This window comes from Arachis ipaensis, chromosome B04 (genome assembly GCF_000816755.2).
Source record: "Arachis ipaensis cultivar K30076 chromosome B04, Araip1.1, whole genome shotgun sequence".
Classification (NCBI taxonomy): domain Eukaryota; kingdom Viridiplantae; phylum Streptophyta; class Magnoliopsida; order Fabales; family Fabaceae; genus Arachis; species Arachis ipaensis.
This window is the reverse complement of record NC_029788.2, coordinates 77,907,405-77,969,429: the sequence shown is the minus strand read 5'-3', so window position 1 is coordinate 77,969,429 and position 62,025 is coordinate 77,907,405. Positions and strand designations below refer to the sequence as shown.

The following is a 62,025-nucleotide window of genomic DNA, read 5'->3' as shown; positions in this document are numbered from 1 at the left end:
CCTCCCCCATTGTAATTCATGTGCCAACGTTAGCCTCCAAGTTAGGGGGCTAACGTTGGCGCAAACGTTGGTGCCCAGGGGAGATCTTCTCAAGTTCCAACGTTAGCCTCCAAGTTAGAGGGCTAACGTTGGGGCTAACGTTGGCCCTTCTCCCTTTGTAATTCATGTGCCAACGTTAGCCTCCAAGTTAAGGGGCTAACGTTGGCGCAAACGTTGGTGGCCCAGGGAGGAATTCAAGTTCCAACGTTAGCCTCCAAGTTAGGGGGCTAACGTTGGGGCTAACTTCATGCCTCCTAGTTCAATTTTACTTATTCCATTGTCCTCTCTTCACTTCTAGCCATCCTTCTTTGCTTCAACCTTTCTCCAAGCTTTCTTCACCTATCATTAATCAACCAAACTAATCAAAGCTATGCTCAAAATCTTGAGATCTTCATTCTTTCATAATATGCAACAAATATAGCACAAAACCTCATGAAATGGCATGAATTCATATATGGTTGGTTCAATCAAGGGAAACATGAAAATCTACTCAATTAGCTTGCTTGTAGCTCAAGAAAGTGCATAATTCTAATGAAAACAAAAGAAAAAAGACTAGCTAAAATAGGTTAGGATGACTTGTCATCAGTGTCTAAAGTGAATAATGTGTCAAGCATAAATAAAGAAAAGAGCCTTGTTACACATGACACTGAACTAAAGTTTATAAAGAAAAAAAATTCAGTAAACAAGGACAAAGGAATAATGAGAGGTCATAGCAGTGTGTTGCTTGATGCTTAGAGGAAACTTTCTAGGCCTACTTGTCAATAAGAAGTGAGTAGTTACATATCTGCATAAAACCCCATGAGCTACCAATAATACTCTGCTAACATGAGCATTCTCTTTTGTCTTCATTCTTTCTTCTTAATAATTCTGTTCTTGCTTGGGGACAAGCAAGTTTTAAGTTTGGTGTTGTGATGACACGTCATCTTAGCCTAGTTTCACTAGTCTTTTTCCTTTGTTTTCATTTAGTTTTATGCACTTTCTTAAGCCATAAGTAAGTCATTTGGGTTGAATTTCATGTTTCCTTTGATTCAATCAACCATGGATAAATTGATGCATTTTCATGAGTTTTTGTGCCATAATTGCTCATATGACAAGAAGAAGAACAACTCTCATGATTATGGCATAGCTTTGATACAATTGTTGATTGATGATAGGTGGAATAAAGCTTGGAAGAAGGTTGCAAGAATGGGCTTAAAAAGAGGGATCAACGTTTGAGCTAACGTTTGCCTCAAACGTTAACTCAAACGTGAGAAGCAGATGAAGAACACCCTGGAGAAGAGCCAACGTTTGTGCCAACGTTTGCCTCAAACATTGAGGCAAACGTTGGCTGAAGAAGAAGTAGGGGAAGGCAACGTTTGCGCCAACGTTTGCCTCAAACGTGAGGTCAAACGTTGGCACCAAAAAGAATGAAAAAGAGCACTTCTGGGCACGGCAACGTTTGAGCCAACGTTTGTCTCAAACGTGAGGTCAAACATTGGCTACATTTTGGCAAGGAAGAGCATGGCAAAGCACCCCTGATTGATGGTTTAGATGAGCCACGTTTGCGCCAACGTTTACCTCAAACGTTGGGCCAAACGTTGGCCAAAAAGGGAGCCTGGGAAGAACCACGTTTGAGCTCACGTTTGACCTCAAACGTTGGCTCAAACGTGGATGACAGCAAGAAGGGCATCTGCATAATGCCTCACACAAGGGACGTTTGAGTCAACGTTTGCCTCAAACATTGACTCAAACGTGAATGGTTCATGGCCCGGTTCACAAGTGGATCTCTTCCCAACACCAAGAGCAATCAACAGAGGCTATTATCAACCCAATTCCATCAAGACTAAAGGCCCAATTCAAGGCTTAATGATCATTTGAAGAAAGTGTATAAATAGCTTAGAATTTGAAGTTTTTGAGGAGCTTTTTTTTAGAGTTTTCTTTAAGAATTTTCATAGTATTCACAGTAGAGAGCTTTTGGGTTTTGAGATATTTAGAGATTCTGAGTCTTGGGGAAGGAGAATTGAATTCTCTTCCTCTTAGTTTTCTTGTTTTAAATTTCATCTACACTCGTCTTGAGTCTTGGGTGTTGAAGAATTGAGGAAATTCTGTCTCAATCTCACCTTGAGATCTCTCTGTTTTTCTTACTGCAGCTTTTGGAAAATTGAACTTGGATTTACATTTCTACATTGCTCTCTTCTTTAATTTGGCATTTGCTCTCTGAATTTGGATCTAAGAAGGCATTGAGATCTAGACTTAGTTATCTAGTCTCTTGGGTCCTGAGATCTATTGGTTTCCATTTTAATTTCCTTGTTTAATTACTACACCAAGTTTATTTTCCTTTTAGTTTTGAGATCCGGTTCAACTAATTACATCAACTACTCTTCATTCTGTTAGGTTTTGCTTTTCCCTGTTTAATTCCTGCAGATCCAATTCCCATTCCCCTTTTATTTTTCAAGTCATTTATATTTCTTGCACTTTAAGTTTCTGCAATTTACATTACTTGCACTTTAAGATTCAGCTCTTTTTCTTTTTATTCCCTTTAATTTCCTGCAAATCACCCACTCCCCTTTACATTCTATGCAATTTAATTCCTGTCAACACAATTTCACACAATCAACACTTGTTTGCTTGACTAATTCAACCACTAAACTAAAGTTGCTCAATCCTTCAATCCTTGTGGGATCGACCTCACTCCCGTGAGTTTTATTACTTGATGCGACCCGGTGCACTTGCCGGTGAGTTTTGTGTCGGATCGTTTTCCGCACATCACCTCAGTGCATTCAAAGATGAGCAAAGGGGGTACGCTGACTACACGGATTGCCACCTTCAGTTGGTGGATCAACCGGCTACTATATGTTCTTTCTTCTGCTTCCCTTTTTGCTTATGGTGGGTCATCCTGAAAGATAGAAAATAGGACAGTAAGACGAGTAAATGCAAAAGCAAGGAAGCATAGATTGTTAGAATGAGGTAGTGATCACTAAAATGAAGTGAGGTAATCAGTTTGTGACATTGATGAAAAATAGTGCGTGAATTCTAAGTTGCACGCGGGATATAATTCACACACTAGCATTGAAAACTATGTCACAATTACACAAAAGAAGTATGTACTTCACTCATCCTAGTGTGCTTGAGATACTTTAAAAGAAACTTGTATGTTAAGACAAACAAACAAGTAATAAAGAAGCAAGAGAGCACTCAAGCATGAATTAAGCAATTGTAAAATGGATAATGAATGAACATTGGTTGATGTTCAAGAGACTTCAATAAACTAAAGAAAATATGGGACTCACACATCAAGCAATGACATACTTTAAAATTTGTTATTTGCGTCACCTAATTGACATAAAGAAAAGAACATAGATGGTATGAAATTAGGAAAAGAGAGATATAAGGTAAAATCAATCACATAGCAAGCATGGTCCATATAGTTTGAGAATTTCAAAAAATATGTCCGTAGGTGAGCTTACAATTTGATTTTACAAACGAAATATTATGCCAAAATGACTAGTTTCAAGTATGTGTAGAGCACATAGTTAAACAATTAATGGTCAACATGTCATTAAGGCATAAGCATAACCTTGTAATTAAGCCAAAAACAACATGGATGCAAATGATCAAGCAACACAATACATTAAGATAAATGCACAACATCAACCATCAAGAAATTGCCTAGTTATTATTAAGGGATTTAAATCACATGGTGGTCACAACATGCAATTCAAAAGATTTAAAATACTTTGAAGGCAATTCACATGCACTTGGTATTCACAAATGTTAAGTGGTGCACGAAATCGTGATTGTTCATTCCTTGGTAACGGCGCCAAAAACATAATATGCACGTTCATAATCTTAGTTCTTTTTCACAACTTCGCACAACTAACCAGCAAGTGCACTGGATCGTCCAAGTAATAAACCTTACGTGAGTAAGGGTCGATCCCACGGAGATTGTCGGCTTGAAGCAAGCTATGGTCATCTTGCAAATCTCAGTCAGGCAGATTCAAATGGTTATGGTGAATTGATAGTTAAAATATAATTTAAAATATAAAATAGGATAGAGATACTTATGCAATTCATTGGTGAGAGTTTCAGATAAGCGTATGGAGATGCTTTTGTTCCTTCTGAACCTCTGCTTTCCTACTGCTTTCATCCAATCACTCATACTCCTTTCCCTGGCAAGCTGTATGTTGGGCATCACCGTTGTCAATGGCTACATCCGTCCTCTCAGTGAAAATGGTCCAAATGCGCTGTCACCGCATGGCTAATCATCTGTCGGTTCTCGATCAAGCTGGAATAGGATCCAATGATCCTTTTGCATCTGTCATTACGCCCAGCACTCGCGAGTTTGAAGCTCGTCACAGCCATCCCTTCCCAGATCCTACTCAGAATACCATAGACATGGTTTAGACTTTCCGGATCTCAAGAATGGCCGCCAATAATTCTAGCCTATACCACGAAGACTCTGATCGTAAATCAGGAAGCTAAGAGATATGCATTCAAGCTTGCTTTCATGTAGAACGGAAGTGTTTGTCAGGCACGCGTTCATAAGTGAGAATGGTGATGAACGTCACATAATCATCACATTCATCATGTTCTTGTGTGCGAATGAATATCTTAGAGAAGAAATAGGCTTGAGTTGAATAGAAAAACAATAGTACTTTGCATTAATTCATGAGGAACAGCAGAACTCCACACCTTAATCTATGGTGTGTAGAAACTCTACCATTGAAAATACATAAGAACAAGGTCTAGGTATGGTCGAATGGCCAGCCTCCCCAAATGGCATATGAATTCGAAAATAGGGAAAAAGACTGATCCCTGATCAAGGATGATCAAAAGATATAAAATAAATCACTAAAAGTAGTTTTTATACTAAACTAGTAGCTAGGGTTACATAAGATAAGTAAATGATGTAGAAATCCACTTCCGGGCCCACTTGGTGTGTGCTTGGGCTGAGCATTGAGCTTTCATGTGTAGAGACTATTTTTGGAGTTAAACGCCAGGTTGTAGCCTGTTTCTGGCGTTTAACTCTGATTTACAACCTGTTTCTGGCGTTTAACTCCAGAATAGGGCAGGAAGTTGGCGTTTGAACTCCAGTTTGCGTCGTCAAAACTCGGGAAAAGTATGGACTATTATATATTGCTAGAAAGCCCTGGATGTCTACTTTCCAACGCAAATGAGAGCGCGCCAATTGGGTTTCTGTAGCTCCGGAAAATATACTTCGAGTGCAGGGAGGTCAGAATCCAATAGCATCTGCAGTCCTCCTTCAGCCTCTGAATCAGATTTTTGCTCAAATTCCTCAATTTCAGCCAGAAATTACCTGAAAACACAGAAAAACACACAAACTCATAGTAAAGTCCAGAAATGTGATTTTTATTTAAAAACTAATAAAATTATATTAAAAACTAACCAAATCATACTAAAAACTATGTAAAAACAATGCCAAAAAGCATATAAATTATCCGCTCATCACAACACTGATTAAAAATTATGTAAAAAGTATGTTTTTCTCTTTACTCATTAAAAATTCAAAAAAAATAAAAAAAATATCTTTCCCTTATTCTCTCATAAATTTTCGAAAATTTGAGTTGACTTTTTCAAAAGTTTTTAAAATTTAATTGTTTCTTATGAGTCAAGTCAAATTTTCAATTTAAAAATTCTATCTTTTTCAAAAATCAAATATTTTTCAATTTTTTTTATATTTTCAAAAATTTTTAAAATTAATTTTCAAAATCTTTTTCTTATTTCTATTTCATATTTTCGAAATTAATGCTAACAATTAATGTGATTGATTCAAAAATTTTTAGTTTGTTACTTGCCTAGTAAGAAAGGTTCAATCTTTAAATTTTAAAATCATATCTTTTTGTTTCTTGTTAGTTAAGTAATCAACTTCAATTTTCAAAATCAAATCTTTTTAAATTCAAATCTTTTTCAAAATGATTTTCAATCATATCTTTTTGAATGTCAATCACATCTTTTTCAAAATCAATTTCGAAATCTTTTCTAACCTCTTATCTTTTCAAAATTGATTTTCAAATCTTTTTCCAATTAAATCTTATCTTGTTTGATTCTTATCTTTTTCAAAACCACCTAACTAATTTTCTCTCTCTAATTATTTGTTTTAAAATTCTAATTTAATTTAATTTCAATTTTCTTTTTAAAACTTTCGAATTTTAACTTCAAATTTTAAATTAAAAACAAAAATATTTTTATCTTATTTTATTTAATTTTTGAAATTCTCTCCCCTCATCTCTTTCTAATTATTTTATCTATCTACTAACACTTCTATTCTTCTTAAAAATTCGAACCATCTCCCTCTTTCTGTGTTCGAATTCTTTTTCTTCTCTTCTACTCACATAAAGGAACCTCTCTACTGTGGCAAAGAGGATCCCTATTATTTTCTGTTCCTTTCTTTTTCATATGAGCAGGAGAAAGGACAAGAACATTCTTGTTGAAGCTGATCCGGAACCTGAAAGAACTCTGAAGAGGAAGTTAAGAGAAGCTAAAACACAACACTCTGAAGAGGACTTTACTGAAATTTTTGAAAAAGAAGTGGAGATGGCCGAAAATAATAACAATGGTGGAGATGCAAGGAAGGTGCTTGGTGACTTTACTGCACCAAATTCCAACTTACATGGAAGAAGCATCTCAATCCCTGCCAATGGAGCAAACAATTTTGAGCTAAAGCCTCAATTAGTTTCTCTGATGCAACAGAATTGCAAGTTTCAGGGACTTTCATCAGAAGATCATTTTCAGTTCTTAACTGAATTCTTGCAGATCTGTGATACTGTTAAGACCAATGGGGTTGATCCCGAGGTCTACAGGATTATGCTTTTCCCGTTTGCTATAAGAGACAGAGCTAGAATATGGTTGGACTTTCAACCTAAAGATAGCCTGAACTCTTGAGATAAGCTGGTCACGACTTTCTTAGCCAAGTTCTTTCCTCCTCAAAAGCTTAGCAAACTTAGAGTGGATGTTCAAACCTTCAAACAGAAAGAAGGTGAATCCCTCTATGAAGCTTGGGAGAGATACAAGCAACTGACCAAAAAGTGTCATTCTAACATGCTTTCAGAATGGACCATCCTGGATATATTCTATGATGTTCTGTCTGAATTATCTAAGATGTCATTGGACCATTCTGCAGGTGGATCCATTCACCTAAAGAAAATGCCTGCAGAAGCTCAGGAACTCATTGACATGGTTGCAAATAACCAGTTCATGTACACTTCTGAAAGGAATCCTGTGAGTAATGGGATGCCTCAGAGGAAGGGAGTTCTTGAAATTGATAATCTGAATGCCATATTGGCTCAGAATAAAATATTGACTCAGCAAGTCAATATGATTTCTCAGAGTCTGAATGGATTGCTAGCTGCATCCAACAGTACTAAAGAAGCATCTTCTGAGGAAGAAGCTTATGATCCTGAGAACCCTACAATAGCAGAGGTGAATTACATGCGTGAAGCCTATGGAAACACTTATAATCCCTCATGGAGAAATAATCCAAATTTCTCATGAAAGGATCAACAAAAGCCTCAACAAGGCTTTAATAATGGTGGAAGAAACAGGTTTAGCAATAGCAAGCCTTTTCCATCATCCACTCAGCAACAGACAGAGAATTCTGAGCAGAATCTACATAACTTAGCAAATATAGTCTCTGATCTATCTAAGGCCACTCTAAGTTTCATGAATGAAACAAGGTCCTCCATCAGAAATTTAGAGGCACAAGTGGGCCAACTGAGTAAAAAGGTCACTGAAACTCCTAGTACTCTCTCAAGCAATACAGAAGAGAATCCAAAAAGAGAGTGCAAGGCTATAACCTTACTTGGTGTGGCCGAACCCAGAGAGGAGGAGAAGGACATGAATCCTAGTGAGGAAGACCTCCTGGGACGTTCACTGACCAATAAGAAGTTTCCCTTTGAGGAACCAAAGGAATCTGAGGCTCATCTAGAGACCATAGAGATTCCATTCAACCAGCTTCTGCCCTTCATGAGCTCTGATGAGTATTCTTCCTCTGAAGAGGATGAAGACATTACTGAAGAGCAAGTTGCTAAGTACCTTGGAGCAATCATGAAGCTGAATACTAATTTATTTGGTAATGAGACTTGGGAAGATGAACCTCCTTGCTCATCAATGAACTGAATGCATTGGATAGGCAGAAATTACCTCAAAAGAAACAGGATCCTGGTAAATTCCTAATTCCCTGTAACATAGGCACCATGACCTTTGAGAAGGCTCTGTCTGACCTGGGGTCAGGCATAAACTTAATGCCACTCTCTGTAATGGAAAACTAGGAATCTTTGAGGTACAGGCTGCCAAATTTTCATTAGAGATGGTAGACAAATCCATGAAACAGGCTTATGGACTAGTAGAGGACGTGCTAGTAAAGGTTGAAAACCTTTACATCCCTACTGATTTCATAATCCTAGACACTGGGAAGGATGAGGATGAATCCATCATCCTTGGAAGACCCTTCCTAGCCACAGCAAGAGCTGTGATTGATGTGGACAGAGGAGAGTTGGTCCTTCAACTGAATTATGACTACCTTGTATTTAAAACTCAAGGTTCTCCTTCTGTAACCATGGAGAGGAAGCACGAAAAGCTTCTCTCACTGCAGAGTCAACCAAATCCCCCACAGTCAAACTCTAAGTTTGGTGTTGGGAGGCCACAACCAAACTCTAATTTTGGTGTTGAACCTCCATATTCAAACTCTAAGTTTGGTGTTGGGAGGTTCTAATAATGCTCTGAATATCTATGAGGCTCCATGAGAGCTCACTGTCAAGCTATTAACATTAAAGAAGCGCTTGTTGGGAGGCAACCCAATGTTATTTAACTATATTTAAATATTTTCTATTTCTATTTTATGTTTTCTTTAGGTTGATGATCATGTGAAATCACAAAAACTACTGAAAAATCAAAAACAGAATGAAAAATAGCATTAAAAATAGCTAACCCTGGAGGAAGAACTTATTGGCGTTTAAATGCCCGTAAGAAGCATCAAACTGGCGTTTAACGCCAGAAAGAAGCATCAAGCTGGCGTTAAACGCCAGAAATAGGCACTAGACTGGCGTTTAACGCCAGGACAGAGCATGGAAGTGGCGTTAAACGCCAGAAACAAGCAGCAAGCTGGCGTTTAACCCCAGACATGCACTCTAAGGGCGTTTTGCATGCCTAATTGGAGCAGGGATACTAATCTTTGACCCCACTGGATCTGTGGATCCCACAGGATCCCCACCTACCCACCTCTTCTTCTCTTCTCTTCACACCTTTTCATAACTCTCTTCCCCAAATACCCTTCACCAATCACCTCCATACCTCTTCCCTAAATACCCTCAACCACTCACATCTATCTACTCTTCCCTATAAACCCCACCTACCTACAAAATTCAAATTCTTTTCCCTCCCAAACCCAACCCTAATGGCCGAAACCTACCCTCCACACCACCCCTATATAAACCCCTCAGCACTACTCCATTTTCCCACATCACAACCACCACTTCTCCCCCTTGGCCGAATAAACTCTCTCCCTCCATCTCCTTCATTTTCTTCTTCTTCTACTACTTTCTTTCTTCTTTTGCTCGAGGACGAGCAAACCTTTTAAGTTTGGTGTGGTAAAAGCATTGCTTTTTGTTTTTCCATAACCATCAATGGCACCTAAGGCCAGAGAAACCTCAAGAAAGATGAAAGGGAAGGCAATTGCTTCCACCTCTGAGTCATAGGAGATGGAGAGATTCATCTCAAAGGTCCATCAAGACCACTTCTATGAAGTTGTGGCCAAGAAAAAGGTGATCCTGAGGTCCCTTTTAAGCTCAAAAAGAGCGAATATCTGGAAATCCGACAAGAGATTAGAAGAAGAGGATGGGAAGTTCTCTCTAATCCTATTCAACAAGTCGGGATCTTAATGGTTCAAGAGTTCTATGCAAACTCATGGATCACTAGGAACCATGATCAAAGTAAGAACCCGAATCCAAAGAATTGGCTTACAATGGTTCGGGGGAAATACTTAGATTTCAGTCCGGAAAATGTAAGGTTGGCGTTCAACTTGCCAATGATGTAAGAAAACGCACGCCCCTACACTAGAAGGGTCAACTTTGATCAAAGGTTGGACCAAGTCCTCATGGACATATGTGTGGAAGGAGCTCAATGGAAAGTTGACTCAAGAGGCAAGCTGGTCCAATTGAGAAGACCGGACCTTAAGCCTGTAGCTAGAGGATGGTTGGAGTTCATTCAACGCTCAATTATTCCTACTAGCAACCGGTCTGAAGTTACTGTAGACCGGGCCATCATGATCCATAGTATCATGATTGGGGAGGAAGTGGAAGTTCATGAGATTATACCTCAAGAACTCTATAAGGTGGCTGACAAGTCCTCCACTTTGGCAAGGTTAGCCTTTCCTCACCTTATTTGCCACCTCTGCAATTCGGCTGGAATTGACATAGAGGGAGATGTCCTCATTAATGAGGACAAGCCCATCACTAAAAAAAGGATGGAGCAAATAAGAGATCATGGACCTCAACAAGAGCATGAGGAAATTCCTCACCATGAAATCCCTGAGATGCCTCAAGGGATGCACTTCCCTCCACAAAACTATTGGGAGCAAATCAACACCTCCCTAGGAGAATTAAGTTCCAACATGGGACAACTAAGGATGGAACACCAAGAGCACTCCATCATTATCCATGAGATTAGAGAAGATCAAAGAGCTATGAGGGAGGAGCAACAAAGACAAGGAAGAGACTTAGAGGAGCTCAAGAGCACCATTGGTTCTTCAAGAAGAGGAAGACGCCACCCTCACTAAGGTGGACTCGTTTCTTAATCTCCTTGTTCTTATTTTCCTGTTTTTCGGTTTTGAGCCTTATGTTTTATTTATGTTTGTGTCTTTATTACATGATCATTAGTATTTAAGTGTCTATGTCTTAAAGCTACGAATGTCCTATGAATCCATCACCTCTCTTAAACGAAAAATGCTTTAATTACAAAAGAACAAGAAGTACATGAATTTCGAATTCATCCTTGAAATTAGTTTATTTATTTTGATATGGTGACAATACTTTTTGTTTTCTGAATGAATGCTATAACAATACATATATCTTTTGAATTTGTTGTTTATGAATGTTAAAATTGTTGGCTCTTGAAGAATGATAAAAAAGGAGAAATGTCATTTGATAATCTAAAAAATCATAAAATTGATTCTTGAAGCAAGAAAAAGCAGTGAATACAAAAGCTTGCAAAAAAAAAAAAAAAAAGAAAAGAAAATTGGCGAAAAAAAGAAAGAAAAAGAAAAAGTAAGCAGAAAAAGCCAAGAGCTCTATAAACCAAAAGGCAAGAGCAGAAAGCCAGTAACCCTTTAAACCAAAAGGCAAGGGTAATAAAAAGGATCCAAGGCTTTGAGCATCACTGGATAGGAGGGCCCAAAGGAACAAAATCCTGGCCTAAGCGGCTAAACCAAGCTGTCCCTAACCATGTGCTTGTGGCATGAAGGTGTCAAGCCAAAAGCTTGAGACTGAGCGGTTAAAGTCAAGGTCCAAAGCAAAAAAAGAGTGTGCTTAAGAACCCTGGACACCTCTAACTGGGGACTCTAGCAAAGCTGAGTCACAATCTGAAAAGGTTCACCCAATTATGTGTCTGTGGCATTTATGTATCCGGTGGTAATACTGGAAAACAAAGTGCTTAGGGCCACGGCCAAGACTCATAAAGTAGCTGTGTTCAAGAATCAACATACTTAACTAGGAGAATCAATAAAACTATCTGAATTCTAAGTTCCTATAGATGCCAATCATTCTGAACTTCAAAGGATAAAGTGAGATGCCAAAACTGTTTAGAAGCAAAAAACTACTAGTCTCGCTGACGTTGGGATTTTTGCCAGTAAAGGAGTTCATAAAAATAGTCGCGTTGTAGATATAGTCTCTAAACTAACAAAAATCCCTTCGTGCAAATGTTTTGGTTGTCACAAGTAACAAACCCCTTTTAAAATTGATAACCAAGTATTTTAAACCTCGGGTCGTCTTCTCAAGGAACTGCAGGGAAGTATGTTCTTATTATTGGTTATGGAGGTTGTAAAATCGGGGTTGAGAGTGAAGAGTAGATATGACAAATAATTTAAATGGCAATTAAAATAAATAAATACTGTAAAGCAACTTTTTGCAACGTAAGAGAAATTGGAAGTCTAACTTAGTTATTCCTCTCAACAATAGTGAAAGTTGAATCTTAATTCCACTTAGTTAACCTTTACTAAAGTAAAGGAAAGTCAAGGGACTAATTAGTTTGACCTTCGAATCCTATTTATTTCCTAAGAAAAAGTTGGGATTATTGAAGTTCAGTTCAATTAGCAAGATAACGATTATCAATTATGCTGAGTTTAATAATGTTGAGTTACTGATTTCTTAACCAAGACCAAAAAGGGAAAAAGTAAAATTGTTGAAATAAAAATGTCCTTAGATGGGAAGCAATAATAACTTTAATTAAAGAGAACAATCAATAACTGAAATACCTCAAATAATCATTAATTCAAATCGTAACATGGAAAGGGTTCAGAAGCCAATTGGGCAACATCTGTAGATACGAATAAAAGCATTAAAGTAAAAGTAGCATAGAAACATAAATTAAAGTAAATATTAAACCTGGATCGAGAGTCACTTTTAAAAACTAAGAGAAGTCCTAAATCCTAATCCTAAGAGAGAGAGGAGAGAACCTCTCTTAAACTAAATCTAAATCATGAAAAGTAGTAAAAATGCAAGCTCTCTCTGAATGGATGCATTCCCCCACTTTATAGCCTCTAATTTGTGTGTTCTGGGCTGAAAACTGGGTCAAAAGCAGCCCAGAAATCGCTCCCTACGATTTCTGTTACGTTCAGATCGCGGGCAAGTGACGCGGAGGCGTCGTCCACGCGGCCGCGCGGATTGCTTTCCTGCCAGGTCACATGTCCGCGTGATCCACGCGTTCGCATCATCTGGCGTCAGGGCAGCTATGGCAAATTATATATCAAAGTTATAGCCATTTGAGTGCGAAGAAGTCAGGCTGGACAGCTTAGCAATTTCTCCAACTTCTTGTATTCCTTCCACTTTTGCATGCTTCCTTTCCATCCTCCAAGCCATTCCTGCCCTGTAATCTCTGAAAACACTTAACACACATATCAAGGCATCTAATGGTAATAAGAGAGGATTAATAATAAGCAAATATAAGATCAAAGAAGTATGTTTTCAATCATAGCACAAAACTAGGAAGGAAAATGTAAAACATGCAAATAGTATGAATAAGTGGGTAAAGAGTTGATAAAAACCACTCAATTGAGTCCAAGATAAACCATAAAATAGTGGTTTATAAACCTACCCACACTTAAACAATAGCATGTCCTCATGCTAAGCTCAAGAGAAGCTATAAAGATGAAGAGGAATGGTAGGATGTATGAAATGCAATCCTATCTATATGAATGCAACTACATGCAAAATGTTTCTACCTACTTGGTTAAAAATAAATAAGTTCTCCAAGACAAACATAAATCAGATTTCACTAATTCAAATTATATAATAAAGGACAAGTAAACTTGTAAAAAGATAGCTAATGAAAGCAGGGAACATAGAATCAAGCATTGAACCCTCACTGGTAGTGTATATCACTCTTACTCTAAGGTGTCTAGGGTCAATCACTCTACTCTTCTCTAGTCATGCTTTCTAAACCTTGTTCTTCATCTAACCAATCAACAATATTTAATATACCAATGCAAACATCATGAGGTCTTTTTCAAGGTTGTAATGGGGCTAAGGGAAGGGTAAAGGTATATATATGGCTAAGTGAGCTTTATAAATTGAATCTTTAATTAACCTAAGCTCTCACCTAATATACATATACTCTATATACTTTTAAATTCATGCCTAGCTACCCATACTTCTCACTTTTGTATAATTCCCATACTCATGTACCAAATTTTTCTTTAATTTTTATCACATGTGCATTGATCTTTTATTAAACTTAATATTGGGGTAATTTTGTCCCCTTATTTACTTATTTATTGAGTATTTTTGGATTTTTCTCTTTTTTCTCTTTTTTCTCTTTTTTTTTTGTAGAGAAACAAACATAACTTATCAATGCACATGGATTTTCTATTACTTTTCTATTTTGGTTTTTCAGGAGTAGGTTCCCAAATTCCTGATATTCAAATAAATTAGAAACATTATACTTTTCCTTTATTAACCCATGTTCCCACAGTTTTCCCACACTTAATTAACACACTATCTTAAGCTAACCAAAGATTCAATTGGGATAATTAATTTGTTTTCCAAAACAAGTCACTAAGCACCAAATAATACCAGAAAAGACACAACAGTTGAATATGAACAAGTGACACCAATGGAAAAATAATAATTTTAGAAAAGAAAAGAAAAATATGCACACAATTAAAATGCAATGGATGAAAGTATTTATATAAAATAAAATAAAAGAGAAGAAGAATGAGAAGGGAAAGAAGGGAAGAAGAAATAAGTAAGAAAGGAGGGAGGAAAAATTAGGTTTGGAGAAGAAAAGATAAGATATTTGGCAAATTAGGATAAGCTGTGCGGCGCAAGCGACGCGGTCACGTGGGGCACGCGGTCGCGCGACTTGCGCCTATACTGATTGACACGGTCGCGTCGGTCACGCGGTCGCGTGACCCGTTTTATGCTACTGGCGCGAGGACAGCCTCGCTCTCGCACAACTCTCTGTTCAAAAATCATTAATTGCCAAATATTGGGTGACACGATCGCGTGGGCACGCGATCGCGTGGGGCACGCGATCGCATGAGTGGGCACTTAGTAGGATGTGACGCGGCCGCGTGGGGCACGCGGTCGCGTGAGATGGACTGCGCGTCCAGTGCCAGTCCAGCACCACTCTAGCACAACTTTTGGCTGTGCACCATTATTACGTCGAAATCCTCGTCACGCGGCCGCGTGGGGCACGCGGTCGCGTGGGACGTTTTGTGCCACGGGCACGCTTCCAGCCACGCTCCAGCGTGACTTTCTGTTTGTTTTTATTTTCTCCCCTCTCCTTGCGACGCGAACGCGTCGCTGATGCGTTCGCGTCGCGTTGCGTTTTTTTTTAAACTGAATGCAGGATGCAATGCTTAATGTGAATGCTATGCATGATTCCAGGTTCAATAAAATAAAAATAAAATTCAAAAACAAACAAAATGAAATAAAATTAAAATTGCAAAAGGAACGATCATACTATGGTGGGTTGTCTCCCACCTAGCACTTTTAGTTAAAGTCTTTAAGTTGGACATTGGAAGGGCTTCCTGTTATGGTGGCTTGTGTTTAAATTCATCCAGAAATCTCCACCAGTGCTTGGAATGCCAATAGCCTCCGGGGTCCCAAACTAGGCATGTAAAGCTTCTGAGCAGCTTCAAACAGATTTTCAGGCTCCCGGGGTGACGAATGTCAGAATAGATTCCAGGATCCCAAGCCTTGTTTTTAAATCCACCTCCGTCTTGATCTCCATGTTTCCATCTGGGCGGTTTAAAAAGTAAATTCTCACCATGGTAACCAAACGTTTTCCGAGATCCATTCGATTGATTTTGATGCCAATCCGTGCACTTCGAGTTGAAGCGTGGGACCTTATTGAACCTTGTGCACCAGCTCTGAGCACGAGCCATTTCCCTCTTACTCTTAAAGCCGCAGAGAGCTCTAAGCTGGCCATCTGTTTTAAGCAAACCATATTCAAGTGAAAAAGTAAAGTTAAAAGTTAAGGATTGTACCCACTTGAGGCTTGTATTAGGTGGTAATGGCCTTGGGAAAGGTGTTTCTGGTAGTTTTGTAAGTACTACTCTCTTGTGCTCTTCTGTGAATTCCTCCACTTCCTTGTAAGGTTCTTCAAATGCATCTGAGTCCTGGTCAAAGTCTTCTATGTCTTCTTCATCACTTGAGTCATAGATTGGAGGTTGAGAGAAATCTACCTCTGCATCATCTTCGTGTTCAATTGGGGAAGATTCTTCGATCTCAGAGAATTCACTTGCGGATGCAAGTTCATTACTAAGAGAGCTAGACTTGTGACTATCACTATCAAGGGAATTTGCTTCTTGGATTATTCCGTCTGATTCTTCATATCCTCCTTAGCATCAACTGTAACGTCCTTGACGGAGTTCTCTTCAGCTCTGCATTCCCCTGGAGGTTCAGCATCTCCTAGATCTTCAACCAACTCTTCTTCTTGAACGATGATAGCTTCTTCTACTTGTTCTAGTACGAATTCATGTTCTGTCTTGTCCACTGGAGTTTCTAATATCTCCTTCATGCTACACCCTTCGTTAAACTATTCACATGGGGCTGTGGCTGATCCTTGTGTATTTGAGCGCCTAGAAACCCATTGAATTACTGCTTGCTCCAGTTGTCGAATGGTTGTTTGAAGTTTATTTACTATTTCCTTTAGGCGAACCTCTGCTTCTCGGGTTGCCGGATTTGGACATGATACATAGGAAAGTGGCGGTGATTGGGAGTGATTGGATTGGTACTGGGGTAAGGAAGGATCATATGGTGGCGAATGGTGAAGAGAAGCTTGTGAGTGTGGTGGTTCGAGGTTATGTTGAAAGGATGGTTTATATGCACGGGGTGGGGCTTGTTGGTAGTTACAAGGTTGTCCACCATATCTTTCAGCTGGGTATGCACGGTAGAATGGTCTTTGTCCAGGATATCTCGGAGGGTGTTGTTGCCTAAAGGGTTGATTAGATCCTCTTGGCTCCATCCATCCTTGATTGGTCTGACCTTAATGCACATTCCTGTTGTAACTTCTATTTCTTTCAACAAAGTTAGAACCAAACTCAAAGCGAGAGGGGTGAGAATTCATGGTAGCAAATGAAAAATAAAAAGGAAAAACAGAAATAAATAAACAAGTAAAAGAAAAATATTTACAATAACCAATAATAAGGCACACGTTAGCAGTTCCCTGGCAACGGCGCCATTTTGAAGAGCGGAAGATTGATGGTTTAGAGGTTATAGCAAACTCTCGTTGTAAGTATAGTTACAAAACCAAGCAATCAACCTTTCTTATAAACGTTTTGGTTGTCACAAGTAACAAACCCCTTTTAAAATTGATAACCGAGTATTTTGAACCTCGGGTCGTCTTCTCAAGGAACTGCAGGGAAGTATGTTCTTATTATTGGTTATGGAGGTTGTAAAATCGGGGTTGAGAGTGAAGAGTAGATATGACAAATAATTTAAATGGAAATTAAAATAAATAAATACTGTAAAGCAACTTTTTGCAAGGTAAGAGAAATTGGAAGTCTAACTTAGTTATTCCTCTCAACAATAGTGAAAGTTGAATCTTAATTCCACTTAGTTAACCTTTACTAAAGTAAAGGAAAGTCAAAGGACTAATTAGTTTGACCTTCGAATCCTATTTATTTCCTAAGAAAAAGTTAGGATTATTGAAGTTCAATTCAATTAGCAAGATAACGATTATCAATTATGCTGAGTTTAATAATGTTGAGTTACTGATTTCTTAACCAAGACCAAAAAGGGAAAAAGTAAAATTGTTGGAATAAAAATGTCCTTAGATGGGAAGCAATAATAACTTAAATTAAAGAGAACATTCAATAACTGAAATACCTCAAATAATCATTAATTCAAATCATAACATGGAAAGGGTTCAGAAGCCAATTGGGCAACATCTGTAGATACGAATAAAAGCATTAAAGTAAAAGTAGCATAGAAACATAAATTAAAGTAAATATTAAACCTGGATTGAGAGTCACTCTTAAAAACTAAGAGAAGTCCTAAATCCTAATCCTAAGAGAGAGAGGAGAGAATCGCTCTCAAACTAAATCTAAATCATGGAAAGTAGTAAAAATGCGAGCTCTCTCTGAATGGATGCATTCCCCCACTTTATAGCCTCTAATCTGTGTGTTCTGGGCTGAAAATTGGGTCAAAAGCAGCCCAGAAATCGCTCCCTGCGATTTCTGTTATGTTCAGATCGCAGGCAAGTGACGCGGAGGCGTAGTCCACGCGGCCGCGCGGATTGCTTTCCTGCCAGGTCACGCGTCCGCGTGTTCTACGCGTTCGCATCGCCTGGCGTCAAGGCAGCTATGGCACATTATATATCAAATCGAAGCCCCGGACGTTAGCTTTCGAATGCAACTGGAACCGCATCGTTTGGACCTCTGTAGCTAAAGTTATAGCCGTTTGAGTGCGAAGAGGTCAGGCTGGACAGCTTAGCAATTTCTCCAACTTCTTGTTTTCCTTCCACTTTTGCATGCTTCCTTTCCATCCTCCAAACCATTCCTGCCCTGTAATCTCTGAAAACACTTAACACACATATCAAGGCATCTAATGGTAATAAGAGAGGATTAATAATAAGCAAATATAAGATCAAAGAAGCATGTTTTCAATCATAGCACAAAACCAGGAAGGAAAATATAAAACATGCAAATAGTATGAATAAGTGTGTAAAGAGTTGATAAAAACCACTCAATTGAGTACAAGATAAACCATAAAGTAGTAGTTTATCACCCTCTCATCTAATTGGAGCTAAGTTTCATTGATATTTTGGAATTTATAGTATATTCTCTTCTTTTTATCCTATTTGATTTTCAGTTGCTTGGGGACAAGCAACAATTTAAGTTTGGTGTTGTGATGAGCAGATAATTTATACGCTTTTTGGCATTATTTTTACATAGTTTTTAGTATAATTTGATTAGTTTTTAGTATATTTTATTAGTTTTTAATTAAAAATTATATTTCTGGACTTTACTAGGAGTTTGTGTGTTTCTCTGTGATTTCAGGTATTTTCTTGCTGAAATTGAAGGACTTGAGCAAAAAACTGATTCAGAGGCTGAAGAAGGACTGCAGATGCTGTTGGATTCTGACCTCTCTGCACTCAAAGTGGATTTTCTGGAGCTACAAAAGTCCAAATGGTGCGCTCCCACTTGCGTTGGGAAGTAGACATCCAGGGCTTTCCAGCAATATATAATAGTCCATACTTTGCCCGAGTTTAGATGACGCAAACTGGCGTTCAACGCTAGCTTTCTGCCCTATTCTGGAGTTAAACGCCAGAAACAGGTTACAAACTGGCGTTTAACTCCACGTGAAAGCTTCAATGCTCAGTCCAAGCACACACCAAGTGGGCCCGGAAGTGGATTTCTGCATCATTTACTTATCTCTGTAAACCCTAGTAACTAGTTTAGTATAAATAGGACTTTTTACTATTGTATTTACATATCTTTGGATCATCTTTTGATCATTTTGAGATCTCTAAACCTCCATGGGAGGCTGGCCATTCGACCATGTCTACCCTATCTTCACTTATGTATTTTCAACGATAGAGTTTCTATATACCATAGATTAAGGTGTGGAGCTCTGCTGTTCCTCATGAATTAATGCAAAGTACTATTGTTTTTCTATTCAATTCAAGCCTATTTCTTCTCTAAGATATTCATTCGCACACAAGAACATGATGAATGTGATGATTATGTGATGCTTATCACCATTCTCACTTATGAACGCGTGCCTGACAAACACTTCCGTTCTATATGCAAACAAGCTTGAATGCATATCTCTTAGCCTCCTTATCTACGATCATTGTCTTCGTGGTATAGGCTAGAATTATTGGTGGCCATTCTTGAGATCCGGAAAGTCTAAACCTTGTCTGTGGTATTCTGAGTAGGATCTGGGAAGGGATGGCTGTGACGAGCTTCAAACTCGCGAGTGCTGGGCGTAGTGACAGACGCAAAAGGATTACTGAATCCAATTCCAGTATGATCAAGAACCGACAGATGATTAGCCATGCGGTGACAACGCATTTAGGACCATTTTCACTGAGAGGATGGAAAGTAGCCATTGACAACGGTGATGCCCAACATACAGCTTGCTATGGAAAGGAGTATGAAGGATTGGATGAAGACAGTAGAAAAGCAGAGGTTCAGAAGGAACAAAAGCATCTCCATATGCTTATCTAAAATTCTCACCAATGAATCACATAAGTATTTCTATCCCAATTTATATTTTAATTATATTTTAATTATTAAAACTCTATAACCATTTGAATCCGCCTGACTGAGATTTACAAGGTGACCATAGCTTGCTTCAAGCCGACAATCTCCGTGGGATCGACCCTTACTCACGTAAGGTTTATTACTTAGATGACCCAGTGCACTTGCTGGTTAGTTGTGCGAGATTGTGAAGAAGAACTAAGATTAAGAACGTGCGTATTAAGTTTTTAGCACCGTTACCAAGGAATGAAAGATCACGATTTCGTGCACCAAGCACCAAACAAAAAATTTTTGCTTGTCCCCAAGTAACTGAAAATCAAATAGGATAAAAAGAAGAGAATATACTATAAATCCCAAAATATCAATGAAACTTAGCTCCAATCAGATGAGCGGGACTAGTAGCTTTTTGCCTCTGAACAGTTTTGGCATCTCACTTTATTCTTTGAAGTTCAGAATGATTGGCATCTATAGGAACTCAGAATTCAGATAGTGTTATTGATTCTGCTAGTTCAGTATGTTGATTCTTGAACACAGCTACTTTATGAGTCTTGGCCGTGGCCCTAAGCACTTTGTTTTCCAGTATTACCACTGGATACATAAATGCCACAGACACATAATTGGGTGAACCTTTTCAGATTGTGACTTAGCTTTGCTAAAGTCCCCAATTAGTGGGTGAACCTTTTCAGATTGTGTTATTGTGACTTAAGCACACTCTGTTTTTGCTTTGGACCTTGACTTTAACCGCTCAGTCTCAAGCTTTTCACTTGACACCTTCACGCCACAAGCACATGGTTAGGGACAGCTTGGTTTAGCTGCTTAGGCCAGGATTTTATTCCTTTGGGCCCTCCTATCCACTGATGCTCAAAGCCTTGGATCCCTTTTACCCTTGACTTTTGGTTTTAAGGGCTATTGGCTTTTTCTGCTTGCTTTTTTTTCTTTTTCTTTCTTTTTGTTTCGCCTTCTTTTTTTTTTCGCAAGCTTTTCTCTATTCACTGCTTTTTCTTGCTTCAAGAATCATTTTTATAATTTTTCAGATCATCAAATAGCATTTCTCCTTTTTCATCATTCTTTTAAGAGCCAACAATTTTAACATTCATAAACAACAAATTCAAAAGACATATGCACTGTTCAAGCATTCATTCAGAAAACAAAAAGTATTGTCACCACACCAAAATAATTAAACTAGTTTCAAGGATGAATTCGAAATCATGTACTTCTTGTTCTTTTGTGATTAAAAGCATTTTTCATTTAAGAGAGGTGATGGATTCATAGAATATTCATACCTTTAAGACATAGACACTTAAACACTAATGATCATATAGTAAAGACACAAACATAAATAAAACATAAGGCTCAAGAACCGAAAAATAGGAAAATAAGAACAAGGAGATTAAGGAACGGGTCCACCTTAGTGAGGGTGGCGTCTTCCTCTTCTTAAAGAACCAATGGTGCTCTTGAGCTCCTCGATGTCTCTTCCTTGTCTTTGTTGCTCCTCCCTCATAGCTCTTTGATCTTCTCTAATCTCATGGAGAATGATGGAGTGCTCTTGGTGTTCCATCCTTAGTTGTCCCATGTTGGAACTTAATTCTCCTAGGGAGGTGTTGATTTGCTTCTAATAGTTTTGTGGAGGGAAGTGCATCCCTTGAGGCATCTCAGGGATTTCATGGTGAGGAATTTCCTCCTGCCCTTGTTGAGGTCCATGATCTCTTGTTTGCTCCATCCTTTTCTTAGTGACGGGCTTGTCCTCATCAATAAGGATGTCTCCCTCTATGTCAATTCCAGCCGAATTACAGAGGTGGCAAATGAGGTGAGGAAAGGCTAACCTTTCCAAAGTGGAGGACTTGTCAGCCACCTTGTAGAGTTCTTGAGGTATAATCTCATGAACTTCCACTTCCTCCCCAATCATGATACTATGGATCATGATGGCCCGGTCTACAGTAACTTCAGACCGGTTGCTAGTAGGAATAATTGAGCGTTGGATGAACTCCAACCATCCTCTAGCTACAGGCTTAAGGTCCGGTCTTCTCAATTGAACCGGCTTGCCTCCTGAGTCAACTTTCCATTGAGCTCCTTCCACACATATCTCCATGAGGACTTAGTCCAACCTTTGATCAAAGTTCACCCTTCTAGTGTAGGGGCGTGCGTTTTCTTGCATCATTAGCAAGTTGAACGCCAACCTTACATTTTCCAGAATGAAATCTAAGTATTTCCCCCGAACCATTGTAAGCCAGTTCTTTGGGTTTGGGTTTGGGTTCATACTTTGATCATGGTTCCTAGTGATCCATGCGTTTGCATAGAACTCTTGAACCATTAAGATTCCGACTTGTTGAATAGGATTAGAGAGAACTTCCCATCCTCTTCTTCTAATCTCTTGTCGGATCTCCGGATACTCGCTCTTTTTGAGCTTAAAAGGGACCTCAGGGATCACCTTATTCTTGGCCACAACTTTATAGAAGTGGTTTTGATGGACCTTTGAGATGAATCTCTCCATCTTCCATGACTCAGAGGTGGAAGCAATTGCCTTCCCTTTCCTCTTTCTTGAGGTTTCTCTGGCCTTAGGTGCCATTGATGGTTATGGAAAAACAAAAAGCAATACTTTTACCACACCAAACTTAAAAGGTTTGCTCGTCCTCGAGCAAAAGAAGAAAAAAAGTAGTAGAAGAAGAAGAAAATAGAGGAGATAGAGTGAGAGAGTGTATTCGGCCAAGGGGTAGAAGTAGTGGTTGTGATGTGTGAAAATGGAGTAGTGTTAAGGGTTTTATATAGGGGTGGGAGGAAGGTTAGGTTTCGGCCATTTGGGTTGGGTTTGGGAGGGAAAGGAATTTGAATTTGGAGGTAGGTGGGGTTTATGGGGAAGAGGTAATAAGGTGACTGGTGAAGGGTATTTGGGGAAGAGGTAATAAGGTGATTGGTGAAGGGTATTTGGGAAAAGTGTTATAAGAAGGTGTGAAGAGGAGAAAAGAAGAGGTGTGGTAGGTGTGGATCCTGTGGGGTCCACAGATCTTGAGGGGTCAAGGACTTAGCATCCCTGCTCCAAGTAGGCGTGCAAAACGCCCTTAGAATGCATGTCTGGCGTTAAACGCCAGCTTGCTGCTTGTTTCTGGCGTTTAACGCCAGCTTTTCTCCCATTCATGGCGTTAAACGCCAATTCCATGCTCTATTCTGGTGTTAAACGCCAGTTTGATACTTCTTACTAGCGTTTAAACGTCAGTAAGCTCTTCCTCCAGGGTGAGCTATTTTTAATGCTATTTTTCATTCTATTTTTGATTTTTCAGTAGTTTTTGTGACTTCACATGATCATCAACCTAAAGAAAACATAAAATAGCAATGAAAAATAAATAGATATAATTAAATAACATTGGGTTGCCTCCCAACAAGTGCTTCTTTAATGTCAATAGCTTGACAGTGAGCTCTCATGGATCCTCACAGAAAATCAGAGCAATGTTAGGGCCTCTTAACACCAAACTTAGAGTTTGGTTGTGGCTTCCCAACACCAAACTTAGAGTTTGAATGTGGGGGTTTTGTTTGACTCTGTATTGAGAGAAGCTTTTCATGCTTCCTCTCCATGGTTACAGAAGGAGAACCTTGAGTCTTAAATACAAGGTAGCCCTCATTCAACTGAAGGACCAACTCTCCTCTATCAACATCAATCACAGCTTTTACTGTGGCTAGGAAGGGTCTGCCAAGGATGATGGATTCATCCTCATCCTTCCCAGTGTCTAGGATTATGAAATCAGCTGGAATGTAAAGGCCTTCAACCTTTACTAACACGTCCTCTAGTAGTCCATAAGCCTGTTTTATTGATTTGTCTGCCATCTCTAATGAGATTCTTGCAGCTTGTACCTTAAAGATTTTCAGTTTCTCCATTACAGAGAGTGGCATGAGGTTTATCCCTGACCCAAGGTCACACAGATCTTTCTCAAAGGTCATGGTGCCTATGGTACAAGGTATGAAGAACTTTCCGGGATCCGGTTTCTTCTGAGGCAATGTCTGCCTCATTAGTGCACTCAGTTCATTGGTGAGCAAGGGGGTTCATCCTCCCAAGTCTCATTACCAAATAAACTGGCATTCAATTTCATGATTGCTCCTAAATACTTAGCAACTTGCTCTGCAATGGTGTCTTCATCCTCTTCAGAGGAAGAGTATTCATCAGAGCTCATGAATGGCAGAAGGAGGTCCAATGGAATCTCTAGGGTCTCTGTATGAGCCTCAGATTCCTTTGGTTCCTCAAAAGGGAACTCCTTTCTGTCCAGAGGACATCCCAAGAGGTCTTCCTCACTAGGATTCACGTCCTCCTCCTCCTCTGGGCATTCGGCCACACCAAGTAAGGTTATGGCCTTGCACTCTCTCTTGAGATTTTCTTCTGTATTGCTTGGGAGAGTACTGGGAGGAGTTTCAGTAATCTTCTTACTCAGCTGACCAACCTGTGCCTCCAAATTTCTAATGGAAGACCTTGTTTTATTCATGAAACTTAGTGTGGTCTTGGATAGATCAGAGACTATGGTTGCCAGGCCAGAAAGGCTCTGTTTAGAATTCTCTATCTGTTGCTGAGAAGATGATGGAAAAGGCTTGCCATTGCAAAACCTATTTTTTCCACCATTATTATTGAAGCCTTGTTGAGGCTTCTGTTGATCCTTCCATGAGAGATTATGATGATTTCTCCATAAAGGATTATAGGTGTTTCCATAGGGTTCTCCTATGTAATTCACCTCTGCTACTGCAGGGTTCTCAGGATCATAAGCTTCTTCTTCAGAAGATGCCTCTTTAGTACTATTGGATGCAGCTTGCAATCCATTCAGACTCTGAGAAATCATATTGACTTGCTGAGTCAATATTTTGTTCTGAGCCAATATGGCATTCAGAGTATCAATTTCAAGAACTTCCTTCTTCTGATGCGTCCCATTATTCACAGGATTCCTCTCAGAGGTGTACATGAACTGGTTATTTGCAACAATTTCAATGAGTTCCTGAGATTCTGCAGGGGTTTTCACGTGAAGAGATCCTCCTGTAGAATGGTCCAATGACATTTTTGACAACTCAGACAGACCATCATAGAATATACTTATGATGCTCCATTCTGGAAGCATGTTAGTAGGACACCTTTTGATCAGTTGCTTATATCTTTCCCAAGCTTCGTAGAGGATTCTCCTTCCTTCTGTCTAAAGGTTTGGATTTCCACTCTAAGCTTGCTCATCTTTTGAGGTGGAAGGAATTTGGCCAGGAAAGCACTGACTAGCTTATCCCAAGAGTTCAGGCTATCCTTAGGTTGTGAATCCAACCATGTTCTAGCTCTGTCACTTACAGCAAAAGGGAAAAGCATAAGCCTGTAGACCTCGAGATCAACTCCATTGGTCTTGATAGTGTCACAGATTTGCAAGAATTCAGCTAAAAACTGATGAGGATCTTCCATTGGAAGTTCATGAAACTTGCAATTCTGTTGCATTAGAGAAACCAATTGAGGTTTAAGCTCAAAATTGTTTGCTCCAATTGCAGGAAGTGAGATGCTACTTCCATAGAAGTTAGAAAAAGGTGCAATAAAGTCACCAAGCATCTTCCTTGCATCTCCACCATTGATATTAGGTTCGGCCATGTCTCCTTCTTTTTCGAAAATTTCTGTCAAATCCTCTCCAAAGGGTTGTGCCTTAGCTTCCCTTAGCTTCCTCTTCAGAGTCCTTTCAGGTTCAGGGTCAGCTTCAACAAGAATGTTCTTATCTTTGTTCCTGCTCATATGAAAAAGAAGAGAACAGAAAAGAAAATATGGAATCCTCTATGTCACAGTATAGAGATTCCCTTTTGTGAGTAGAAGAAAAGAAGAGAAAAAAAATTCAAACACAGGGGAGAAGAGGGGGTTCGAATTATGAGTAGAAGAGAAGTGTTAGTAGATAAATAAATAAATAGAAAGAGATGATAGGGGGAAGAATTCGAAAATTAAATAAAATGAAATAAAAATATTTTTGTTTTTATTTTGACTATTTGTTATAATTCAAAATTTAAAAAGAAAAATAAAATTAAATCAAATTAAAATTTAAAATAAATAGTTAATTAAAAAGAAATTTTGAAAAAGATGGGAGGGGTTTTCGAAAATTGGTGAGAAAAAAGTTAGTTAGGTGGTTTTGAAAAAGATATGATTGAAATAGAAAACTTTTAAAAATAAACCAAAAAGTCAAGTAGTTAATTGAAAAAGATTTGAAAATCAACTTTGAAAGGGTGAGAAGTTAGAAAAGATTTTGAAATTGATTTTGAAAAAGATATGATTGAAAATCATTTTGAAAAAGATTTGAATTGGAAATTAAAAAAGATTTGATTTTGAAAATTGAAATTGATTACTTGACTAACAAGAAACTAAAAGATATGATTCTAAAATTTAAAGATTGAACCTTTCTTAATAGGCAAGTAACAAACTCAAAAATTTTTTTTGAATCAATCACACTAATTGTTAGTAAAGATTTTGAAAAATATGGAATAAAATAAGAAAAAAATTTTTGAAAATCAATTTGAATTTTCGAAAATATGAAAGAAAAATGAAAAAGATTTGATTTTTTAAAAAAAAATTTGAAAAGACAGGATTTTTAAATTGAAAATTTGGCTTGACTCATAAGAAACAACTAAATTTTAAAAAGTTTTGAAAAAGTCAACTCAAATTTTCGAAAATTTATGAGAGAATAAGGGAAAGATATCTTTTTTATTTTTTTGAATTTTTAATGAGGAGAGAGAAAAACACAAAAAAGACACAAGACATAAAAATTATGAATCAAAACAAGAAAAATATGCAAGAACATGTTTTTGAAAATTTTTAAGAAAAGAAAAGCATGCAAGACACCAAACTTAGAAATTTTCAATAATTAGACAATAACAAATTGAAAATGCATATGAAAAACAAAAAAAGATGCACAACAAGAAAATGCAAAGATCAAAACAAAGAAGATCATCAAGAACAACTTGAAGATCATGAAGAACATATGATGAATTTTTGAGAATTAAAAAAAATTTACAAACATGCAATGGACACCAAACTTAAAAATTGACACTAGACTCAAACAAGAAACATCAAATTTTTGGTTTTTATGATTTTATCATAAATTTTTTTTGTATATTTTTTTTCGAAAATTAATTTGAAAAAGAAAAATAAGGATTTCAAAATTTCTAATGAGAATTCCAGGAATCATGCAATGTTAGTCTAAAACTCCGGTCCAGGAATTAGACATGGCTTACTAGCCAGCCAAGCTTTCAAAGAAAGCTCCGATCCAAAACACTAGACATGGCCAATGGCCAGCCAAGCTTCAGCAGAACATTACATACAACAGCTAAATTGCTGAGAAAGACAAAGAAGCTCTTCTCAGGATAGTTGAAACCTCGGTCCAAACGATTAGACATGGCTTAACAGCCAGTCAGGATTCAACATATCTCATGAAACTCTAGAATTTATTCTTAAAAATTCCGAAGAACATAGAATAATTTAATTTTTTTTGAAATTTTTTTTCAAAAATAAAAATAAAAACAAAAAGCTTAAAATTAAAATAAAATTACCTAATCTGAGCAACAAGATGAACCGTCAGTTGTCCAAACTCGAACAATCCCCGGCAACGGCGCCAAAAACTTGGTGCACGAAATCGTGATTGTTTATTCCTTGGTAACGGCGCCAAAAACTTAATACGCACGTTCATAATCTTAGTTCTTTTTCATAAAATATAAAATAGGATAGAGATACTTATGCAATTCATTGGTGAGAGTTTCAGATAAGCGTATGGAGATGCTTTTGTTCCTTCTAAACCTCTACTTTCCTACTGCTTTCATCCAATCACTCATACTCCTTTCCATGGCAAGCTGTATGTTGGGCATCACCGTTGTCAATGGCTACATCCCGTCCTCTCAGTGAAAATGGTCCAAATGCGCTGTCACCGCATGGCTAATCATCTGTCGGTTCTCGATCATGCTGGAATAGGATCTAGTGATCCTTTTGCGTCTGTCACTACGCCCAGCACTCACGAGTTTGAAGCTCGTCACAGCCATCCCTTCCCAGATCCTACTCGGAATACCACAGACAAGGTTTAGACTTTTCGGATCTCAAGAATGGCCGCCAATAATTCTAGCCTATACCAGGAAGACTCTGATCGTAAATCAGGAGGCTAAGACATTTGCATTCAAGCTTGCTTTCATGTAGAGCGGAAGTGTTTGTCAGGAACGCGTTCATAAGTGAGAATGGTGATGAGCGTCACATAATCATCACATTCATCATGTTCTTGTGTGCGAATGAATATCTTAGTGAAGAAATAGGCTTGAGTTGAATAGAAAAACAATAGTACTTTGCATTCATTCATAAGGAACAGTAGAGCTCCACACATTAATCTATGGTGTGTAGAAACTCTACCGTTAAAAATACATAAGAACAAGGTCTAGGCATGGCCGAATGGCCAGCCTCCCCAAATGGCATGTGAATTCAAAAATAGGGAAAAAGACTGATCCCTGATCAAGGATGATCAAAAGATATAAAATAAATCACTAAAAGTAGTTTTTAAACTAAACTAGTAGCTAGGGTTACATAAGATAAGTAAATGATGTAGAAATCCACTTTCGGGCCCACTTGGTGTGTGCTTGAGCTGAGCATTGAGCTTTCATGTGTAGAGACTCTTTTTGGAGTTAAACGCCAGGTTGTAGCCTGTTTCTGGCGTTTAACTCCAGAATAGGGCAAGAAGTTGGCGTTTGAACGCCAGTTTGCGTCATCAAAACTCGGGCAAAGTATGGACTATTATATATTTCTGAAAAACCCTAGATGTCTACTTTCCAAAGCAATTGAGAGCGCACCAATTGGGTTTCTGTAGCTCCAGAAAATCTACTTGGAGTGCAGGGAGGTCAGAATCCAACAACATCTGCAGTCCTCCTTCAGCCTCTGAATCAGATTTTTGCTCAAGTCCCTCAATTTCAGCCATAAATTATCTGAAATCACAGAAAAACACACAAACTCATAGTAAAGTCCAGAAATGTGATTTTTATTTAAAAACTAATAAAATTATATTAAAAACTAACTAAATCATACCAAAAACTATGTAAAAACAATGCCAAAAAGCATATAAATTATCCGCTCATCATTAAGTATGAAAAATTCAATACCAAGCAACAAGGTATATCCCCAATAAAGAAATTCAAAAATGAATATTAACAATAATGATACTAAAATAGCATTAAATCAATAATCAGCAGCAATATCTCAGCACAGTCAACAAATCAAATCCATAATCCAACACTTTTCACCAAAAGATAACATAAACTAACAACCTAATCTACTAAAATAGAAAATCAAACACACTAACTCACTAATGGGGATGAAGGTGGATGGTGAATGATAATGATGGATGGTGGTTAAATGAGAAAAAGAAGAGAAAAGAAGAGAGAAGATGAGAAAAAAAAAGAAGAAATAGTTGTGTGTACGCACCAACATCCGTGCGTACGCATGAGTTGGGACGCGGAAAGTAAGGCCACGTATGCAAGCAGTAGGTATGTAGAGGGTGCTCTCTACTTGGGGCCATTGTGTACGCTGACATGGACCGCGCACGCGCCTTGGGCTAAAAATTGAATGATGCGTACACAGCTTTAAGCATGCGTACGCATGGTGGTTTATTTTTTTTTTTTTGAAACATAACAAAACTTAAAAATTAAACACGATTTCTTAACTAGATTCAACTATGCAATTCAAACAAAAATGCAATTCAAAACAAGATTTTCAACTATTATAACATACAACTTAAAGCACAAATCTAAACAAGCAACTAACATCTAATAGCAATATATACAAGAGTGATGTAAAGAAGGAAAGTCCCAAATAATGGAAACTCAATTTATTCATCAACTATATATACAAGAGAATGGAAATAGTTTACTATAGTGGGGTGTCTCCCACCTAGCACTTTTATTTAAAGTCCTTAAGTTGAACATTTTGGAGAAGACTCTTGTCAAGGTGGCTTGTGCTTCCATTCCTCTTTGAATCTCCATCCACGTTTGCATTTTACCTATCCTCCGGGATCCCAAATAAAGCACATACAACTCTCAAAAAGCTTTAAGCAAGTGGTTAGGAACCAAGATTGGTGATTGTTGAAGTGAATTCCGGGGTCCCAAATCTTGTGTTTGCACCCATCTTCTTATTGATTACCATAGTTCTATTCGGGTGACATAGCTTCGAAACCCTCACTCACGCACCCAAACATCCTCCTAAACCTACACAATTGAGCTCCACACCAACCCTTGCAATTTAACCTTGAGCTTTTAACCGTAATCAACCTTGATTTACAATGCCACAACTAACCACCTCCATTTTTCTCTTGAATCCACAAAAAACTTGATGAGCGAATAATTTATACCCTTTTTGGCATTGTTTTTACATAGTTTTTAGTATGTTTTAGTTACTTTTTATTATATTTTTATTAGTTTTTATTAAAAAATCACATTTCTGGACTTTACTATGAGTTTTTGTGTTTTTCTGTGATTTCAGGTATTTTCTGGCTGAAATTCAGGAACCTGAGCAAAAATCTGATTCAGAGGTTAAAAATGGACTGCAGATGTTGTTGGATTCTGACCCTCCTGCACTCGAAGTGGATTTTCTGGAGCTACAAACACTCAATTGGCGCGCTCTCAATTGTGTTGCAAAGTAGACATCCTGGGCTTTCCAGAAATATATAATAGTTCATACTTTTCCTGATATTTGATGTCCCAAACTGGCGTTCAAAGTCAGCCTAAAACTTTCTGGAGTAAAACGCCCAAACTGGCACCAGAATTGCAGTTAAACGGCCAGACTGGCACCCAAGCTGGCGTTTAACTCCAGGAACAGCCTATGCACGAAAAAGCTTCAATGCTCAGCCCAAGCACACACCAAGTGGGCCCCAGAAGTGGATTTCTGCACTATTTGCACTTAGTTACTCATTTTCTATAATCCCTAGTAACTAGTTTAGTATAAATAGCACTTTTTACTATTGTATTAGGGACTTTTTGGATCCAGTTTTCATACTTGGGAGCTGAGACCATTGTTCACGTTTTGGGGGCTGGCCTCACGCCCATGCTTAGACCTTTTTCACTTATGTATTTTCTACGGTGGAGTTTCTACATCCCATAGATTAAGGTGTGGAGCTCTGCTGTTCTTCATGAATTAATGCAATTACTACTGTTTTCTATTCAATTCATTCCTACTTCTTCTCCAAGATATACTCTCGTACTTAATTCAGTTAAGTCAGAATGAAGGGGTGACCCATGACGATCACCCAATCTTCGTTACTCACTTAGCCAAGATCCGCGTGCCTGACAACCACAAAGCGGTCTACATGATGTTCAACGTAGTCATTGGACGACAGCTGGAGTATATTCTCTTGGATATCTAATACACAGACCAAGTCCGTGAGATTAGTATCTTCGTGGTATAGGCTAGAAACATTGACAGCATTCCTGGGATCCGGAAAGTCTAAACAATGTTTGTGGTATTCCGAGTAGGATCCAGGAAGGGATGACTGTGACGAGCTTCAAACCTGCGAATGTTGGGCGCAGTGACAGTGTGCAAAAGGATCAATGGATTCTATTCTGAAGCTAGCGGGAACCGACAGATGATTAGCCATGCGGTAGCTGTGCTTGGTATTTTTCATCCGAGACGAGAAATCTGACCGTTGATTAGCCGTGCAGAAACCGTAGAGGACCATTTTTACTGAGAGGATCTTACAGCTTGCCATGGAAGGAAGTAATGCATGGTTGGAAGAAGGCAATAGGAAAGCAGAGGTTTAGAAGCAACATAGCATCTCCAGACGCTTATTTGAAATTCCCACCAATGAATTACATAAGTAACTTTTATTTTATTTTATGTTTTATTTATCTTTTAATTCTCAAAACCCCAAAACCATTTGAATCCTCCTGACTGAGATTTACAAGATGACCATAGCTTGCTTCAAACCGACAATCTCTATGGGATCGACCCTTACTCACGTAAGGTTTATTACTTGGGCGACCCAGTGCACTTGCTGGTTAGTTGTGCGGAGATGTGAAAATTGTGAATCACAATTTCGTGCACCAAGTTTTTGGCACCGTTGCCGGGGATTGTTCGAGTTTGGACAACTGACGGTTCATCTTGTTGCTTGGATTAGGTAATTTTATTTTATGTTTAAGTTTCTTTATTTTTTATTTTCGAAAAAAAAAAATTGGTGTTCTTCAGAATTTTTAAGAATGAATTCTAGAGTTTCATGAGATATGTGAAGCCTGGCTAGCTGTTAAGCCATGTCTAATCTTTTGGACTGAGGCTTCCACTTCTCATTGACATGCTTGTATGTTTTATGCTAAAGCTTGGCTGGCTATTTGGCCATGTCTAATCTTTTGGACCGAAGCTTTCACTTAAAGCTTGGCTAGCCATTGGACATGTCTAATTCTTTTGGACCGAAGCTTTAGACTAACATTGCATGATTCCTGGGATTCTTATTAAAAATTTTGTATCCCTTTATTTTCTTTTTCCAAAATAATTTTGGAAAAATACAAAAAAAAATTAATAAATCATAAAAACCAAAAATTTTGTGTTTCTTGTTTGAGTCTTGTGTCAAATTTTAAGTTTGGTGTCAATTGCATGTTTTAATTTTACTTAAATTTTCGAAAATTCATCATGTGTTCTTCATTGATCTTCAAGTTGTTCTTGATGATTCTCTTTGTTTAATCTTGTGATTTTCTTGTTTTGTGTCTTTTGTTGTTTTTCGTATGCATTCTTGAATTATTAGTGTCTATAGTTTAAAAATTTCTAAGTTTGGTGTCTTGCATGTATTTCTTTTCTTAAAAATTTTCAAAAATGTGTTCTTGATGTTCATCATGATCTTCAAAGTGTTCTTGGTGTTCATCTTGACATTCAAAGTGTTCTTGCATGCATTGGTTGTTTTGATCTTAAATTTTTATGTTTTGTTTCATTTGTTTGTTTTTTCTCTTTCTTCATTAATTAAAAAAAATCAAAAAATAATATCTTTCCCTTATTTTGCTCTTAATTTTCGAAATTTTGAGTTGACTTTGTCAAAGATTTTTAAAATTTAGTTGTTTCTTGTTAGTCAAGTCAAAATTTCAATTTAAAAATTCTATCTTTTCAAAATCTTTTTCAAAAATCAAATCTTTTTCATTTTTTTCTTAATATTTTCAAAAACTTTAAAATTGATTTTCAAAATATTTTTCTTATTTCTACTTCATATTTTCGAATTTATCACTAACAATTAATGTTTTGATTCAAAAATTTCAAGTTGTTACTTGCTTATTAAGAAATGATCAATCTTTAAATTCTAGAATCATATCTTTTAGTTTCTTGTTAGTCAAGTAATCAACTTTAATTTCAAAAATCAAATCTTTTTAATTTCCTTTTCAAATCTTTTTCAAAATAAATTTCAATCATATCTTTTTCAAAATTTAATTTAAAAATCTTTTTCTAACTTCTTATCTTTTCAAAATTGATTTTCAAATCTTTTTCAATAAACTACTTGACTTTTTGTTTGTTTGACTATTTCTTATCTTTTTCAAAACCACCTAACTACTTTTCTCTCTCCAATTTTTGAAAATAACTAACCTCTTTTTCAAAATTCTTTTTAATTAACTAAATTTCAATTTTATTTTATTTTCCTTCTTAAATTTCAAATTCTAACTAATAATTAAAATAAAAACAAAAATATTTTTCTTTTATTTTAACTAATATTCAAATACTCCATCTCTCTCATCTCCTTCTATTTATTTTGTTTATTTACTAACACTTCTCTTCTTCTTATAATTCGAACCCTCTCCCTCTCTCTATGTTTGAATTCTTCTTCTTCTCCCTTCTTCATTCTATTCTTCTATTCTTCTACTCACAAAAAGGAATCTCTATACTGTGACATAGATGATTCCTATTCTTTTCTGTTCTCTTCTTTTTCATATGAGTAGGAACAAGGATAAGATCATTCTTGTTGAAGCTGATCATGAACCTGAAAAGACTTTGAAGAGGAAGCTAAGAGAAGCTAAAGCACAACACTCTGGAGAGGACCTAACAGAAATTTTCGAAAAAGAAGTAGAGATGGCAGCCGAAAATAACAACAATGGTGGAGATGCAAGGAAGATGCTTGGTGACTTTACTGCACCCACTTCTGACTTCTAAGGAAGAAGCATCTTAATTCTTACAATTAGAGCAAACAACTTTGAGCTTAAGCCTCAATTAGTTTCTCTAATGCAGCAGAATTGCAAGTTTCATGGACTTCTATTGGAAGATCCTCATCAGTTTTTAGCTGAATTCTTGCAAATCTGTGACACTGTCAAGACCAATGGGGTTAATCCTGAGGTCTACAGACTTATGCTTTTCCCCTTTGCTGTAAGAGATAGAGCTAGGACATGGTTGGACTCATAGCCTAAAGAAAGCCTGAACTCTTGGAAAAAGCTAGTCAATGCTTTCTTGGCCAAGTTTTTTCCACCTCAAAAGTTGAGCAAGCTTAGAGTCGAAGTCCAAACCTTCAAATAGAAGGAAGGTGAATCCCTCTATGAAGCTTGGGAAAGATACAAGCAATTGATCAGAAGGTGTCCTTCTGACATGCTTTCAGAATAGAGCATCCTATGTATATTCTATGATGGTCTGTCTGAATTGTTCAAGATGTCATTGGATCACTCTGCTGGTGGATCTCTTCATCTGAAGAAAATGCCTGTAGAAGCCCAGGAACTCATTGAAATGGTTGCAAATAACCAGTTCATGTACACTTCTGAAAGAAATCCTGTGAATAATGGGACAACTCGGAAGAAAAGAGTTCTTGAGATTGATACATTGAATGCAATATTGGCTCAGAATAAAATATTGACTCAGCAAGTCAATATAATTTCTCAGAATCTGACTGGAATGCAAGCTGCATCCGGCTGTACTAAAGAAGCTTCCTCTGAAGAAGAAGCTTATGACCTTGAGAATCCTGCAATAGAAGAGGTGAATTACATGGGAGAATCCTATGGAAACACCTATAATCGTTCATGGAGGAATCATCCTAAATTCTCATGGAAGGATCAGCAGAAGCCTAATCAAGGCTTCAATAATAATGGTGGGAGAAATAGGTTTGGCAATAGCAAGCCTTTTCCATCATCTTCTGAGCAACATACAGAGAATTCTAAGCAAAGCCTCTCTGACTTAGCAACCATAATCTCTGATCTAAGTAAGACCACTCACAGTTTCATGACTGAAACAAGGTCCTCCATTAGAAATTTGGAGGCACAAGTGGTTCAACTAAGTAAAAGAGTTACTGAAATCCCTCCTAGTACTCTCCCAAGCAATACAGAAGAGAATCCAAAAAGAGAGTGCAAGGTAATAAACATGTCCAACATGGCCGAACATGTAGAGGAGGGAAAGGTAGTGATTTCCACTGAAGAAGACCTCAATGGACGTCCACTGGCCACTAAAGAGTTCCCCATTAAGGAACCAAAGGAATCCGAGGCTCATATAGAGACCATAGAGATTACACTGAACTTACTGTTGCCATTCATGAGCTCATGTCTGGCATCTGGCTGGCGTTAAATGCAAGAAATGGCAGGCAGACTGGCGTTTAACGCCAGAAAAGGGTGTCTGGCTGGCATTAAACGCCAGAAAAGGGGCAGTAGACTGGCGTTTAACGCCAGGAAAGGTAGCAGAGCTGGCGTTTAATGCCAGAATTGGCACACAGAGGGCGTTTGAATGCCAAAATGGTGCAGGGAGCAGAATTCCTTGACACCTCAGGATCTGTGAACCCACAGGATCCCCACCTACCCCACCTACCTCACAATTCAAATTCAAACCATTTTCCTCCCAAACCCACCCCTTCATGACCAAATTCCCTCTCTCTCCTACCCTATAAATACACCTCTTCACTACATTCAATTTCATACATCATACACACTACTACCCTCTTGGCCGAAACCACTACTACCCTCTATCTCCTCCATTTCTTCTCCTTCTACTCCTGTCTTTCTTCTTTTGCTCGAGGACAAGCAAACCTTTTATATTTGGTGTGGAAAAAGCTCTGCTTTTTGTTTTCCATAACCACTAATGGCACCTAAGGCTGGAGAAACCTCTAGAAAGAGGAAAGGGAAGGCAATTGCTTTCACCTCCGAGTCATAGGAGATGGAGAGATTCATCTCAAAAGCCCATCACTAAAAAGAGGATGGAGCAAACAAGAGAGCCCACTCATGGACCTCAACAAGAGCATGAGGAAATTCCTCATCAAGAAATCCATGAGATACCTCAAGGGATGTACTTTCCTCCACAAAACTATTGGGAGCAAATCAACACCTCCTAGGAGAATTGAGTTCCAACATGGGGCAACTAAGGATGGAGCACCAAGAGCACTCTATTATCCTCAATAAAATCAGAGAGGACCAAAGAGCCATGAGGGAGGAGCAACAAAGGCAAGGAAGAGACATAGAGGAGCTCAAGCACTCTATAAGATCTTCAAGAGGAAGAACTAGCCGCCATCACTAAGGTGGACCCGTTCTTTAATTTCCTTGTTCTTATTTTTTCTGTTTTTCGAAAATTATGCTTTATGTTTTGTCTATGTTTTTGCTTTATTACATGATCAGTAGTGTCTAATGTCTATGTCTTAAAGCTATGAATGTCCTATGAATCCATCACCTTTCTTAAATGAAAAATATTTTAATTGCAAAAGAACAAGAGGTACATGATTTCGAATTCTATCTTGAAATTAGTTTAATTATTTTGATGTGGTGGCAATACTTTTTGTTTTCTGAATGAATGTCAAAACTGTGCAGAAGAAAAAAGGCTACAAGCCCCACTCATCTAATTGGAACTAAGTTCGTTAATAAGTTTGGAATTTATTGTATTTTCTCTTCTTTTTATCCTATATTATTTCTAGTTGCTTGGGGACAAGGAACAATTTAAGTTTGGTGTTGTGATGAGCGGATAATTTATACCCTTTTTGGCATTGTTTTTACATAGATTTTAGTATGTTTTAGTTACTTTTTATTATATTTTTATTAGTTTTTATTCAAAAATCATATTTCTAGACTTTACTATGAGTTTGTGTGTTTTTCTGTGATTTTAGATATTTTCTGGCTGAAATTGAGGGACCTGAGCAAAAATCTGATTCAGAGGCTGAAAAAGGACTCCAGATGCTGTTGGATTCTGACCCTTCTCCACTTGAAGTGGATTTTCTAGAGCAACAAAAGCCTAATTGGCGCGCTCTCAATGGAGTTGGAAAGTAGACATCCTGGTCTTTCCAGAAATATATAATAGTCCATACTTTGCCTGAGATTTGATGGCCCAAACTGGCGTTCAAGGTCATCCTAAAACTTTCTGGCGTAAAACGCCCAAACTGGCCTCAGAATTGGAGTTAAACGCCCAAACTGGCACCCAAGCTGGTGTTTAACTCCAGGAACAGCCTATACACAAAAAAGCTTCAATGCTCAGCCCAAGCACACACCAAGTGGGCCCCAGAAGTGGATTTCTGCACTATTTGCACTTAGTTACTCATTTTCTGTAATCCCTAGTAACTAATTTAGTATAAATAGCACTTTTTACTATCCTATTAGGGACTTTTTGGATCCAGTTTTCATACTTGGGAGCTGAGACCATTGTTTACATTTTGGGGGTTGGCCTCACGGCCATGCCTAGACCTTTTTCACTTATGTATTTTCTACGGTGGAGTTTCTACACCCCATAGATTAAGGTGTGGGGCTCTGCTGTTCTTCATGAATTAATGCAATTACTACTGTTTTCTATTCAATTCATGCCTACTTCTTCTCCAAGATATACTCTTGTACTTAATTCAGTTAAGTCAGAATGAAGGGGTGACCCGTGACAATTACCCAATCTTCGTTACTCACTTAGCCAAGATCCGCGTGCCTGACAACCACAAAGCGGTCTACATGATGTTCAACGTAGTCATTGGACGACAGCTGGAGTATATTCTCTTGGATATCTAATACACGGACCGAGTCCGTGAGATTACTATCTTCATGGTATAGGCTAGAAACATTGACAGCATTCCTGGGATCCAGAAAGTCTAAACCTTGTCTGTAGTATTCCGAGTAGGATCCGGGAAGGGATGACTGTGACGAGCTTCAAACCTGCGAATGTTGGGCGCAGTGACAGTGTTCAAAAGGATCAATGGATTCTATTCCGATGCTAGCGGGAACCGACAGATGATTAGCCATGTGGTAGCTGTGCCTGGTATTTTTCATCCGAGACGAGAAATCCGACAGTTGATTAGCCGTGCAGAAACTGTAGAGGACCATTTTCACTGAGAGGATCTTACAGCTTGCCATGGAAGGAAATAACGCATGGTTGGAAGAAGGCAATAGGAAAGCAGAGGTTCAGAAGCAACAAAGCATCTCCAGACGCTTATTTGAAATTCCCACCAATGAATTACATAAGTAACTTTTATTTTATTTTATGTTTTATTTATCTTTTGATTGTCAAAACCCCATAACCATTTGAATCCGCCTGACTGAGATTTACAAGATGACCATAGCTTGCTTCAAGCTGACAATCTCCGTGGGATCGGCCCTTACTCACGTAAGGTTTATTACTTGGACGACCCAGTGCACTTGCTGGTTAGTTGTGCGGAGATATGAAAAGTGTGAATCACAATTTCGTGCACCAGAGCTCTAAGTTGCCCATCTGCCTCAAGAAAATAATATTCAAGCAGGAAAGTAAAGCTTAGGGATAAGAGATTTACCCACTTGAATGAAAGAATGATGGTGATGTCTTGGGGAAAGGTGTTTTTAATGGTCTTGCAAGCTCGACTCCCTTGTGCTCTTGATTTACTTCCACCTCTTGAAAACTTTCTTCCAATCTAATCTCTTCCTCATTGCTTGCCAAGGGACTTGGAGGTTGTGCACATTCCTCTTTGACCTCTATTTCATGTCCCATGGGAGAGGATTCAACCCAATCATTGAGGTGATTAGTTAGTGTTTCGAGGATTACCTGAAACAGGGAGGTCGATCTCGGATGAGATCTTCTGGTTTGGCCAAGGCTGTCGTGCCCGACTTGTTGGAGCTTGAGATGCTACTAGTCCTCGATCACCGGAGGGGGTGGTACCTGCAAGAGACTCTGATGCTTAAGTCAGTACGGGCTTTAGACAGGTTTTCTGCAGAATTGGAGTACGAGTTATACTTGGGTGCTGATGAGTGAATTGTTGTCATGGTCTAGAATTTCTCTCATAGAAATAAGAACTTCGTTGTAAGCATAGCTCCAAACCAACAAAACAATCCTCCCAATAAAAAATTTGGTTTTATCACATGTACAAACCCCAATGAAAAATAACCGAAGTATTTAAACTCCAGGTCATCTCAAAAGGAATTGCAATGAAGTGTTTATTATTGGCTATGAAGAACAAGGGGTTTGATTTTATAATTGGCAAAGAAATTTAAAAGCAAGCAAGTAAACAACAAGAACTAATAAAATAAGGAAAAGAACTCTTGGCTAAGACATGGGAAATTGAGATCACCATCCTTGTCTACAAACCATACATTGATAATTATGAGGGGCCAACTTATTAAGTCTACCTCCAAAAGCTTTAAGTACGTAATATCTACTCCTAAGCTTGAAGTACGTCAAATAGGCTTGATCACATCAACCCATAAGTCCCAACCTATCTACTAATTAGATTAGTAGTGGGTTAGTGTCAATGGATATCAAATTGATCACGAAGGGTTCTCAAATCACCAATTCATTGAGACCCAATGACTCAACACTACTAAAAAAATTACTTTTAGCGGCCATTTATTTTGCTTTTAGTGGCAATAAAAATAGTCGCTAATACATTTACCGGCAATTAAACATTAGCCGTCTTATGCTTTTCCATTAAAAGGTTTTAGCGGCAATTATAACATTTGCCGGTAAAGATCTTTTTAATGGCCGCAAAAAGTATATAACTTTTAGTGGCCATTTTCTTGGCAATTTATATGGCCACCAAAAGTAATTCTAAGATTGCAATATTATTCACTTTTAGTGTCTATTACTATTGCCGCCAAAACCCATTTTACCGGCAATTTATATGGCCACTAAAAATATTATAATATTATTCACCTTTAGTTGCCATTACTATTGCCACTAAAACCTTAATAATTTTTTAGTCATATTATATTCATTTTCTTAGAAGCAATGAACTATCTTTTTTCTAGAATTTTAAAATTATTTTTGCCAATAATTATTATTATTGTGCATAATATAAATATATGAAATTAATTTACTACAAAAAACAAAATATTTTATTAAATTTAAAATATTGATACACAAATTTCTCTTGAAAAGAAATAAATCATACAAATCTAAACAACAAAAAATACTACTAGCCTATAACTATGTTACATCAATGTAGCAATACAAGTGTATGTTAGCAATGATCTAAAGTTGTAACTTTAAAAGTAGCCTAGTTTTTTGTTTTCACAATTGATCTAATCATCTAAGAGTTTAAAAGTAAATGAGGAAGAAAAATCATGAATCATAAATATACTAAAAAATTCAAAACCATAAACCTTTGGCTGCTCTTCAAAAAATTGATAACTTGGCACTATTTTTGCCTTGACACCAATGACACGGTTCTCCTAGCTTTAAAGTTGGTCTTTGCTCTTGCTTATTTGATGCTACAATTTTCTTCTCTTGAATTTACTGAATAGTTATCAAAATGAAGTGGCACTTTGTTCGAACCGCAACTCACAGCTACTCACAGTGCTATCATCCCATTCTTCTTGAACAACTTACTAGCCCCTGTAACAAAATAAAGAAATATCAAATCAAATAAAAAAACTTCATTTATTTTGTAATCTTTGTGCATATTAGAGTCAAGGCTGCTAAGATATTATAATAATCTATGTGAATGAATTGAAGGATTCATCTTAAAAAAGACAAATAACTAAAATTAGGATAGTCAAGGTGAAAATATTGTTTGAAATTTGGAATTGATTCTTCATTACTTGTCTCTTCCAATCAGAAGTTTCTTACGTGCAATTCCTAGATAGAGTACATGTTTCTGAGAAACAATTAAGATCAAAGGGATTATGAGAAGTTCCACACCCTTGGCTCAACCTTCTAATAATCCCAAGGACTCACATTCATGACTTTGCTCAAGAGGTCTTTGGCAATATCCTCAAAGACATAAGCAATAGCCCTGATCTTGCTGGTATTACCAATTCATAATCATAATCGCAGTTTGAAGCAGCATACCATTAAGGGGCAGCTCCCATTCTTGAATAATGAAAGTGCCTTTGTACGATCATGTTGTGCTTTGTCTCCCTGTATGGACACAACCTTCCAACCTCTGAAAAGAATTTATCATGTCACAAGTAGCTAATGTCAGCAACAAACACTACATGTGTACACACACAGAGCATACCCTTGTTGAAGCATCCTTTCAACTCGTGTGGTTTCTATTTTGTACAAAACAAAGATCAATACTCGATTCCTGATAAAAGATACACACTCTTATCAACATGTAGAACAAAATAGTTAAGTCTGAAGATATCAACTATCAATATGCTTCATGATAACTCGTCCTTTTTAGGCTACAAAAATACATGTATATGTTCATTGAAAACCAAATGAACACTGGAAAATGTTAGGAATTAAGGATACCAACAACTTGATCCAATCTATTAACTATTCATTGCTTCCTGGGAAGATATCTCTAGTTTTAAGGATTAATTATCATGGAGAGAGACCTCTGAGATTTGTGGTATTTTTCCAGTAAAGCAACTAGTCGCTTATCATGCGCACGGTCATCCAAGACCTATGAATGCAACAAGATTTTTCCATTAGTCAACAAAGGCATTTAAAATAAACACATGTAGACTAGATTTGGTCAATATAGACCTCAACTATCTGCATGACATCATGATTCGCATCTAAGTCTTCTGAACCTACAACAACCTGTCACAAGTTCAAAAATCAGTTTCCACAACAACTAAATAAAAAACTAGTTGAAAGCCACTTCTAAAATCTAGATACAGACTTTTATAGGGTTGAGATCCATAAACTCCTGTGCTAACTGATGAACTAGTAAGGGCCAAGTAGCGCTAAACATCACCATTTGGCAAACTGCAAATTATTAGAATTCTTTCAATAAAATAAATAAGCCAGGAACAAATTGTGGTAATAAAATACAATTACACAACTCGTTGAAGCAAATTTTGAAACTCTAGATCTAGTGCATCCGATCAAGCATAGAGCGGACTACTTGTTCGAAACTCATGTCAAGCATCCGATCTGCTTCATCAAGCACCTTAGACAAACAAACAATAATATAAGCATCTACTTAACATAAGAATAGAAGCATTATAGAAATACACAAATACAAAAGAAAAGTGAAATGATAGTTGTCACACTAGAAATGGGGGTTATGTAAAGCAGAGCCAACAAGAATTAGATGATACACAAATTATGTCTACATTCAACTTCGGGGAACTCCAACAATAGCATTTAGTATATGTACAATGAAGTAATTCACATTAAGGTGCCCGCTACTCACTAGTTAGACCACCACGAAAATACATGATTGTTTGACAACTTGTTTTCAATTTCATCTAGAAAAATGCATTATGGGTGAGAACGGATGAACAGCAGTTTGCTAGAAACTTTACTACTTACCACAAAAGATACATCTTTTAGGCTGCAGACACCCATTTCAATCAAATCCTGTATACAACCAGGAGTTCCAATGACAATGTCCTGGATAAAAGAGATAAGCATTGTTAAAAGATTCATTTCTTTGAAGTTATTAAACCGAAGAGGGGTGGGGGGGAACAAAGGAAAGGAAAAGCTATATAACTTACGATGCCAGATTTCAGTGATGAGATTTGTGGCCCTTTGGAGGTTCCACCATACAAACAAACAAACTGACTCCACACCACAAAACTTACCAACATCACACATAATATATGTAATCTGCAATACAAATATATTGAACTCATCATAGTATATCTTGTCTGAAAATCTATGTTTAAAATCAATAGTAGAGGATAAGTAGTCAATATAAGAATTAATCACCTAGATTTGTTTATATTTTCTATTTTCAGCATCTACTCTTTATGTCTTAGTATCTCTAATAAGTCCATTTAAGAATAATAATAGTTAAATAAAAAAATATTAATTATTAAGCTTATTCTTATTTGGTACATGATACAAATAACTAATTCAACACGTATAAAAATATTATTTAACAATCATGCTCGGTGTATGTGAAGATTGGAGAAATAAACATACCTTGAGGTGATTTTGAGGTTGGTTGAATACAAAATCAACGAGGTTTTTCTGATGTGGAACCAGCTCCCTTCCTCTGCAACTCAAGGGGAAAAAAGACTTATTTGAAATAGATTGATTATTGCAAAATAACTAATAAGAATACTTATTTGAGTTTTTTGACATTGTGAAATTTCTTTGAGTAAACTATTTACTGAATTTAGGAATAATATATCCTAATTTTGATAGGTTGATCGATTTCAGATTTAGTAATTTTTTTTTGTTAAAATTAAAGAAATGATTTCCCTTGAAATGATTCCCTCATGCTCACCTTCTAATCACTTCTACTATATAGCTGCGACTTCATTGCCTCTAAATATTAATATTGAACAAAGATTGGGCCAGATTTAAGCATACTTTATTAGATTAGGTTCAACAAAGAAAGAATATTACATGATTAGAAAATGTATTTGGAAACAAAGAGGTATAAAAAAGAATTCACTATTAGTAGTTCCATGAGGAAGGCTCCCACTAGAAGTTTTTGTAACCTTTTCCTTCCCTTTTTGCTTTCGGACACAGAAGAAAAGAGCAAGTATCAAAATAACAGCCACCAATATTGAACCTATAATAATGCCTATAATAGCCCCTGTGGTCAAGCCATTATTGCTATCAGAACTTTCATTATCAGAAACCCGTGTTTTGTTATGGGAACCAGATCCAGAGCGACGGTGACTATTGTGAGACCTGCTGGGTGGAGGAAATTACAGGGTGGATACCAGGACTGTGATGAATTTCAAAGAAGTTTGAAATATCGAAGGAAAAAATGATATCGCCAAAAAAAATTAAATTACCAATATCTGAAACCGATACCATCATTGGGCGAAGAAAACACTCGAAACTTTGATTCTAAATCAATGAATTACGAGTTCAACCTGCAATACGTGCATGCGATAGGAATCGGAACTAAGAAAGCGGAATCTAATATGGGAGAAAAATTAACTCAGATAAAACTAAAAATTGATAAGAAATATAGGAAAAGGATGCAATAGAACACAATTTGGGAGCACAAAAATCAGAATTGAGAGAGAATGAACTCATACCTGATTACTAGAGCGCGATTGAGTTCAATCAAAATCAGCACAACCTTGTCTGAGAAAAAGGATTTAGAGTGGGATTAAGATTGAGATGAAAACTGGAAAGAGATTTGAGCGATGAAGAACCTGGAATGATGGAGAGTGAGAGCGAGTGCGAGAGCGAGAGCGAGAGCGAAATCGAGAAGCAGAAGAAGGAAAAGATTGGTGTGCGGTTCTCACTTCTCATTGAGAATAAGGCACTGAGAGTGGTTTTGTGTGAGGAGAGTGGCGAGGCACAGAGTCATGTTTTTGAGTTTCACAGTTTAGGGTCCTTTTATTTTTTTGTTATTTTTTAAATTTTAGCTTTCTTTTAGTGGCAATAGCTGAAATGGCCATTATAATTTATAATATTAATGGTAAATATATAATTGCCACTAAATAATAGTTTTAAAAAGAGAAATTGTGGCAATAACATTATTGCCGCTAAAAATTTGTCGCTAAAAATCTTTTTTCTTGTAGTGCAAGGTCACTCAATTCCCTTAGCCTAGGCCAAGAGTCAAGAAAACTACTCAAAAACTAATGGAAATATTTTATCAAACACCTACTGTGCAAGAAAGGTAAACATCACAAAATGCAAGAATTAGAGAAACCCACAACTAACATAGGCAAGAAATCAATAATAACAATCAAGATCAACATAAAAGAGACATAGAAACATAAAATTGCATTAAAGAAAATTAAGATCCAACAATTGTTCATAAACATAAAAGAGAGCAAAACAAGAAATTAACAAGAGAAACTAAGAATATTAAGACAATAGAACACTAAAATATAAAGAGAATTGAAATCAAAACAAGAATTCAAAGAGAAATTTGAGAGTGATTAACCTAACTTTACCCTAATTTCTATCCTAAATCTAGAGAGAGGAGATAGACTCTCTCTCTAGAATTCTACCCTAAAACATGATGAAAACTTAACTATGACTACTTGGTTCATTCCCCCTTCAATCCTTGGATTCAATAGCATCAGAAATGAGTTAGATTGGGCCCAAAATGCTTCAGAAATCGCCCCCAATGAGTTGCCCAAAATGGACCAACGTGCAACATCAGTGCGTGCACGTCATGTGCAGCTACGCACCCCTATAAGTCAGGAAACTATAGAAAATTTATATTATTTTGAAGCCCTGGATGTTAGCTTTCCAACGCAACTAAAACTGCCTCATTTGGACCTCTATAGCTCAAGTTATGGTCAATTGAGTGTGAAGAGGTCAAGCTTGACAGCTTTGCAGTTCCTTCATTTCTTCGCGAGTTCTCCCACTTTGCATGTTTTTCTCCTCACTTCTTCCAGCCAATACTTGCCTTATGAACCTAAAATCACTCAACAAACACATCAAGACATTGAATGGAAATAAAGTGAATTGAATTTAGCTATTTTAAGGCCTAAAAAGTATGTCTTCACACTCAAGCACAAATCAAGGGAGAATTGCAAAACCATGCTATTTCATTGAATAAATGTGAGAAAAGGTGATAAAATCTCCAAATTAAGCACAAGATAAAACCACAAAATTGGGGTTTATCAGGTGCTCCAGTGTATTTATAATAATGCTTGATGATCTTCTTTTGAGATAAGTTGGTTATCTTATCTTATCTTTTTTGTGGAGGAGATCTTTATCCTTTGGTCAACCGCCTTCTAGTGAGCGGTGATCCTTTGGCTTTGGGCCTTCTTGGGCCTCTGAGGCATTTGTCCGAGCTCTTTGCGAAGAGGTCTGCGATGGGCCAATCTTTCATGATTTCGGTTCCTTTGTCTTCATCCAACTCGGCCCTATAGCTCGGACCGGTGTATGAACAGTGCCCCTGCTCGAGCTTCGATCTTCCCATGAGGTCGTGCTTCCAAGCTTTGATCTTTGGGGAAGTCATGCTCAAGTATTGATTTGGTTGGTTTTGAGTAGCTCCTCCTCGTGCGAGTTCGGCGTTGCTTCTGCTTTAATGCGAAGCGTTTTTAGCTTCTTAATTACGGCGTGCTTTCGGAGTGCATTTAACTTCCTTGGGAACATGCGAGCGCTTTAAAAGTCCATTGATTAGGTTTTTTATTCCTTTACCGTTTCGTTTTCGCTCTTTAACTTTGTTTGAAATCAAAGAAAAGGTTTTACTCTTTCAGCTTCCTTCTTTCCTCTGCTTCCTTGCTTCTTGTTTCTCTGCAAAGATTTTCGTTCGTCTAGCCCTTTCGATTTTTGCCCCAAGCTTCCCTTTTTCTTTCGAGCGGTGCTTGTGGATCGCTGGTGCTTTCCCTGTTTCCCGTTGTTTCTGTTCTTCTCCTTTCTACAGGTTGGTACTTCTATTTTACATCTTTTCGTATTATTCTAGTTTTGCCTGCTATTCTCCTCTGCGTTTGGCTTCTGGTGATTGTTGCATGACTTGTTTCTTTGAAATCTTTTTATCTTTGTTACTTTATTTTTGTGGAAATATTGTTGCATTTTTTCTTTTTCTTTTGGTGAAAGGACTAGGGTTTTGATTCCCTATGTTCTTCTTTTGATGTATCTATATTGTTGCCTCCAAAGGACGTTCCTGGATTTTAGTGATAATCTTCTTGTTTCATTGTGAACTCTGGGATGCCCTTTTGTTCGTTGTGTGCTTGCTTCACTTTTTCGTCTTGGATTTGATTCTGTCTGAGTTGTTTAGTGGTGACACTCTTTATTTTCTTGCTGTAAGTGTAGTGTTCTATGCCTTCACGTAGAAATATTATTGAGATGTCTACAAAGGTCCCCTGGTATGGCTGACTGGTTAGATTCTATAGTGTTGATGTGTGTTACTGTGGCCAACCCGGATTATTATGAAAAACTTAGGAGATTTCATAGGATCTGTAGTATTAGAGATGATGAGAAAAACTATGAACTAGTGTTGCCTGATCCTAAAGAGAGAGTTAGTTTTCCTACCCTAGGTCGGGCAAAGCATCCTTTTTTCTATGCCTATGATTATTTCTTTACCCAGCTAGGTATTACTATTCCCTTTACTGCTTTTTAGACCGAACTCTTATGGAACTGTAATATGGCCCATTTGCAGCTTCATCCGAACTCTTGGGCTTTTATGAAGATTTTCCAATTGTTGTGTCAAGAACTAGGTGTCCGTCCTTCCCTTTCTCTTTTCCTTTATTTGTTTATGCTGACCAAGCCGGGGGTGGCCAAGAAGAAGGCTTCTTGGATCTCCTTTTGAGCTACTCAAGGGAGAAAAGTTTTTTCCATGTTTGACGACTCTTTTCGAGACTTTAAAAATTTTTATTTTAAAGTCCGAGCTGTTGAGGATGCTCGACCCTTCTTTCTCAATGAAAATGATGAGCCGATGACGTTAAGATTTTTGCCAGTAAAGAATTTCATAAAAATAGTCGCGTTGTAGATATAGTCTCTAAACCAACAAAAAATCCCTTCGTACAAACGTTTTGGTTGTCACAAGTAACAAACCCCTTTATAAATTGATAACCGAGTATTTAAACCTCGGGTCGTCTTCTCAAGGAACTGCAAGGAAGTATGTTCTTATTATTGGCTATAAAGGTTGTAATCGGGGTTTAGAAGGTGAGAAGCAAGTGATTTGAATGACAAGTAGAGTAAATGGCAATTAAAATAAATAAATACTGTAAAGCAACTTTTGGCAAGGTAAGAGAAATTAGAAGTCCAACTTAGTTATTCCTCTCAACAATAGTGAAAGTTGAATCTTAATTCCACTTAGTTAACCTTTACTAAAGTAAAGGAAAGTCAAGGGACTAATTAGTTTGACCTTCGAATCCTATTTATTTCCTAAGAAAAAAGTTGGGATTATTGAAGTTCAGTTCAATTAGCAAGATAACGATTATCAATTATGCTGAGTTTAATAATGTTGAGTTACTGATTTCTTAACCAAGACCAAAAAGGGAAAAAGTAAAATTGTTGGAATAAAAATGTCCTTAGATGGGAAGCAATAATAACTTAAATTAAAGAGAACAATAATAAACTGAAATACCTCAAATAATCATTAATTCAAATAATAGTCTGTAACATGGAATAATTCATAAGCCAACTGGGCAACATCTGTAGATACGAATAAAAGCATTAAAGTAAAAGTAGCATAGAAACATAAATTAAAGTAAATATTAAACCTGGATCGAGAGTCACTCTTAAAAACTAAGAGAAGTTCTAAATCCTAATCCTAAGAGAGAGACGAGAGAATCTCCCTTTCAAAACTAAATCTAAATCATGGAAAGTAATAAAAATATGAGCTCTCTCTGAATGGATGCATTCTCCCACTTTATAGCCTCTAATCTGTGTCTTTTGGGCTGAAAACTAAGTCAAAAGAAGCCCAGAAATTGCTCCCTGCGATTTCTGTTACGTTCAGATCGCGGGCAAGTGACGCGGAGGCGTCGTCCACGTGGCCGCGCGGATTGCTTTCCTGCCAGGTCACGCGTCCGCGTGATCAACGCATTCGCATCGCCCGGCGTCAGGGCAGCTATGGCAAATTATATATAAAATCGAAGCCCCGGACATTAGCTTTCCAACGCAACTGGAACCGCGTCGTTTGGACCTATGTAGCTAAAGTTATAGTCGTTTGAGTGCGAAGAGGTCAGGCTGGACAGCTTAGCAATTTCTCCAACTTCTTGTATTCCTTCCACTTTTGCATGCTTCCTTTCCATCCTCCAAGCCTGCGCTGTAATCTCTGAAAACACTTAACACACATATCAAGGCATCTAATGGTAATAAGAGTTGTAAGAAGATAGCTTATGAAAGCAGAGAACATAGAATTAAGCATTGAGCCCTCCCTGGTAGTGTATATCACTCTAATCTCTCACGTGTATAGGGTTATTCTCTCTACTCTTCTCTAGTCATGCTTTCTAAACCTTGTTCTTCATCTAACCAATCAACAATATTTAATATACCAATGCAAACATCATGAGGTCTTTTTCAAGGTTGTAATGGGGCTAAGGTAAGGGTAAAGGTATATATATGGCTAAGTGAGCTTTATAAATTGAATCTTTAATTAACTGAAGCTCTCACCTAATATACATATACTCTATATACTTTTAAATTCATGCCTAGCTACCCATAATTCTCACTTTTGTATAATTCTCATACTCATGTACCAAATTTTTCTTTAATTTTTATCACATGTGCATTGATCTTTTATTAAACTTAATATTGGGGTAATTTTGTCCCCTTATTTACTTATTTATTGAGTATTTTTGGATTTTTCTCTTTTTTTTGTAGAGAAACAAACATAACTTATCAATGCACATGGATTTTCTATTATTTTTCTATTTTACTTTTTCATGAGTAGGTTCCCAAATTCCTGATATTCAAATAAATTAGAAACATTATACTTTTCCTTTATTAACCCATGTTCCCACAGTTTCCCCACACTTAATTAACACACTATCTTAAGCTAACCAAAGATTCAATTGGGATAATTAATTTGTTTTCCTCTTAAGGCTAATGATGTGGTAAGATATAGAACAAATGGGGATTTCAAGGCTTAAAGTGGCTGACAAGGGTGATTTAAAGGGTAGGCTTATTTGGGATAAGTGAGCTAAAATCAAATAATGGCCTCAATCATATGCAAGCATGTAAATACACTAAATATTAGATATATAGACTGAAACAAAGTAAAGATCACAATTATAGAGAAGTAAACACACAAGAATAAAATATTTATGGTTAAATAATGTGACCATGTAAATAAGCTCAAAACCTCACAGGTTGTGTGTTCTTTGGCTCAAAAACCATGTTCCAAATACAACTTCAAACAAATTTAACAAAAAAAATTTTCAATTTAAATTAGTAAAATTTTTCAAAAATAGGGTCTTTAGAAGAATTTTATTACTTTAACCAAGTAGTAACTAGATGCATAAAATTAAACAAATATGCAAATGCAACAACTAATTTAACAAAGAAAATTAAACATTGGTTCTAAAATATGAAGTGACTAACCCATGGAAGTCCGTATCGACCTCTCCACACTTAAAGATTGCACCGTCCTCGGTGCATGCTGAGATGTGCAGGTGGACGGGCTGTTCCAACTGATGCTTTTCTTCAAGGATTGTGCTGATGGACTTGTTTGTCTCCCCATGTAAACGTCTTCCGGTTCCCTTCCGGGTGGCCATCCTGAAAGAAAAAGGGAAGAAGAGTAACCTAGAAATAGAGATAAGAAAATAAAAGAAGTATGGGTGGGTTAATGCCAAATGATAAGGGTCTCATTTACATGGAAGCTTCAACATGTAAGTGAGAAAACAATAGAAGTCATGGCATACCATTGGTGCAAAATTGCAACAATGGAGAAGAGAGTGGGGAAAGAGAGATAATACAAATTCATGTCAATGCAAAAAGTAATACAGGTATAAAAGATTGGCATTGATTTAAATAATATTACCTAACTAGAATAAAACAAGTCATAAGCACCAAGATAATACCAGAAAAGATATAACAGTTGAATAAGAACAAGTGACACCAATGGAAAAATAATAATTTTAGAAAAGAAAAGAAAAATATACACACAATTAAAATGCAATAGATTAAAGTATTTAATTAAAATAAAATAAAAGAGAAGAAGAATGAGAAGGGAAAGAAGGGAAGAAGAAATAAGTAAGAAAGGAGTGAGGAAAAACTAGGATTGGGGAAGAAAAGATAAGATATTTGGCAAATTAGGATAAGTTGTGCAGCGCAAGCGACGCGGACGCGTGGGGCACGCGGTCGCGTAACTTGCGCTTTAAGTTAATTGACGCGGTAGCGTTGGTCACGCGGTCGCGTGACACGTTTTATGCTGCTAGCGCGAGGGCAGCCTCGCTCTCGCACAACTCTCTGTTCAAAAATCATTAATTGCCAAATATTGGGTGACGCGATCGCGTGGGGCACGCGATCGCGTTAGTGGGCACTTAGTAGGATGTGAAGCGGCCGCGTGGGGCACGCGGTCACGTGAGATGGACTGCGCGTCCAGCGCCAGTCCAGCACCACTCTAGCACAACTTTCGGCTGTGCACCATTATTACGTCGAAATCCTGGTCACGCGGCCGGGTGGGGCACGCGGTCGCGTGGGAGGCCAGTATTCCCACTCGACGTGGACGCGTCAGTGACGCGGTCGCGTGGGACGATTTGTGCCATGGGCATGCCTCCAGCCACGCTCCAGCGTGACTCTCTGTTCGTTTTTATTTTCTCCCCTCTCCTTGTGATGTGAACGCGTCGCTGATGCGGTCGCGTCGCGTTGCGTTTTTTTTTTTTTAAATTGAATGCAGGATGCAATGCTTAATGTGATTGCTATGCATGATTCCAGGTTCAATAAAATAAAATAAAATTCAAAAATAAACAAAACTAAATAAAATTAAAATTGCAAAAGGAACGATCATACCATGGTGGGTTGTCTCCCACCTAGCACTTTTAGTTAAAGTCCTGAAGTTGGACATTAGATGAGCTTCCTGTTATGGTGGCTTGTGTTTAAATTCATCCAGAAATTTCCACCAATGTTTGGAATGCCAACAGCCTCCGGGGTCCCAAACTAGGCGTGTGAAGCTTCTGATCAGCTTCAAGCAGATTTTCATGCTCCCGGGATGACGAATGTCAGAACAGAATCCATGATCCCAAGCTTTGTTTTTAAATCCGCCTCCGTCTTGATCTACATGTCTCCATCCGGGTAGTTTAAAAAGTAGAATCTCACCATGGTGACCAAACGTTATCCGTGATCCATGCAATTGTGCATGATACCAATCCGTGTACTTCGAGGTGAAGCGTGGAACCTTATTGAACCTTATGCACCAACTCTGAGTACGAGCCATTTTCCTCTTACTCTTAAAGCCGCAAAGAGCTCTAAGCTGGCCATCTGTTTCAAGCAAACCATATTCAAGTGAATAAGTAAAGTTATAGGTTAAGGATTGTACCCACTTGAAGCTTGTATTGGGTGGCAATGGCCTTGGGGTAGGTGTTTCTGGTGGTTCTGTAAGTTCTTCTCCCTTGGGTTCTTCTGTGAATTTCTCCATTTCCTTGCAAGATTCTTCAAATGTAGTATCACCCTAGTCAAAGTCTTCTATGTCTTCCTCATCACTTGAGTCATAGATTGAGAGAAATCTACCTCCGCATCGTCTTCATATTCACTTGGGGAAGATTCTTCGACCTCAGAGAACTCACTTGCGGATGCCAGTTCATTACTAAGAGAATTTGACTTGTGACTATCATCATCAAGGGAATTTGTGTCCTAGGTTATTCCGTCCAGTTCTTCATAAACAACTTGCCTTGGAGATTGTACAATATCCTCCTTAGCATCAACTGTAGCGTCCTTGACGGAGTTCTCCTCAGTTCTGGATTCCCATGGAGGTTCAGCGTCTCCTAGATCTTCAACCAACTTTTCTTCTTGAACAATGACAACTTCTTCTACTTGTTCTAGTACGAATTCATTCTCTGTCTTGTCCACTAGAGTTTCTGGTATCTTCTTCATGCTACGCTCTTCGTTAGACTGTTCACATGGGGCTGTGGCTGATCCTTGTGTATTTGAGCGTCTAGAAACCCATTGAATTACTGCTTGCTCCAGTTGTCGAATGGTTGTTTGAAGTTTATTTACTGTTTCCTTTAGGCGAACCTCTACTTCTCGGGTTGCCGGATTTGGACATGATACATAGGAAAGTGGCGGTGATTGGAAGTGATTGGATTAGTACTGGGGTAAGGAAGGATCATATGGTGGCGAATGGTGAAGAGAAGCTTGTGAGTGTGGTGGTTCGAGGTTATGTTGAAAGGATGGTTTATATGCACGGGATGGGGCTTGTTGGTAGTTACAAGGTTGTCCACCATATCTTTCAGCTCGGTATGCACGGTAGAATGGTCTTTGTCCAGGATATCTCGGAGGGTGTTGCTGCCTAAAGGGTTGATTAGATCCTCTTGGCTCCATCCATCCTTGATTGGTCTGACCTTAATGCATATTCCTGCTGTAACTTCTATTTCCTTCAACAAAATTAGAACCAAACTCAAAGCGAGAGGGGTGAGAATTCATGGTAGCAAATAAAAAATAAAAAGGAAAAATAGAAATACATAAACAAGTAAAAGAAAAATATTTGCAATAACCAATAATAAGGCACACGTTAGCAGTTCCTTGGCAACGGCGCCATTTTGACGTTAAGATTTTTGCCAGAAAAGAATTTCATAAAAATAGTCGCGTTGTAGATATAGTCTCTAAACCAACAAAAAATCCCTTCGTACAAACGTTTTGGTTGTCACAAGTGACAAATCCCTTTATAAATTGATAACCGAGTATTTAAACCTCGGGTCGTCTTCTCAAGGAACTGCAAGGAAGTATGTTCTTATTATTGGCTATTAAGGTTGTAATCGGGGTTTAGAAGGTGAGAAGCAAGTGATTTGAATGACAAGTGGAGTAAATGGCAATTAAAATAAATAAATACTGTAAAGCAACTTTTGGCAAGGTAAGAGAAATTGGAAGTCCAACTTAGTTATTCCTCTCAACAATAGTGAAAGTTGAATCTTAATTCCACTTAGTTAACCTTTACTAAAGTAAAGGAAAGTCAAGGGACTAATTAGTTTGACCTTCGAATCCTATTTATTTCCTAAAAAAAAGTTGGGATTATTGAAGTTCAGTTCAATTAACAAGATAACGATTATTGATGAGCGGATATTTTATACGCTTTTTGGGGTTAATTTCATATAGTTTTTAGTATGTTTTAGTTAGTTTTTAGTTTATTTTCATTAGTTTCTAGGCAAAATTCATATTTCTGGACTTTACTATGAGTCTGTGTGTTTTTCTGTAATTTCAAGTATTTTCTGGCTGAAATTGAGGGAGCTGAGCAAAAATCTGATTCAGGCTGAAAAAGGACTGCTGATGCTGTTGGATCCTGACCTCTCTGCACTCGGAATGGTATTTCAGGAGCTACAGAAGTCCAATTGACGCGCTTCCAATTGCGTTGGAAAGTAGACATCCAGGGCTTTCCAGCAATATATAATAGTTTATACTTTACACAAGGATAGATGACGTAAATTGGCGTTCAACGCCAGTTCTATGTTGCAGTCTGGCGTCTAGCGCTAGAAACAAGTTACAAGTTGGAGTTCAACGCCAGAAACAGGTTACAACCTGGTGTTGAATGCCCAAAACAGCCCAGGCACGTGAGAAGCTTTAGTCTCAGCCCCAGCACACACCAAGTGGGCCTCAGAAGTGGATTTCTACACTATCTATCATAATTTACTCATTTTCTGTAAACCTAGGTTACTAGTTTAGTATTTAAACAACTTTTAGAGATTTATTTTGTATCTCATGACATTTTAGATCTGAACTTTGTACTCTTTGACGGCATGAGTCTCTAAACTCCATTGTTGGGGGTGAGGAGCTCTGATGTATCTCGATGAATTAATGCAAGTATTTCTGTTTTCTATTCAATCACGCTTGTTCCTATCTAAGATGTTCATTCGCGCCTCATTATGATGAATGTGATGATCTGTGACTCTCATCACCATTCTCAACCTATGAACATGTGCCTGACAACCACTCTCGTTCTACATTAGATTAAATGAGTATCTCTTAGATTCCGTGATTAGAATCTCCGTGGTATAAGCTAGAATTCATTGGCAGCATCCTTGAGAATCCGAAAAGTCAGTATTCCGAGTAGGATTCTGGGATTGGATGACTGTGACGAGCTTCAAACTCGCGAGTGCTTGGCGTAGTGATAGACGCAAAAGGATAGCAAATCCTATTCCGGTATGATCGAGAACCTACAGATGATTAGCCATGCGGTGACAGCGTACCTGGATCATTTTCACTGAGAGGAAGGATGGTAGCCATTGACAACGGTGATCCACCAACACACAGCTTGCCATAGGAGGGACGTGCGTGTGTGAAAAAGAAGATAGGGAGAAAGCAGAGATTCAAAAGACAAAGCATCTCCAAAACTCCAATATGTTCTCATTTACTGGATAACAAGAAACCTTTAATTCATGCTCTCTTGTTCATTTGCAGGTCAATTGATAACCACAAATTAATATCCTGACTAAGAGTTGCAAGATAACCATAGCTTGCTTCAAACCAACAATCTCCGTGGGATCGACCCTTACTCACGCAAGGTATTACTTGGACGACCCAGTGCACTTGCTGGTTAGTTGTGCGGAATTACATAGTGTGAAGTAATGTTCGTGCACCAAGTTTTTGGCGCCGTTGCGGGGGATTATTCGAGTTTGGACAACTGACGGTTTATTTTGTTGCTTAGTGGTTCACAAAATTGTGATGTCAATGTTCACATTACTCTCTTACAACTTCGCAGAATCCTACTCGGAATACCACAGATAAGGTTTAGACTTTCCGGATTCTCATGAATGCCGCCATCAATCTAGCTTATACCACGGAGATTCTGATTAAAGAATCTAAGAGATACTCATTCAATCTGATGTAGAACGGAGGTGATTGTCAGACACATGTTCATGGATTGAGGAAGGTGATGAGTGTCACGAATCATCACCTTCTCCATAATTAAGCGTGAATGGATATCTTAGATAGGAACGCGCATGTTTGAATGGAAAACAGAAATACTTGCATTAATTCATCGAGACACAACAGAGCTCCTCACCCCCAACAATGGAGTTTAGAGTCTCATGCCGTCAAAGAGTACAAAGTTCAGATCTAAAATGTCATGAGATGCAAAATAAATCTCTAAAAGTTGTTTAAACACTAAACTAGTAACCTAGGTTTACAGAAAATGAGTAACCTATGATAGATAGTGCAGAAATCCACTTCTGGGGTCCACTTGGTGTGTGCTGGGGCTGAGACTAAAGCTTCTTACGTTCCTGGGCTGTTTTGGGCATTCAACGCCAAGCTGTAACCTGTTTCTGGCGTTGAACTCCAACTTGTAACGTGTTTCTGGTGCTGGACGCCAGACTGCAACATGGAACTGGTGTTGAATGCCAGTTTAAATCATCTATCCTTGGCAAAGTATGGACTATTATATATTACTGGAAAGTCTGGATGTCTACTTTCCAACACAATTGGAAGCGCGTCAATTGGACTTCTGTAGCTCCATAAATTCTATTCTCTATAGGAACTTAGAATTTAGATAGTGTTATTGATTCTCCTAGTTCAGTATGTTGATTCTTGAACACAGCTACTTTTATGAGTCTTGGCTGTGGCCCTAAGCACTTTGTTTTCCAGCATTACCACCGAATACATAAATGCCACAGACACATAATTGGGTGAACCTTTTCAGATTGTGACTCAGCTTTGCTAAAGTCCCCAATTAGAGGTGTCCAGGGTTCTTAAGCACACTCTTATTTTTGCTTTGGACCTTGACTTTAACCGCTCAGTCTCAAGTTTTCACTTGACACCTTCACGCCACAAGCTCATGGTTAGGGACAGCTTGGTTTAGCCGCTTAGACCAGGATTTGATTCCCTTAGGCCCTCCTATCCACTGATGCTCAAAGCCTTGGATCCTTTTTATTATTACCCTTGCCTTTTGGTTTTAAGGGTTATTGGCTTTTTCTGCTTGCTCTTTTTTGTTTTTTTTTTTGTTTTTTTTGTAAGCTTTGTATTCACTGCTTTTTCTTGCTTCAAGAATCATTTTTATGATTTTTCAGATTACCAATAACATGTCTCATGTTTATCATTCTTTCAAGAGCCAACATATTTAACATTCAAGAACATCAAATTCCAAAGACATATGCACTGCTCAAGCATTCATTCAGAAGGCAGAAAGCATTGCCACCACATGTAATTAATCAGAATTTCTTGTATTAAAAACTCGAGAAATATTGCCTCCTTATTCTAAAGAAAATCTTCTATTTTATTCATGTTTAATGATGATGAGAAAAATAAATTATAGCTTAATTGGAGATAAAATCAAAATATAGATACTAATTACTACTACTTATACGTAACTTCTAAGGTAAAGCATAAATAAGAGCAAATATCACAGGGTTAAGGCTAAGATTAGAACTCAACAACCTTGAGGTTGGGAAGTAGATGTTCCTCTACTCTGTGGGGTGCTTGGTCCTTCAAGAGATAACTTCTGACGCTTCAGTTCCTTGAAGTCACGCCCTTGCTCTTCTTGTTCCCTGAGCAGTTTGCAGAGCATGCTATGTTGATTTTGCTGTTCTTCTTTTATTTGGTCCAAAGCTTCTTGCAACTTAGTAACAGATGCTTCAAGATGTTTCCAGTATTCAAATTGAGGGAGTTCTGGTAGAAATTCTTGTGCCCTCCTCTTGATGGGGTCATCCTGCATTTGTTGTTTTTCTATTGTGATTTTAGTGATTGGTTGCTCCACTGAGATATACTCTGTTATTCCCATCTTTACTCCAGCATCTTTGCAGAGCATAGAGATTAGGCTTGGATAAGCCAACCTGGCATCCTTGGAGTTCTTGTTTGTGAGTATGTAGAATTCAGATGGAATCAGTTGATGAACTTCTACTTCTTTTCCCAACACAATATTGACTTCAGAACGGTTGCTGGTGGGCAATATAGAACGCCCAATGAAGTCCAGCCATCCTCTGGCGACTGGTTTGAGATTTTCTCTCTTGAGTTGATTTGGGACACCCCTCGTGCTGGTGGTCTACCTGGCTCCAGGGATGCATATATCCTCTAGAATCTTATCCAGGCCCTTGTTTGTTCTCATCATTCTCCTATTGAAGGAGTCTGGGTCATCTTTCAGCTGAGGTAGCTTAAAGATCTCTCTGATTTTGTCAGGGTGGATGTGAATAATCTTTCCTCTGACCACAGTCCTATAGTCATAGAAGGCAGTTCCAGATATTCTCTGCCTGTCTGTTTGCCACAGATTAGCGTAGAATTTCTGAACCATATTCCTTCCCACTTTCGTTTCAGAATTAGCTAGGACTTCCCAGTTCTTGTTTCGAATCTACTCTTGGATCTTCGGATATTCATCTTCTTTCAGATCGAACTTGACTTCTGGGATCACTGATCTTAGACCCATTATTTTGTAGTAATGGTCTGAATGTTCTTTGGTTAAGAACCTCCCTTGATTCCAAAGTGGTTTTGGAACACTCTCTTTCTTGCCTTTTGGAGTGGGTTGTTTTCCTTTAGGAGCCATGATCATAGTGGGTATGGTTTAGTGGTCACGGATAAACACACCAAACTTAGAGGTTTGCTTGTCCTCAAGCAAAAGAAAAGAAAGGAGAGGGATAGAAGGAGAGCTAGTGTCGAATGGTGGATGAGAGGAGGGAGGTCGATTGTGTTTTTAAAAAGGAGGGGGGTGGGTTTTTGAAAATAAAGAGAAAGATAAGATAGAAGATATGATTTAAAAAGAAATAAGTATGATAAGAAAAGATATAATTTAAAATTGAAAAGATATGAAAGATATTTGAAAAAGATAAATCTGGATTTTGAAAAAAAGATAATGTGGAGATTTGAAAAAGATATTGATTAGTTGAAAAGATTTTAGAATGAAAAGATATAGATTTGTTTTGAAAATTTGAAAAAGAGTTGAGTTGGATTGAAAAAAAAAGTATTTGTGCTTATGGATTAAGATACATTTGATATTTTTAAAGTAGGGTTTTTAGAAATTAGGGATTTTAGAAATCAGGGTTTGTAACATGTTTATGCAAGAAATCATGAATTGAAACATGAAAATTAAAATTAAAATGAAAAATATGAAGTAAAAACGAATTTACCTCCTTCCCACCATCCTGGCGTTTGAACGCACAAACGCTGCATGTTTTGGGCGTTCAACGCCCAACTGCTGCTTCTCCTGGGCGTTCAACGCCCAGCTGTTGCTTCTTTCTGGCGTTGAACGCCAGGAACTCCTTTGTCACTGGGTGTTTTTCTGAACGCCCAGGACGCTGTAAATCTGGCGTTAAACGCCCAGAAGGAGCTTCTTTCTGGCGTTCAACGCCCAGAAGATGCTTCTTTCTGGCGTTTAACGCCCAGATGGCTATCCTTACTGGCGTTCAACGCCCAGTGGATGCTTCTTTTGGGCGTTGAACGCCCAAAACAGACTTTTACTGGCGTTTTCTTGCCAGTGAGCTCTTTTTCTCTGTTTTGTGTGCAGAATCCTTTTGTAACCCTGTAAACTTATACAATTGACTCTCTACCTTAGTATCAATGAACTTTATATAAACAAATAAAATCAATAATAGGGCAAAATGCTTAAAGGAAGTGATGCGCCATGGCTGGGTTGCCTCCCAGCAAGCGCTTCTTTAATGTCTTTAGCTGGACCTTGCTGAGTTTTTAATCTAGCCTCAGCCTTGAGCACTCTTGCTCAACATTGCCTTCAAGATAGTGCTTGATTCTCTATCCATTAACAATGAACTTCTTATTAGAATCAATGTCTTGAAGCTCCACATAACCATATGGTGATACACTTGTAATCACATATGGTCCCCTCCACCGAGATTTCAATTTCCCGGGGAATAGCCAGAGCCTAGAGTTAAATAGCAGAACCTTTTGTCCTGGTTCAAAGACTCTAGATGACAGCTTTCTGTCATGCCACCTTTTTTATTTTTTTTATACAGCTTGGCATTTTCAAAAGCAGTGAATCTGAATTCCTCTAGCTCATTCAGCTGGAGCAATCTTTTTTCTCCAGCTAATTTGGCATCAAAGTTTAGGAATCTGGTTGCCCAGTAGGCCTTATGTTCCAGTTCCACGGGCAGGTGACAAGCCTTACCATACACAAGTTGGTACGGAGAGGTTCCTATAGGAGTCTTGAATGCTGTTCTGTAAGCCCACAGAGTATCATCCAAGCTTCGTGCCCAATCCTTTCTACCGGTGCTTACAGTCCGTTCCAGGATTCTTTTTAGTTCTCTGTTAGAAACTTCAGCTTGTCCATTTGTCTGTGGATGATATGGAGTTGCCACCTTATGGCGAATCTCATACCGGACCATGGCAGAGTAAAGCTGTTTGTTGCAGAAGTGAGTGCCCCATCACTAATTAGTACCCTAGGGACACCAAATCTGCTGAATATATGTTTATGGAGGAACTTCCGTACTATTTTAGTATCATTGGTGGGTGTGGCAATGACCTCTACCCATTTTGATACATAGTCAACTGCTACCAGAATATAAGTGTTTGAGTATGATGGTGGGAAAGGCCCCATGAAATCAATTCCCCATACATCAAACAACTCAATCTCCAAGATTCCTTGTTGAGGCATGGCGTAACTATGAGGCAAATTACCAGCTCTCTGGCAACTGTCACAGTTACGTACAAACTCTCAGGAATCTCTGTAGAGTGTAGGCCAGTAGAAACCACATTGGAGGACCTTGGTGGCTGTTCGCTCTCCTCCGAAATGGCCTCCATATTGTGATCCATGGCAATGCCATAGGATCCTCTGTGCTTCTTCTCTAGGCACACACCTACGTATTATTCCATCTGCACATCTCTTAAAGAGATAAGGTTCATCCCACAAGTAGTACTTTGCATCAGTAATTAATTTTTTCTTTTGTTGCCTGCTGTACTCCTTGGGAATGAACCTTGCAGCTTTGTAGTTTGCAATGTCTGCAAACCATGGTAATTCCTGAATGGCAAACAAATGCTCATCCGGAAAGGTTTCAGAGATCTCAATAGAGGCAGAGGACGCCCCTTCCACTGGTTCTATCCGGGATAGATGGTCAGCCACTTGGTTCTCTGTCCCTTTTCTGTCTCTTATTTCTATATCAAACTCTTTCAGAAGCAACACCCATCTTATGAATCTGGGTTTTGAATCCTGCTTTGTGAGTAGATATTTAAGAGTAGCATGATCAGTGTACACAATCACTTTTGATCCTACTAAGTATGATCTAAACTTCTCAATGGCATAAACCACTGCAAGCAATTCTTTTTCTGTGGTTGTGTAATTTTTCTGGGCATCATTCAAAATACGGCTAGCATAATAAATGACATGCAAAAGCTTGTCATGCCTCTGCCCCAGTACTGCACCAATGGCGTGATCACTAGCATCACACATTAATTCGAATGGTAATGTCCAGTCTGGTGCAGAGATAACTGGTGCTGTGACCAGTTTAGCTTTCAGAGTTTTAAATGCTTGCAGGCACTCTGTGTCAAACACAAATGGCGTGTCAGCAGCTAGCAGGTTGCTTAGAGATTTTGCAATTTTTGAAAAATCCCTTATAAACCTCCTATAAAATCCTGCATGCCCCATAAAGCTTCTGATTTCCTTAATATTGGCAGGTGGTGGTAACTTTTCAATTACCTCTATTTTAGCTTGATCCACCTCTATTCCTTTGTTTGAAATTTTATGCCTAAGGACAATCCCTTCAGTCACCATAAAGTGACATTTTTCCCAGTTTAAAACCAGGTTAGTCTCTTGGCATCTTTTCAAAACCAGTGTTAGGTGATCAAGATAGGAGCTGAATGAGTCTCCATATACTGAGAAGTCATCCATGAAGACTTCCAGAAATTTTTCCACCATATAAGAGAAAATAGAGAGCATGCATCTCTGAAAGGTTGCAGGCGCATTACACAGCCCAAAAGGCATCCTTCTGTAAGCAAATACTCCAGATGGGCATGTGAATGCTATTTTCTCTTGATCATGGGGATCTACTACAATTTGGTTGTACCCTGAATAGCCATCCAAAAAGCAGTAATAATTATGACCTGCTAGTCTTTCTAGCATCTGGTCTATGAATGGTAAAGGAAAATGATCCTTTCTGGTGGCTGTATTGAGCCTTCTGTAATCAATACACATGCACCACCCTGTAACTGTTCTTGTAGGAACCAGTTCATTTTTTTCATTATGAACCACTGTCATGCCTCCCTTTTTAGGCACAACTTGAACAGGACTCACCCATGGGCTATCAGAAATAGGATAAATAATCCCAGCCTCCAGTAATTTAGTGACCTCTTTCTGCACCACTTCCTTCATGGCTGGATGTAGCCGCCTCTGTGGTTGAACCACTGGCTTAGCATC

General features: G+C 38.0%; 1 protein-coding gene across 9 annotated transcripts; it reads right to left on the bottom strand.

Moving 5' to 3' along the window:
• On the bottom strand, nt 40,208-44,509 carry LOC107639402 (ATP-dependent RNA helicase ded1-like). 9 transcript variants are annotated; one of them, XM_016342885.2, is made up of 12 exons: nt 44,336-44,508; nt 44,216-44,264; nt 43,618-43,862; nt 43,140-43,212; nt 42,710-42,821; nt 42,525-42,605; nt 41,890-42,159; nt 41,751-41,807; nt 41,600-41,667; nt 41,275-41,343; nt 41,106-41,199; nt 40,208-40,649 (listed from the first exon to the last, which is right to left on the bottom strand). In XM_016342885.2, exons 1-7 carry the CDS (start codon nt 44,433-44,435, stop codon nt 42,082-42,084), a joined length of 738 nt encoding a protein of 245 aa, XP_016198371.1. In that variant the 5' UTR covers nt 44,436-44,508; the 3' UTR covers nt 40,208-40,649; nt 41,106-41,199; nt 41,275-41,343; nt 41,600-41,667; nt 41,751-41,807; nt 41,890-42,081. The 9 variants fall into 9 exon arrangements, with proteins under 9 accessions (XP_016198371.1, XP_020976895.1, XP_020976892.1 ...); XM_021121236.1 differs by having other exon boundaries at nt 41,890-41,975; XM_021121233.1 differs by having other exon boundaries at nt 41,106-41,667; nt 41,890-41,975; nt 42,053-42,159; nt 44,336-44,509.

Coding starts and splice junctions, on each gene's coding strand:
- LOC107639402 (XM_021121233.1), bottom strand. CDS start 44,435: ATGAGAAGTGAGAACCGCACACCAATCTTTTCCTTCTTCTGCTTCTCG. Junction 42,822..43,139: donor AACCTCAAAATCACCTCAAG/GTATGTTTATTT, acceptor TTTGTATTGCAG/ATTACATATATTATGTGTGA. Junction 42,606..42,709: donor CATCACTGAAATCTGGCATC/GTAAGTTATATA, acceptor TCTTTTATCCAG/GACATTGTCATTGGAACTCC.